We start from the raw sequence: 72,089 nt of genomic DNA on the forward strand, positions 1-72,089 counted from the left end.
CCGTTAACTATCAGAGGTTAATTTCTAATTTCAGAAGTACTAGCTGTTTGCTCTGGTCCCAATCTCAGGGCGTTTCAGGAGTCAGGGTGACCTCATACAACTCTTGCTTTCTGTCTCAGCTCTTCTGTCCTAATTCCTCTATCCCATCCCATGGTGGCTCCCAGAAGCCTAGTCCAGTCTCTTTGTAATGAGTGTGAGGAGGCACAAGGATTACGGAAGAAAACATTTATTCTCTCTGGTTAAGGTACAAATGTAGCCCCGTCTGTCTCAACCCGTTAACTTCTTCCTGAGCCTTGGATCATCCCCCTTCTCAGGTGTGCTCTCTGAATGTAAGTCCCTGCTTCGAAACTCTCTTGCGATGTAGTTGCTGAACACGAGCTGCTGAAGGCTGCTGTGGTCCAGGGGCTGCTCGACTGCATCAAAGACAGGACTTGTGTGAGGAGTTTGGAAATGAGTCCCAGCGTGGGGTGGGTGTAGATAGCTTCCCTCCCAGGGACGGTGCTTCTCTGCCCCATTCATGGACGCCCAAGGCAAGGATGTCCAGGCCTGGTTTGGGGACCGTCCACACTGCTGGGAGTGGAGTGTGCCCATTCTTGAGGTTCAGGGAGAAAAAGCATCAGTAAAGATGTACTGCACAGGGATGCGCAAGACAGTAATTGTTTTTTTCCCAGAAGAGGATGTGACGGTGAGTTTAGTTTAATGTCAAAGAGACAGGGCCACCATGTGCAGTTGTTCAGGATGTAGACTGCACAGACATCTGGTGGAGACAAGTGAATGGATGGGCTGAAATCTAACCCCCACTCAATTGCCAAACCATGTCCACACAGAAGGGGCCCCTTTTCACAATCTGTTCAGAGGGGGTCCCTTTGAATTCACACATATGGGCCATAGAGACTAGTGTTAAGAGAACCCAATGATTATCAACATTCCCTTGAGCAGAAGTGAAGGCATCATCTGCAAGTTCCTGACCTTGTGAGGGCAGCATTACGAGCAGCTGGGTCCTGCCACCCTCCTCTTAAGAACTCAAAGGCCCAAGGGAAGCGGTGTTAGGGTGGCTAATGCCAGACCCAGCTTTTACCCCTGCTAAGTTTCGGTTGCCTCGACTAAATCAAACAGGAGGATGTGTGTGTGTGTGTGTGTGTGAGCACGTGTGCACACACATCTGTGTGTTGGCACTCTTCCCCTACTCCCCCACCCCATCACTGACACACCCGCACACCTGAAGGGCTACTTAGAGAAGTGGGACTTTTTTTTTTTTTAAATCCAGTTTCCTCTGATTACTAAAAATGTTCAAGATCATTGCAAAAAAAATTTTTTTTTGCAAAAAAATTTTTTTAAACAATACAGAATTGTTTAACTTAGAAATGCAAAGTTCTCTGTAAATCACAAGAACGCACCGTAAGTCAGCCTATAAATCCTTTGTTTTTACATGTGTTATCAAGATACATCCCTCCTTCCCTCCCTTCATCCCTCCCTCCCTCCCCCTCCCCCTCCTCCTTCTCTCTGTCTCTCTCTCCCATTATATACATCTCTCGCCCTATTATACATCTGGGCTGTCAAGGGCTGTCTTGTACACTGTAGGATTTTTACCAGCATTCCTGGACACTAGATGCCCACAGCACCCCCCACCTCCCAGCTGCACCAAACAAAAATATCTCCGGACATTGCCAGAAGTCCTCTGAGGGGTAAATCACTCCTGGGTGAGGACTACTGAATATATATATATATATATATATATATATATATATATATTCCTATAATCCATATATATTAAGTATATCTATAACTTATATACCCTGTGTGTATAAGAGAGGGAGTCTATAGGGTCCCACTGCATTCTTTTCTGTGTCTGCATAGCATTCCTATGCATGGATGGGTGAATGGTAATTCCAGAAACATTTACTCAAGTAGGACGATGGACTGCAGTGAACATCGTCCTACTTGAGTAAATGTTTCTTGAAGGACCAGTTTGCACGGGTGAGATTATGGGCCTAATGGGTGTATCCAGGTCTCAGGCTTGTCACACCTGGGGCCACACTGGCCTCCCAAACCCAGATGGGGCTGATTTTCTGTCCACCTCCAGAAAGAAGGGCTGCTTCCGGCAGTGAGGGGAGTGTCATGCCTGGGAAGAAGCCTGGCCTTGGGGGCCACTTAGGCATCTGGGTCCAGTCACCAGCCGAGCCACAGCTGCTTCAGCTAGGAGGTTGGGGGACACGGTGGGGGCGGCCCAAGGGTGGTCACAGGAGGAGTAAGACTCGGGCATGGGTGAAAGGCGGGATCAGGGATTCTCGTGTGCTGCCAGTTTGTAGACTGTGGACATTTTAAGGTTCATTTTAAATGGTCACAAAGTAGGGATTTAAAATATGTATATATCCAGGATCTCTAAAGTCCGGGGTCTTCATTGGGCTGTAGGGAGAAGCATCCCCCCGGCGAAACAGGCCCAGGGCCACAGCCACAGTGGCACCCAATGAGGCTCATAAAGGGAAACTGAGGCTCTACACTGCAGACTCTCCCCAGCACAGGTCTCCTAGCAACCTGCGCAGGTCGCAGGAGGACAAGGACTCACCTTCATCCAACCTTTCGCCCAAGGGGTCAGCCCCGAACACTGGGGGGATGACCTTGATGGGTTCTGCGGGCTTAAGGAGGGCAGAGCCGCCCCAGAAGGGGTTGACGAAGGGCAGCTGGGTCTCGGTTTCTGCCCCTTCCATTTCCAGGATCCGCTTGTAGGACTCCAGCAGCAGCAGGTCATTGGTCTTCTTTTCGATGATGGCTGGAAAAAAAAACTGATCGGAACCAAGATGGCAGCCCAGAGACCTGGGTCGGGGGTGGGGGTGAGGTGGAGTGGGGTGGGGTTGGGGGGATTGGGGGTGACGTCCCCTGCTGGAGAGGAAGGGAAGGGACAGGAAGAGGCGTCTCTCGCGGGTTACACCATGCATTCCCCCGGGGGGAGGGGCAATCTCATCCCAAGAGGAAAACTTGGTTGTTTCGAGACAAACAAAACAAAACAAAAAACCCCACTTGACTTTATAACATAAAACAGATATACATACAGAACATAAACGACTATATAGTGTACCAAGAGTGTTAAAACTGCCTGAGGACCACAACTGGGGAAAGAATGTCTAAAAAGACTCCTAAAAAGGCAATAGTGAGGGAGGTGAGAAGCACTAGGTTACACCGAAAACTAGGAGCCCCGGGCAGCCCCTTAAATGCCTGATTTTTCTCTCTCTTTTTAAAAAGATTTTATTTATTTATTTATTTGACAGAGATCACAAGTAGGCAGAGAAAGAGGGGGAAGCAAGCTCCCCGCCCAGCAGAGAGCCTGACGCGGGGCTCAATCCTAGGACTCTGAGATCATGACCTGAGCCGGAGACAGAGGCTTAACCCACTGAGCCACCCAGGCGCCCCTACAACTGATTTTTCTCCTGTACACACTCTGTCTCAGGCTTCCCCACCTTTGCTCACACATGCTGTTCCTTCTGCCCAGAAGGCCTTTCCCTACACCCCCCCCCCAATAATGCCTGCTGATGTTTTAAGACTTGGATCAGGGCTCTGCCCCCTGCAGGAACGTTTCTCTGAGCAACCTACTCCGGGGACCTGCCCCTACTCTGTTTCACTCACCAGAGTGGTGCGCTCATTCACCTACTCAACAAATGATTATCAGACACTTGCCGTGCCAGGCACAGTGCTGGAAGTTCCCTAGGCATGAGCGGAACCAAAAGGACAAGAACAGTAACTGGGAAGATGCAGGTCCTGACCTGATGAAGCCCATAAGCTTCAGTGTGTGTGAAGAAGATGGAGAGAAAGACAAATTTACCAAGGAACCTTGATATCCAGATGATCATTATCTAGATTGTGTAACCACTGGATTTGGATACAATGTGGTTTTTAAAAAAGACTTTATTTATTTATTTATTTATTTGACAGAGAGAGAGACACAGCGAGAGAGGGGACACAAGCAGAGGGAGTGGGAGAGGGAGAAACAAGCTCCCCACTGAGCAAGGAGCCCAATGTGGGACCTGATCCCAGGAATCTGGGATCATGACCTGAGCTGAAGGCAGTGGCTTAACCAACTGAGCTACCCAGGCATCTCTGGAGAAAGGACATTTAAACTGAGATCTGAAAATTCTAAGACAAGGACACCAGGAACAGCTTGTGCAAAGGCCCTGAGGTGGGAAAGCATTGAGGGGAGGGTTGCAAGAATACACAGGAGAGTGTGACGTGAGGTGGTAAGCAAGGACGGAAGTAGGATGAGGGAGGTGAGAAATGGAAGCAAGGGCCAGGCTGTGCAGACCCTGACAGGCAGTGGGCAGGAAAGAGTTAACACAGCAGTCCTGACTGCTGTCCTTTGAAGGGCCTGCTTCCCAGGTTGGCCCCAGGCTAGCATCAGGGAACTTGGGTTTCAGGAAGGTTCCTATCATCATTAACTGATAATAGCAGCTCAATGTGCCTAAACTGTGTATACAAAACATGTTTCTGCTAAACACCTGTTGTTTTTGGTTTTTTTTCCACACCGTGAGCTTCTCTAGTGAGCTTCCCGGGTGGACAACATTTCACCCACATTGTCACAACACAGTGCTGGGGGGATTAGCACATCTTGTGTGACCCTGCTGGGAGAGGACCCTTGGAAGCTTGCCCCTGCCTTCCTCCAGACTTCACCCCAGGCCCCTCTTTCCTTTAGCTGATGTTGCTTTTTATCCTTTTGCTCTAACAAATCATAGCCATGAGTACTACTATATGCTAAGTTTATAAGGCTCCTAGCAAATCACTGAACCTGGCAGGAGGTTCATGGGGGGAGGGGGCATGATGGGAAACTCCCAAACACAGACTGTATTAAGAACCATAGGTTTTATTCGAAGAGCAAGGTAAGCCATTCATTTCAAATTGTCACGATCTGTGGAGGTGCATCCCTCCTTCTCCATCCTGTGCTCAGGCCTACGGCTAGAAATGTGTGTTCTAGTTCATAGGTATTTGCTACATCCCAGGCACTGCTCTGAGAACTTTACTTCTTCCTTTCCAACCTGTATGCTTTCCATTTCTTTTTCTTGCCTTATTGCATGGCTTAGGACCACCACTATGATACTGAGTAGGAGCAGTGAGAGCAAACATTCTCGCCTTGTTCCTGACCTTAGAGGGAAAACACTCAAATTATCACCTTTAAGGGTGAGGTTAGCTGTAGGATTTTTTGTTGTCGTTGTTGTGTTTTCTTAAGAGAAAGAGAGAGCACAAATGGGTAGGAAGGGCAGAGGGAGAGGAGATAGCTGACACCCTGCTGAGCAGGGAGCCCCATGTGGGGCTTGATCCCAGGACCCTGGGATCATGACCTGAGCTGAAGGCAGACACTTAACTACCTGAGCCTTCCAGGTGCCCCCAACTATTGGTGTTTTGTAGACACCCTTCAAGGTTAAGACAGTTTCCTTCTAGTTTCAGTTTGTCAAGAATCTTGACCATGAACGGATGTTGCATTTGTCAAATGCTTCTTCTGTCTCTACTGACGTGATCATATAGTTTTACTACAATTAAATTTCATTTAATATTCCCAAAAAACATTGAGGTATATATTGGGCTTACTCCTCATTTTTTTTTTTAGATGAAAAAATTAAAACACGGCTTCAAAAAGTTGCCCAGTGGCACAGAGCTAGTAAGAGTAGAACCAGGATTTGAACCCAGGCGGGCTGGCATTATGGCCCACGTGCTTCGCCACCAGGCTCACCGCCACCCAAGAACAAACCCTCATGCCTGCTCATAGAAAGCTCTGGAAATGGATCCTAACGGTCCAATGGGCCCCAGCTTGACTCACCAAAGTACTGTGGAAGGTTGTTGTCGGTGATTTTCCCTGTCTCCCCTAAGTGCCCCAGGATGGTAGTGGCATCACAATTAATCTTTTTAAACAGATTCTCCACCGAGGTCTTGAGATACTCCAAGGTCTTGCTGATTTCGTTGTAGCTGTTTTCATACATGTCTGCCTCCTCCGTGGTCTTCTTCAGTTTCTCCTGGTGACAGACCCCCAATTCCCAGCCCACATTAGCCAGACTGCTGCCCTGGACTCAGTGGCCCCATGAGGACTTTCAGTGCAGATAGGAGTTTGGGGTCCTCTGGAAATGGGGTCTCCGAACTACAGGATTTCAAACCACTCAGGAGGTACAAAATCAATCTAAGCATTTTAATTAATAAATGCTCAATTAGCATTTAAAGAAAGAAAGTAAATAGAACAGAAGAGAAAGGAAGAGAAAATACTAGTATGCATTTTAGGTAAAGAGGAGAAATACTGTTAAATGCACATTTTGTTTCACTTACATGTACATGTGTCAACATGTGTACCGGATTACTATGTCTTTTCATTTTTTTTTAATAGGCTACACACCCAGCATGGAGGCCAAAGTGGGGCTTGAATTCACAACCCTGAGATTAAGACCTGAGCTGAGACCAAGAGTCGGATGCTCAACTGATTAGCCACCCAGGTGCCCCAGGATTACAGTATCTTCTAGAAACTGGTGATTCACTTTTTTAACATTGTGACCCCCAGGACGGAATACGTTTTACATCACAGCCCAATGCATGCAACATACATACATATGTACGTACACGTGCATATGGGTGTGTGTTTATATGTATTATCTAATCAAATGAAGTAAAAGTTTCACTAACAATGCTCTATGGCATGTTTTAATATTTTCTGTTCTGTTTCATTACTTTTGAATGATTTGGTCTAAAAAACTGATTTTACCACTTGCAGTTTAAAACATTATCACTCTATAGCCCAGTGGTTCTCAAAGTGGGGTCCCAGGACCAGGAGCTTTCGCTTTACCAGGGAACTAGTTAGAAATGCAAATTCTTGGGCTCCAGCCCAGACCCTGACTCAGAGGGTCGGGGGATGGGCCTGGCAACGTGTGTTTTAAAGAACGTCCAGCTGACTCTCACGCACAATGAAGTTTGAGAAACCCTGCAAGTCCATTGGCTCAAAATCTTAGCTTCTCACTGGTATCACCTGGGAGCTTCAAAACACCTGCTGCCCTGACCACCGCCACCCCCCACCCCCCTGCCTCAGGGATTCCGACGGTTTGGTCTGGGGCACAGCCTGGGCATTAGGAATTTTAAAGCCTCCGAAGTGAACCTGATTGGCAGCCCCGGGCTGAGAATCCCTGCTCTGGGGTGAGAGCTTCTGGTGCCTTCCTGTCTCTCCCTCTGAGTTCCTGGCTTGCTGAGGTGAATTAGGCCCTGTGAGGAACCATTCCCTTTGGCTCCGTATGCCTCACCCCAAATAACAGTCCTAAGGGGCAGTCCTAGCCACACACCGCATTTTCCAGGTGCAGAAACGGAGTTTCCAACCCACACGGCCAGGAGAGGGAGGCCAAGCTCTGAATTGTCTCTCCACTACCACCATACCAGGCAGCTTCCTGTCCCTAGTTCCCAGGGCTGCGGGTCCTCTGGGGACAGCAAGAGCTGCCCTCTCCTTCTTAAAGGTGGGTTAAGGAATCCCATGGTTAACAGCCTAATGTGATGGTGACGGCACCTCACAGTCACGGTCACGGTCACACACGTCACCTCAACACCTCCTTACAACTGCTTCAGTGTCCAGATGAGGAAAATTGAGGTTGGAGAAGAAAAGCGACCTTGTGTTTAGCTTCCTTCTGCTGAGTGGCCTAAGTATCTGACCTTTAGTCGGGTGACTAAAAATACCTAAAATGACCTTCAGGTTTTATCTCTTGAGCAGTCATTTTGAACCAAGGCGATGGGGTTTTCGCTCACAGGACTACTACAATGAAAGCCACGTTTAGGATTCTCTACCCTACTGCGTGCCTAGCGTGTGCACTCGTGACTTGATGTTATCTTTGTGGCCCACTGCAGTGAGGATGGTCATTATCTCCATTTTACAGGTGAGAAAACAGAGGCTCAGAGAGGTGAAGTCACTTTCTCAAAGTCACGCAGCTAGGAAGTGACTTTTGGAGAGTCATACCCAAGCATTTGTTCCCAGGCCTGACTGCAGAACAGGACCAATCACAACCCCAAGGAAGCATCTGGACGCTGGGTGGCCCTGAGCCAAGGACATGGGACCCCCAAGCACGTGCTCAGCTTGAAGAGGGTCCCCTTGGACTTGGGCCCTGACTGGAAGGTTTTTTGTTTGTTAGTTTTAAAAAAAAATTTTTTTCTGCTTCGAAGTTTAAATCCTCTTATCTAGGTTCCTGGGAGAGGCCGCTCGCAATATAGGTGCCTTATGCTTTGCTGCCCCCCGGTGGCCAACCAGAGAATGGCACTGCCATCCCTGTAATCAGGGGCGTATCAACAAAGAACAAAATAGGTCACAGAGAAGGAAAGGAAAATGACCCTGGACCTCAGTTCCTGGGCCAGGAACTGCTGCATTAGAGCAGGGCTATGCGGCCACACACTCTGGGACGTTTGCTATCCATTCTCCCCTTACACCTTAGTAACAAACTCCTGATTGTATTGGGGGTGGCAATGTGCCCAGCTCAAGCTCTACTTCCAATCCTCCTCTGCAATAGAGACGGTCAGTGAGATGTAAACGCAGAAGGCATTGGCTGAGTCTTCACAGAAAGAAACATTTAAGCTGCCTAACCTTCAGCAAAGTTGTTTGTTTTTGCCTTCCTGACTTTCTTCCTGCCTGGAACATACATGTGATGACTGGATCATTGGCAGCTACATTACAACCATGAGGCATCCTTGGGAATGTAAGCCACATACTAAAGATGGCAAACAGGAGCAGCCTGGGTCACTGATGACATCATGACCCTCCCTGAAGGACCTATCTCCAAACTTATTTCTTAACAAAGTAAATAATGCTACCTTGCTTAGGCCATTGTTACTTTGGTTTCTTGTGATTAGCAACTAAATACAATGCAAAGCTCTTATACAGCATCCCAGCTCCATAATGTTGGTCAAGTGACTTTACCTCTCTGAACCTGTTTCTTCATCTGTACAATGTAGAGATCATAGCAACTACCTCATGGGACTGTTGTGAAGATTAAATGAGATAGTACAAGAAAAGCACTTAGCCCAGTGTCTGGCATGAAGTAATTGCTCAAAAAGTGTTCCTAGTAATTGTTATTGATTGAAAACAGGCCACAGCCAAGACAAAGGGGAGAGAAAAAAATTACTGAGTCAGAGCTCTGTCTGGGATTTGCCAGTCTGGGATGAAATTAGACACACAAGTCTCCCTGTAGTCAGGGAGTCTTTAAAATGGACAAAGAGGCTTTAGGGACAAAATTCTGCAGCAATATCTATAGCAGAGGTGGCTTGAGACAAAGGCTCAGGACATGTCCAGACATGAGCCAGGCCAATAGTCTCATGGGGAGATAAGGTACTCCTCCCGAGAACCACCGGACAGACCGCCTGACAGACAGACAACAGAGACTCCCACATCCCTCCCTCCCCACCCTTGTCTTACCTCCAACTCTCTCAGGGTGGAGCGGTTGTCATCATGGGATGATTTCTGCTGGGATCTCAAGAAGATGATCTCATCCTGCTCACAAGAGAACCAGACCATAAGGAGGAGTGGGTGCTCCCCTCCCCACCACACCTGCAGCTAAGCCTGTGCCTTGAGGAGATGAGGGGGATTTAAATTATGTTTCCAAGAGCCCCCAAACCCCTGAGCCCCTCTTATGCCCATAGAGGTTTTTTCTCATGTTTCTTTTGAAGATTTATTTTTTTTATTTTAGAAAGAGAGAGAGAATCTCAAGCAGACTCCACACTGAGCGCAGAGTCCAATGCGATGCGGGGCTCAATCCCGGGCCTCTGAGATCATGACCTGAGCCAAAATCAAGAGTCTAGCATAAATCAGAATCATCTGGAGGTTTGTGAAAACACAGACTGCTGGGCCCCTCTCCCAGAGGTTCTAGGCCAGTAGGTCTGAGTGGGGTCCAAGAATGTGTGTTTCTCAAAAGTTTTCAGGAGCTGCTGCTACTGTTGATCCAGGGACCAGATTCGAGAACCCTAGGGCTGTTCTAGGGCTAGAACAGTGTGTCCAAATGCAAAAGGCTACCTTTTGAGTTAATTTCATCTCTAGGACTCCGTCCCATGGAAATAGTAGGACATGTGGGCTAAGTGGCTGCTCAGGGCTGTCTGTCATGTTATTACTTATTATGGCCCCCAGTTAGAGACGATCTTAATGTGTACGGATAGTGGATCAGTTAAATCAATGATGGTACATTCATGTCATGAGGGAAATAGGTCTTAAATAAAAATATGGTTCAAAATTCCTAGACAATTCTTAGGGAATCTGGGTTTGTAGGTATGGGATAGAACTTGGGGAATCTGCATTTTTAAGATTCTACTACAGAGCATTCAAGGGTCTCCAGAAGCCACTAAAAAAAAAACATAGAAGGGCGCCTGGGTGGCTCAGTGGGTTAAGCTGCTGCCTTTGGCTCAGGTCATGATCTCAGGGTCCTGGGATCAAGTCCCGCATTGGGCTCTCTGCTTGGTGGGGAGCCTGCTTCCCCTTCTCTCTCTCTGCCTGCTTGTGATCTCTCTCTCTGTCAAATAAATAAATAAAATCTTGAAAAAAAAAGAACATAGATGATGTTGGGACATATCTATGATGAATTTCAGGGGAAAAAATTTCAAAACAGCATGAACGGTCTAGAATGATCCAATACTATAAACAGGCACCTTTTCTGCCTCAGGGCCTTTGCACTTGCTATTTCTTCTCCCTGGAACATTCATTCCCCAGGGATCTGCATAGCTTATTCCCTCACCTACAAGTCTGCTCAAATCTTAGCTTCTCAACTTCCCATGCCCTCACCTGGCTCCAGAACCCCTCTTTACCTGTTACACTTTATCTCTTACACTTATCCACATCATTTTCAATTTCTAATGCACTCTATAATTCATGTATTTATTAGGCTTTCCACTTATTGTTTGTTTCTCTCTGTCAGAACAGAAACTGCTGGAGGGCAGACCTTTCTGTCATTTTGTTCACTGTGCCATAATAAGTGTCTAGAATAGTGCCTGGCACATAGTAGTTGCTCAGTAAATACTTGCTAGATAAACAAAACCAAAAGATTATTTTTTGCAATCAGAATATATAAATCTCAGAGCACCTGGGTGGTTCGGTCAGACCTGCCTTTGGTTCAGGTCATAACCCAAGGGCCTTGAGATTGAGCCCCACATTGGGCTCCTTGCTCAGTGGGGAGCCTGCTTCTCCCTCTCCCTCTCTCCCCCCTGGTTTGTGCTCTCTCTCTCTCACTCAATCTCTCTCAAATAAATCATTAAAATCTTTTTTAAAAGAATATATAATTCTCTTTATACTATATATAATCATTATGTTAAGTTTTAAAAGCATCACGCCCCCCAAAAAAAAGAAGAAAGAAGGAAATAGATCAAAATGTCAACAATGATTATCTCTAGGGAATGGGATAATGGATGATTTAAAAAATACAATCCTTGGGTATTTTCCAAATTTTCTATAATGAACATATCCACCTAAGATTTTTAAAACATAAAGCATTTTCATTAGAAACAAGCATTTTCAGGAATTGTTCAGCAGGTAGTCCATTAAGTCCCAAAAGCCACAGTTCTATAACTTCAAAGAAAAGCACAGAAGCTACTGTTCTGGTCCAAACATCATTCTACAAATGAGGAGCCCGAAGCCCAGGGAGATCACGGACTTGTCTGTCCTTCACCAGACACACTCGTGTTAAGGCCAGACACAGGCTGTGTAGCTTAGAGAGGGGGTACTATCATGGTGAATGGGAAAGATCAAGGTCAATTTTGTTTAGTAACCATTTCTTGATTGAATCAGTTTCTGACTAGCGTTCTCACATCCCTCTCCTATGGTCTGTCCTTGTCATCCCACTGGGACTAGTAAGACGCTGTCTCCCAGAAAATGAGAATCAGTGTCCTGTCCACTTCCCAGGTCCCAAATGGACCCCATCATCCATCCTTTCATCCTTGAAATCTTTGTGCCCGAAGACTTTCCATGCAATACTGAGCGTGGCCACCTGAGGGCAGTGGCGAAGCGCCTACCCCGGAGGCAGAAGGTTCAAAGGACCTCAGGGCAGCGGGCCTGAGACGCGAGAGCAGATGGGATCCAGCTGGTGTGGGTGGATGAGCGCCTGCTGCCTTCAGCTTCCGGGGGGAGGGGGGGGCTGCGGAGCTGGAGCTGTCAGATCCGATTTTCCAAGAGAAACCAAAAATCCAGGTTTTCATGTGGAATACCCGGATTTTTAAATGTTGGCAACTACTAATTTTTAAATTTGGGGGGTAGGGGAGACCAAGCAAAAGAAGAATGAGAGTGGGGTTCAACCAGTTACAACCTCTGACCCTGGTGCTCTCTCCAGAAGGGGTGAAGTCAGTTGGTAGAATCCTAGTTGTTTGGGGTTTATATATTTTTCCTATCCGAGCCCTAGTTTGAGCAGAGGTGCCACAAGAAGACAGGAAGGTAAGGGTCCAGGCAACCCCTCCAGCCACCCCTCCCACACCCCAACCCCTTCATCCCAAACTGCTCCATTTTACCTGTTTTCTATACCATGTTTCCTCACAACCTGTGTTTAAACGAAAATGTTCTGTAGCTTTATTTATTTATTTATTTTTAATAGAAGTTTGGAAAGTACTGCTCTAGTCCAAAGAGATCATTCTATAGATGTGGAGACTGAGGCCGGGACAGGGCAGGAGTGGCCACCTGTCATCAGACACACTGGTCCTGACAGAGTCTGAGTGGCTGAAGGAGAAAAGGGTACTATCCTCATGGTGAGTGGCAAGGTCAAGGTCAGTTACTGTTTTGGAGCTACTTCCTGGTGCCTCCCCCTGTGTGCAGGGCTATCCTGGGCATTGGGAAAGCAGAGGGAATAAACGTTTGTGCCTAGAAGGCACAACTAGGGGATGTTTGTCCCCTAGAAGATCACCTTCCAGAAGGGAGACATAGGGCTGTTCAAGCTCATCTCCCCCAGCCCTGCCCCCTCTACACACTGAGCTGAACATTCTCCTTTTCCCCCCAAATCCATCTGCCTTGCTTCCTCACCCTCTGCTGCAGACCCAAAGGCTATGGCTCTGGACTCCCTTGTCCCCTGCCTTGGGTTGCACCCAGCCCCTGGGAGGCGCCAGCTGGAGATTAGTGGGTGGAAAGAGGTTGGGGGTACTTGCCCCCTCCCCACTGCCCTCCGACCTTTGCAGATCACTAGCTTGGCCACAATCCCTCCAGGACAGACACAGAGACACCCTCCTCCACACACCTCATTCCTGATTCCAGAAACAGCTCTTTCCTCTCACCTATTCTAGAGCCCTTTCTCGCTGGTCCTGCACTTTCCATTTGTGATTACCTTAAACCTTTGAAATAGTCCCTCTTTAAAAAATCCTGCCTCAATGTACCCATTTGGGGCAAGCCCTCTGTTTCCCATGACCACACTGGTACCACCACCTTCATTCTCATCATGTTCGCATGCCACCTGTATGATTATTACCTATCCCGATCTATTATTGTCTATTAATAGTTTTCTTTCAATCAGTCAAATTGTGTTCATTTTATTATGTTCATCACTATTTTTTTACTGTTATTACTACTTATCATCCTAAATAATAATACCCATTAAATCACAAGGTTACAAGCTATGTTTGTCCTAATCCTCATAAAAATTAATTTACCACTAGTAAATTAAAATGTCTTCACCTGTATTCGGGCTACTAGCTATCTGTACATGACCAGTGCACCTGCTCATATTCAGGAGACAGTGACATTGCAAAAGGCTCCCTTCACCATACAAACAGCACGGGGACCCCCAATGGGAGGAGTTATGAATTCCCAGTGGTGGTGACATTTGTGCAGGTCAGGATAATGAGAAGTATTTGGTCAGAAGAAAAGCAGGAGTGGGGGAGGAAATGGCATGAAGAAAGCCTCAGAAGAGGGAAGTGCACAGGACAGCTGAGACTGGCAGCCATGGAGGGTACCTTTGGGGTTGTGAGAGGAGGTGAACCTGCCAAGGCAGTTTGAAGCCGAATTTTGAAGCGCCCCAAGTGTCACACTAAGGAGTTTAGATTCTATGCTATACAGACAGTTCCAAAGGCTGTTTATGTGTGTTCTGGAGAGTAAGCAGCCCAAGGAGCCAGTAAAGTTTGGGAAACTATGGTCTCAACAAAGGTAAATAGGTTTCTTTACTACAGGACTTGTCAGAGCCTTTACTATACTCAAGTACATCAGTTCTCTTCAAGATGGATTGACCATCTCTCCTCAATTCTGTGAAGCTGTTGATTAATAGGGTTAATTAATAGGGTTCAGCAAACTCTGAACTATCTGGCAAAGGGCCAGATAGTAGATATTTTAGGCATTTCAGGCCACATATGATCTCTCCTGTGTATATCATCTTTTTATTTCTCCTTTTAACTCTGTAAAAATGTAAAAGCCATTCTTAGCTCATGGCCCGTACAAAAACCGACCACAGGCTGTATCCAGCCATGGCTATAGTTTAGGGAACCCTGGATTATAGAACATGCCACAGATTATAAGTGTCACTATTGGGGGTGTGGGGGCAGGACCACATTGTGTGTTTGCGTCAACTGGAAGACAAATACCAATTTCAGAAAGGTTAAAATGTAGGGAGGATCCCTGGAGGAATATAGTGTTTCCCAAACCGACTAGACCTCAAGGCCCTCTTTATAGGGCATCTCGAGGAGTGTTTTGAGGAAGCTGCTTTGAGAAAGGCTGTGCTGAGGATGTGCAGGTCCCAGGCCTAGGGAAGAAGAGCCACCTGACCTGGATTCTCTGGGTCTTCTTGTGCATCATCTCCATGTCATTGTTGAGCTCTGTGACGTATGTGAACCTGGCGAAGTTCTTCTCCTCCTTGGCCAGAAAGTCCTCGACGAGCTGATTCAGGTTCCCGTCCTCGGTCAGCTTGAGCAGCCTGAGGTGGGCCACCTCATAGCTCTCGAAACTCTCACCCTTGGTCTTCTTCCTGTGCTTCTTTCTCTTGAGAGCTAGAAAGGAGAAGCCAGCAACCGTGAATCTGAAGGGAAGTCTCTCAGAGCAGTGCTGGGCAGGGAGACGTGCTCCGTAATATTGTCACTGTGCCCTGGGGAGGAGACTAGACTTCTCCAGGAGAGGGGGCAAGCGCTTTACTCCTTAGTCATGTCACAGATGTTTAACTGAGCATCTACTATGTGCAGACATTGTGTTGGGCTCTGCAGATACAAAACCCCTGTCCCATGGAGCATGCAGTGGAGGAATCAGACAAAAAGAGGAAAGAAAAGGAGATACCTATGTAAACATAAGAAACACATCACCATGCTGTGGCTCTGGTCACAGAAGAGCAGTATCAGGGGCTGTGACGGGGTAGCTGTGTGGCTCGGCAAGGCCTCTCAAAGGAGGTGACATCTGAGCAGGGTGAAGATCAAGGAAATCCTGTTGGCAGGCTCAGACCTTGGCAAATTTAAGGAACTAAAGCCAAGAAAGTTTTCCAAGCTCTGTTCTCTCCTGCCTAATGCCTGCCACAGCCTCACCTTTGCTGAACTCAGTCTTGTCTCTGATTTAGCCTCCAAAGGGCCATCACAAAGATCTTTCTAGATCTTCCTAGGCACATCTGGCCCTGCGACTCCTTTACCTGCTGTTATTTAGAGAGTGAGAGGTGGGGTTTCTCAGAAACACACTTTCTGCAACACCACAGTCCCAAATGAAAAGGCAGGAGGAGACAGGAGATGCTAAAAGAACAAAACACAAATACAGCTTCCACGGGGTGTGGTGGTGGGCTCTCTGAAGAGCTCAGACTTTTCAGTCTGTTCGGGAGAAAGTAAAAACAACAGCCATGAGACTGCTGGCCTCAGAAAGGGCTCTTCTTGCAAGGTTGGCCCCTGGCTGTATCTGGGCACTTAAATGGTAAATGGTTCCGTGGATGGTTATCAGACATTCCCTCAATGCTAGGAGTGCCTCACTGTGGTTACACCGTGCAGATGGTGTGTATGGTTTATGCTGAATGCATGCTTTCCTTCCAGGAGGCTGAACTGGGGCACACAAGGGAGAAGACCCCTACATGGCCAGCCCCCAGTGAGATCTTAGGGATGGAGGCTCTAATGAGCTCCCCTAGTAGACACCTCTTCATAAATGTCACAAGGGGATGCTGGAGCAATTAAGCATGTCCTATGTGACTGCCCTGGGAGAAGATTCTGGAAGCTTGTGCCTGATTTCCTCCAGACTTTGCCCCATGTGGCTTTCCTCTTTGCTTGCGTGCGCTTTGGATCCCTACCGCGTAGCCATGCATGTCACTGCACGCTGACTCTTGTGAATCCTCCTAGCCGATCACCAAAGCTGGGGACCCAACACCCAAGTCTGCTCCCCCAGAAAATGGAAGGGGAGCCTCAGAGTAAGGACACAGCCTGTGGGGTAGGGTTGGTGGATAAAATACAGGACACCCAGTTAAATTTGAATTTCAGACAAACCGTACATTTTGATCAAATATAATTATGGCTTAATTGTAGATATGCAACAAATAACTTTTTACTTAATTTTAAAAATGTATTCACTGTTTATCTAAAATTTAAATTTAACTAGACATAATGTTATTCGCTAAATTTGACAACCCTACTCAGCAGGACTTGGGCCCCCTCAGTTGAGAGAGAGTGACAAAGCATGCCTGGAGAGTGTACCTTCTTCCTTTTTGGCCTGCTCCTCAAACTCCAGACGGTCATTCAGCTTGATAAGCAAGAAAGACTTGAGCTTGGTCTCATGGGCATAGATGCGCTCCAGCTCTCGGATCTCCAGATTGTACTGAGAAATGTCCTTCTGCTGGCGGTCCTTCATGGCGGCCATCCGAGCCATGGCTTCCAGCCTGTGAGAGGTGGGGCCCAGTCTGGGTGTCCAGAGGCTCCCTTTCCCCTCCCTTCTCCCTACCAGAGTGGAGGGAATTGCTGCCGATGACCATCACTTCTTTTACTCATGGAGGCTCTGGGGATGGAGGAACAGCCCTCCTTACCGGAGTCACTGGAGCTGCCAGCTCTAGACCATAACCAGGAAATGATCTGTCATCATCATCACCACCACCACTATGACCACTACCGCCACCATCACCGCCACCACAACCATCGCTACCACGACCATAACCTCCACCACGACCACCATGATCATCACAACCACCACCACCACCACCACAACCACAACCATCACCACCTCATCATTATCAGCACTTGTCAATTACTGTGGCCCAGCCAACCCTTATATCCATATACTATTTAATCCTCACTAACCCCCAAAGCGTCCTACAATAATATAGTAGCGACAGAACCAGAATTCAAACCCTGATCTCTCCAACTCCAAAACCTATGCTCTTCACAGCCCAACTAATATTCCTCTCGCCCCTACAAGTATGAAGCCAGGAGATAACCCAGGACTCAAAGCAGGGGCATCTGGAGGAGAGGGCTCAGAAGAAAGGTTTGAATCTCAACCCTCCACTGTTTACCTAGCTCTCGGGTTCAGTATTTTGGCAGCTCAAAGCCTTCATATCCTGGTCTATCATAAAAGATGGCTATAACCCCCACCCCAGGCAGCTGCGAGGGTTGAATGATCCCCAGAGCATCAAGCACTGTGCCTGGCACACAGTCAGGGCTCAGAGTTATGATGAAGAGGTAAGATCCCTCAAGACACAAGCCCACGGGCAGAGGTGCTCAGCAGGGGGCTAAGAGGCATCTCTGCCCCTACGGTCTCCCCCCAGCCCACCTCTGCTCATAGGCCTGGGCAGACTGCTCAATAGCCATATTCATGGTTTTCTTCTGCATCAGCAAGCGTCGCTGGAGGTGCTGGTACACGTTGTCGTAAGCAGCCTTCTCATACCGCAGGTCCTCGATCTCCTTCCGGAGCTTGGCGTTGGTGGTCAGCATCTTGTCAAAGTGCACGGTGACCTGTGGGCAGGGCTGTGCTTCAAAACTGAGCTCCCTCCTGGGGCACGAGACAGGCCTCCAGAAGGCAGCCAAAGGGTGGGAAGGTCTCCCCACCACCTCCCACCGGAGGTCCAGAGCACAGAGGCTGGAGTGCTGAGAGGCTGAAGTTGGCCCCCAAATGACTAAGTGTTTTTTTTTTTTTTTAAGATTTTATTTATTTATTTGACAGAGATCACAAGCAGGCAGAGAGGCAGGTAGAGAGAGAGGGGGAAGCAGGCTCCCCACTGAGCAGAGAGCCCGATGCAATCCTGAGATCCTGAGATCATGACCTGAGCCAAAGGCAGAGGTTTAACCTACACTGAGCCACCCAGGCACCATGGCTAAGTGGTCTTAGGCAAGTTTCTTGCTCCCCCCTCCCCAACTCCCTAGATTTTAAATTTCTTTTTTTTTTTTTTTTAAAGATTTTATTTATTTATTTGAGAGAGAGAGACAGTGAGAGAGAGCATGAGCGAGGAGAAGGTCAGAGAGCGAAGCAGACTCCCCATGGAGCTGGGAGCCTGATGTGGGACTCGATCCCGGGACTCCAGGATCACGCCCTGAGCCGGAGGCTGTCGTCCAACCAACTGAGCCACCCAGGCGTCCCTAGATTTTAAATTTCTTGATGACATTTACACTTAACTCCCAGTTTTTTGCAATGGCAGGGGAGAGGGGAAAAGGTAAATGACACCACGAGGAAACAATCAGCTGAATCCAGAAGGTAGAACTTTCTATATCACAGCTGACCCAGACTCTTCAACTGGTTGATGGTTGGGAAAAGCTGTAGAGCACTGTTGGGGGTCGGTTGGTTCTTTGTGGTGGAGAGTTATCCTGTGCTTGGAGTGTTAAAGAAGCAATCTCTACGTTCTACCCACTGAATGCCAGCAGCACAGCCCCCAACCCAGCTGTGACAAGCAAAAATGTCTCTTTGGATACAATGTCCCTTTAGGGGCATAATCATCTCTGCTTGGGAACCACTGCTGTCAACCAGATAAATTTAAGAGACCTAATGATCACGTGAAACTTGATTGGCTCCAACTTTAAAAGACATTTTGGGGCCAGCCAGAGAAATTTTAAGGTGGGCAATATTAAGGAAATAGCATTAATTTTGTAAGATGTGATAAGGTTTCATGGCTATGAAAGAAAATGCTTGATCTTTAGAGATGCAAACAGAAGTATTTAGGGGTGCAATAGGACGATGTCTGTAATTTACCTTAAAATACTTCAGGGGAAAGAACGGTGAAACAAATATAGTAAAATGTTACCGATTATTAAATCTAAGTGATAGGCATGTGGGCGTTCATTATTTTATTCCCTCCACTTTTCTGTACATCTTATTAAATTTATCTTAAAAAAAGTTTTTTATGCAAAGTGCTCACATAGACACGGAAAAGAAACAATGGCAGAAAATATTCCTAATGGATATAAAGTAGCTTCGATCAGAGTTTTCCAAAGCATGTTCTGAGAAACTTTGGGTTTCTGCAAGAAGGGGGAAGGCGAGGTACACCACCAGAATGCAAAATTTAAGAAGGTACTCACTCTCCCAGTGTCAGCCCCGCATTTCCATGAGCCTAAGAGGGAATGCCTCAAATTTTGCATCCTGGGCTCTTTACTTGCCTAGCCCTAGTCCTGGCCCTGTGTTTCTCTGTAGGATGTTTCTGTGGCCACCACACAATGGAAGGGAATCCAGGAACAGAATCATTCTTATTCTTTCTCTATCTTCTACTTATCATTAAGAAGATATTGGTCATGGGGCGCCTGGGTGGCTCAGTGGGTTAAGCCGCTGCCTTTGGCTCGGGTCATGATCTCAGGGTCCTGGGATCGAGTCCCGCATTGGGCTCTCTGCTCAGCGGGGAGCCTGCTTCCTCCTCTCTCTCTGCTTGCCTCTCTGCCTACTTGTGATCTCTCTCTGTCAAATAAATAAATAAAATCTTTAAAAAAAAAAAAAAGAAGATATTGGTCATTATTCCTTCACACTTTAGTGTGAATTTTACTCTAGGACTCTTGACATGCTACCTATCCTCCGATTGTGGGATAAAAATGGGAGGGCTCTCAGACCCCACTGAGTAAGTGGAGGAGGCTTTAAGTCCTGTGGTATTCTGGGACCCTGAAATAACCTTTAGAGATGGCTACCTAATCTACCAAAAGGCACAGCCAGACCTGGTAAGGTAAGTGGGTAAAGGGGACCTGTCTGAGAAGTAAAATAGCAGCACTCCTCTCAGAAATGAAAGAAGGGACATTACTATAGACCTTACAGAAATAGAAAGAATTATAAGGCAATGTACTAAGAACAACTGTAAAACAACAAATTAGGATAACTGAGATGAAATGGACAAATTTCTAGAAAGAAACAAACTACTTAATTGACTCAGGAAGAAACAGAAACTCTAAACAGATCTATTACAAAAAAGCACAGCTCTGTAGACAAGTCATCATTAAATCATGAATGCAAAAAAGAAAATCATGCATGCATTTGTTCATTCATTCATTCGTTCATTCCATGAATAGATGTTTGCTAAGTACCTACTCTAAGCTTCACACTGTACTGGGCATTAATGATTCTTAACCAAGGGGACCTTCAGTTTCACCGAGGTTGTTTAATAGTACAGAAACCTGGGTCTAAGCCTTACAGGTTCTGATTCAAAACCAGTGAATCGGGGCGCCTGGGTGGCTCAGTGGGTTAAGCCGCTGCCTTCGGCTCAGGTCATAATCTCAGAGATCTGGGATCGAGCCCCACATCAGGCTCTCTGCTCAGCGGGGAGCCTGCTTCCTCCCCTCTCTCTGCCTGCCTCTCTGCCTGCTTGTAATCTCTGTCTGTCACATAAATAAATAAAATCTTAAAAAAAAAAACAGTGAATCTAGAGAATTACTGACTCAAAACCAGGAATCTACTTTTTAACACACATCCTAGGCCCTCTGAGGCATGGGTGCAAATCACTGGGCATGGATATTAAAAAGACACTGCCTTGCGTTCAGTCCACTTCCAGGTAACTGGGAGAAAGAAATCAGATCCAATTAACTTCAGCCATCCCTGGTTAAAGCCTGGTGGTCAGAGTTTGGGGGAAGGTAAGCACTTTGTATAGTGAGGCACTGACCGGCTTCCCTCCAAATCAATTCACTTGTCCTCTCTCCTGGATTATGTTGTGGGAACTGTTATTTCACTAGTCAGACTGGAACGTGTGTGTATGTGCTCAGCATTCTTTCTTCCCTTCTTTTTGCTTTTTTACCACTTCTTCTCAGCTCTCAGTCCACATTGTTGGATAGGGCTGACCTCTCTTACCCTTGAGTGATCCAAGGGTAGTCATGTGACTCAGGTCCATGTATTCTTCTGAGCACAGTGATTGGCTGAGGCATGGACACTTGATCCAAGACGGCTCAATGGGAACCCTCCCTGGAACTTGTGATTGAACTCTTAGGAAAGAGATGGTCCTTTTCTGCTGGTGTTTGTTCACATTGGGGGCTGCCCAAGAATGAAGTCATCTCCATCCAAAGGAGAGATGGACAGAAAAAGTATCCTGAAGACATGTTTGGAGCACCGGGATCCAGCTATGCCTGAAGGCCCCACTTTTGTCCCTAAATTTTTCTGCTCTATGGCCAATTCATTTTTGTGTGTGTGCGTAAGCCAGTTCATAATTCAGAGAACCCTGCTTAATGCACAAAGTCACTATAAATTGAAGTGATCAGGAAACATCACTTTTCTCTTTACCAAGTTATGCATGTCTATGCTGAATATTTCCTAGAGACAATATCAACAACAACCAAAAAGCACTAGGTCTAATAGAGGCATGAGCAGATTGCAATGGGGGAAGAAAGTCTTACTAATTCTCTTGCTGAAGGGTAATATTTGAGCTGCTTTTGAAAAATGAGCAAGTTTTTAAGTCAAGGCACTAAAAATAGTCATCCCGGGAGAGGTGGGGGATTAGAAAAGAGGACGTGGGGGCAACAGCATAGTGCATAAAGTGCGGAGAGCAAGAAGGAGAAAGGCACCTTGGGTAACAATGGGCCGAGTGGGTGGAACAGAGTGGGTGGAACAGAGTGGGTGATGAGTCTAAAAGGCTGCCTGGCTTGTATGAACGCCATTAGTTCACCTTCTCCTGACTCAACCAACAGGATGGGTAGGTTCTGCTAATGGCTCCACAGACATCATTCTCTACTCTGAGCAAGAGAAGGCAGAGCTGTTTGCAAAGCTGCAGAGAACACCTTACGTACAAGATTCAAACGGGTTTCCAGAACGTGGATCTGCTTCTGCAGTTTCCGGGGGTCATTGGCTTCCTGTATCTTTGCGAAGATCTGTTTTTGGTTTGTAATTTTTTTTTCCATCTGAACAATCTGGAAAAAAAAAAAAAGAAGAAGAAGAAGAGAGAGAAAGAAACCCCCAGCTGTGTTAAATAAACATCTGTATGGGTACAAATTATACAGTTCACTAATGTAAGCATGCTAAAATAAAAACTGCAATGTTCCTTCTTTTCCTACAAATAGAATTTTAATTTCTTTCTTGAATGCATGTTCAACTCAACTGCACTTAGCCAGTTTGGGTAAAATGAGGCAATTTAGAGGTTTTGCTTTTACCTGCGCACATGAATTTCACTCACCTTTTGGTCCAAGCTTCTTTTGGTTGGGTTTCATATCACCTGTAGCCAAAAGGATTCCTCACACACCAGGCCCTTAGGATCATTGATTCTGACTTCAAGTAAGTGACATACACTCTTGCCATAGATGACAGGAAAGAATTTGGGTCTATCCCAAACCAACGATAAGAATTTCATTTCCCTTTGCCAGTGATTGATCTAGAAGTAGATATATACTCTAGCCCTGGCCAATGAAGGAAAATCAGCTGGAAAGATTTTGTGAAATATTCTTTTCCTCATTAGAGTGTAAGAACCTGCCCCTCAGCCCTTCTTCACATCACTGAATGTGATGATATGAGAAGTCACACCAGCTATGCTTTGGCAGCCATCTTGAGACCAAGAGGATCAGAGAGAAAAAGACCAACCCATCATTACAGAGCTACTAAAAAAGTTCCTGGAATGACCTTTGTCCAGACAGACTTATTATGTGAGAAAACAAACTTCTATTCTTCCAGCCACTTCTAGTCAAGAACTACATTGCTTGTAGCCCAGTCTGTTCTCACTGGTACATCAAATAAGATGGCCGCTCAGATGATCAGGCTTCAAGGAACCACTGGGACTCATAATCTCATAAGGCATGTAAAGGCTGTTTAGGAGTGATACTAGCAGCCAGGCTTTGGTTCAAGGCAGTCAGAAGTCTGTTCTACTTGGTTCTCCTCTCCTGGGCTCTGCACAGGCAGCACCCAGCACCTTCAACACAACGTTGGCTCAGTAGATGGGGCAGCAGCCTCCCGGGCCTACAGCGTTGCCTGTCCTAAAGGCATACCCGCCCCTGCCTGAGCTGACCCAGAGACCTCAGGCTCCAGCTCCTCTTCAAAGGAAGGTGTAGGTCAGCACATCCCAGTGGCTCCTGTGATTACATTCAGCCTCCTATTCCCTTCGGTGCCTTTATGTCAGATGTTGCTTTTGTGACGCTGAGAGTAATTAGGCCTCTAATTTGTCTTTGGGAAGACAAAGACAAGACCACTAACAAGAATATGTTGCCTATGTGAGAGCACCTCACATAGGCAACATATTTATATTTATGCCTCAGCATAAAGGCACAGGCTTATTTGCTTTTTGAGGCCAGGCAGGGCTACGGGAGGTCCCTGCCTCCAGTGACCTCTAGCAAGGAAGCAGCTCTGGAAATTGTGAGGTGGGCACAGCAGCAGGGGGTTCTGGGACCTGCCCACCCTGAGATGGAACTCAGCAGAGAGGGTTTTTGTACAGGTCAGTGAGCACCATATTCTCTTGAGGATCCCAACATAGTTGGGATGCCTGGGTGGCTCAGTCAGTTAAGTATCAGTCTTCAGCTCAGGTCGTGATCCCAGGGTCCTAGGATCGAGTCCTGCATCGGGCTCCTTGCTCAGTAGGGGGCCTGCTTCCCCTCTGCCCGCTGCTCTCCCTGCTTGTGCTCGCTCTCTCTGACAAATAATAATCTTTTTAAAAAGTAGCTTGCCTACTGTTTCTGAGGACCCACATCCCCTTCTTTTCTTCAATTTTCCACTTTCTTCACTGTTATTGCCTTTCTCTTTCATTCATATATTCATTCATTCATTCATTCACTCATCATTGATTATTAAATACCTGCTCTGTGCCAGACGACAAAGGGTATGATGGCAATCAAGACAGTATGATGGTTTCTGCCCTCACAGAAACTTATAACCTAGGGCTGGAAATGAGCTATAAAGCAGAGTTAGTCCTGGGAAAAGGGAGATAAATAAAGTATTTTGGACACGGACAGCAGGGGCATCTGGAGAGGAAATGAAGGGACAACCCTCTGGCAGAAAGAGCATTTGGGCTGAGATCTAAAGGATGAAGAGGACCTCCCCAAGCAGAGAAGATGGGGAAGGGCAATCCAGGCAGAAGGAACAGCAGGTGCAAAGGCCTGCAAACGAGAGAAAGCACTATGGGCTCATGAAAGTGGCCAGTGTGGACAGAACACCGGGGCGGGGGTGGGGAGGGCAGGAGAGATGGTGGGAGGGGCAGGAGGGACACAAGGCAGCTGGGCCAACAAACCAAACCATTAGAGTTCGGCTCTGAGCTCAAGAACAAAAGGAAATTACTGAAGGGTTTGAAGCAGAGGAAATATGGGATGATAGTTCCAGATTCTCTGTCAGTAAATATTTATTGAGGACCTACTACGTGCCAGGCAATGGGATAGGCACAGGATGGGTAGAGAGAGGAACAAAACAGACATGGTCCTTGCCATTCCTGGAGGTGACAGGTTAGAGACAGATGACTCCTGTGTTAAAAGTCTAATTACCACTGGGAGAAGGGCTATGAGGGACGTGACATGTCATGAGAGGAGGTAAGGGAGTTTGGGGAGATCTTCTGTTTGTCCCCAGAAGGTTCATTCTCCACTCTATCCCACCCAACCGGGTCTGGGCCCCAGGAGGCTGATCCAGAAGGAGCCCATGATGACTCCCTTGCACTGGGCGAGAAGAAAGAGGCTGGGGTATTTATTGCCCCGGCTTGCTCTCTGTCTTCAGGTTCCAGAGTGTTTGCCTTGCCCACTGCGGCTAACCCTACAGGGTTTTCAGTGTCCCTACTCTGGGCTCACACCCTTGTAAATAGAGCCTTATAAAACTCTTCTCAAAGTACTACTGAGCATACTATCTATCTATCTATCTATCTATCTATTTATTTATTTAGGCCAGGAACCTAACTAATGCAAGGGGGATACACTTTAATCAGGAGAAAGGGTACAGAAAAGGTGTTCCTAAGAAAGTCACATTTAGGCTGAGCCATAAAGGACAAGAAGCAGGGATCAGGGTAACATGTGCAAAGGCCCTGAGATAAGAACAGTTTTTGCATATTTGGAGAAAAACAAGTGTTCTGCAGCTGAGGGAGATGAGTTGAGAAAGGAATGACATGGGATGAGGACAGAGGGGCAGGCTGGGGCTAGACCACACAGGACCTTTCAAGCCATAGTAAGGGATAGGACCACTAACACGGCCCAGCAAATGTCTCCAGCTCTTTGCCTTCTGGATACACGCACTTCCATTTGTGGATGGGTGGAGTTGACCATTTAGGGGATGGGCCGTTGGAGTATATATGGATTTGGTAGACAATTTTGAGCCTCTGGGTCATGGGCAGAAGTGACGTGCCACTCCCAGGATGCCGTATTCAAGTGCCAGTATGAGACTCTCCAGAACTCTCTTTGTCACAACATCTAGCGATATTCAAGATGGTGGATACCCCATCTGCCTGGCCCCAGATGAGAAGATACAAGAGCCCATAGCCAATCCATGAGACACACAGCATGAACAGGGAAGACCTCTATTGTTTTAAACCACTGAGTTGAGGGTGGGGGTGTTAATTGCTGCATAACTTAACTTCTCCTGATCGGCACAGTAGGGTTGGGAATTTACTCTGAGTGGAGAGGGAAGGTGCTGGAAAACATAGTGGAGGAATGGACTGGGAGAGTAGAGGTCACAAGGCTGGGGAGGAAGCTCGGTCACTTTTAGAACATGGGGCGTGAAATCTGGCCAAAGGCATCATGGGTACTCCCCCCACCCCATTTCAGCCCCCTCCTCCTCACGCTCCAGTTAACCCTCCAAGGGAAAGACCACACCTTCTCATCCAGTTCTGCCAACAACACTTTCATTGATTTAATCAGGGTCTCATAGTCGTCCTTGGTCTGCAGCAGGAAACACAGCTCCATGTAGTTTTTCTCATTCAGATCCAAGTTCTTTGAGGACTTGATGAGACCCAAAAGCAGAGTGATCTCATCCTGCTCTTCCTGCAGGGCCTTGATTTCCTTGCTGTTGGGAAAGCAGCACGTCATTAACCCTGCGGCCCGGAGTTCACACCCTGCGGCCCAGAGTTCACCTCACTCTGCGGCTCCAGGCTCCTTAGCGCTGCAAGCACAGGCAGACAAGTCACCTTCCTCCCAGAAGGGTGGCAGGGGGCTTACTGCAGGTCTCAGGTCCGGGTCTAGAGCTCTGGCCACCTGCAACCCCAAAGCTCTGCCCCTCGCTAGGGGGCCTTTTCTTCCTAGGGAACAATTTGCAGCTGTGCCTGTCAAAACCCATTACCTACGGGGTGGGGGAGGTGTTCTTTCTTTTGCCAGCAGCTCACAGGCATCTGTCTGATTTTGCTGACTTTCTTTCTAGACTTCACAGCCAATTATCTCTGGTAATGAGAGGCAAGCCCATCAGGCAGGCATTTTCAATTTCGCATCAACACAGAGGTGCGCAGTAACCTCCAACCTCCCCCAGTTTCTCTACGCAGGGTGCTAATGATTTATGAAATCGGCTGACATAAGTCTCCTCCTCTCTCTCCCTCTCCCTCCTCTGGAGAGGACAGCGGTAGGACTGTGGACAAACAGGGATTTTTGAATGAAAAAAGGCTTGGGCGATGGCAAATGAACAATGGGAAATGGCGCTGAGGCCAAGTTTCTGGCAAAGTCTGGGCACCTGACGCTGCAGACAGTGTGGTCCACAGCCTAGCTGCCTCGATGTCCTTTGGAAGCTTGGAAAAATGCAGAAGTTCAGGCCCCAACCCAGGACCTATTGAATCAGAATCTGCTTTGTAACAAGATCCTCAATCAGGCATATGCACATTTTTAAAAAGATTTTATGTATTTGAGAGAGAGCAAGAGCAAGGAAGAGGGAGAGAGAGAGAGAGAGAGAGAGCGCGCGAGTACAGAAGAAGGAGAACCAGGCTCCCCGCTGAACAGGGAGACCCATTCTGGGCTGGATCCCAGGACCCTGAAATCATGACCTGAGCTGAAGGCAGACGCTTAACTGCCACCCAGGTGCCGATGTTCAGTAGAATTTCTATAATGACAGGAATGTTCTCTATCTACTGCCCAACAGCATCCACCAGGCACCGTCAAGTGCTGTTGGGCACTTGAAATGTGGCTAGTGAACTTGCAATGTGGCTAGTGAACTTGCAATGTGGCTAGTGCAAGTGAAGAACTGAATTTTTAATCTTCTTTCACCAACTACAAATGTACATAGCCACATGTGGGAGTGTACCCCTAATTCTAGAGCTTCTTGTCTTCTAAACCAGCTGGGACCTTTCTCCCCCTCTTAAGCCCTTCTTGGGAGGGGGTCTTTGTTAAGGTGAAGAGAAAAAAAGAGCAGGAGAGTCCACCAGAGTTGGGAGTTCGGAGGGCACAGTAAAAGCAAAAGGAAGGTTTGTCTGTCTCATCAGCAGGGCTGGGACTGGGGGTGAGGTGCCCCTAAATTTAAGGAAGCCTTCACTCTTGGGGGGTACAGGTGCAGGACGAGCACTGAGGAAGAAGCACCTCCTTAAATACTGCAATCTAGGGGCACCTGGGTGGCTCAGTGGGTTAAGCCGCTGCCTTCGGCTCAGGTCATGATCTCAGGGTCCTGGGATCGAGTCCCGCATCGGGCTCTCTGCTCAGCAGGGAGCCTGCTTCCCTCTCTCTCTCTCTGCCTGCCTCTCTGCCTACTTGTGATTTCTCTCTGTCAAATAAATAAAAATAAAATCTTTAAAAAAAAAATACTGCAATCTAGGCACCTCACTGAGCTCTTCTAAGTCCTGGCCCCTTTATAGGTGTTGCACTAGAAGAATCTAAGATCTCTACTTTTCCACCCACTTCCTTTCAGGTCCATCACAGTGAAACCAGATCAAATGGACTGGGGTAAAAGTAGAACTAAGGGTAAGATTTAAGAAAAACTGTCAGAGACCCACCAGGGAGGAGGCTTTTCCTGATGCTCACCCGGGTAGGCTGTGAATCAGGCCTACCAGGCACAGAAGTGCAGGTTGTGGACTGCACCATCCAAAGGGAGTTCTATCTGCTTGAAAAACAATCATCGATTCCTTGACTTATTATACTTTCCTGGGGGATGCTTCATCTTGTTAGAAAAAAATCCCTACGTAATGACAGTGTTTCCAACAGATGGCAGTAAAGTGTCTTAAGAAAGTGCATTTTTATAATTCACATGAATCTCCCCTATGGAATAGCTCTGTGTGAATTAAATCTACTGAAAATCTGAACCACCCCTCTTCCCCTACCCTCTGAACTTCACACAACATCCAAGATTTGTTTCTAATAATTTTCTTTCTAATAATGGGAAGTTTCTCTCTGTATAAACGTTACGGCTGTAGCTAAGGAATTACATTCCTTTGAAGGGAATCTGAAGATATTTGTTTACTCAACCCCAGGGAACACTTTTCTATTGTCTAAAAAAGCTATCCACATCCTAATTTCTAGGACAACCCAATTTCAAATATTTGTTCTTGCAGATTCCATAACGACGCACAGCAGGAAACATCTTTTGGGACAGCCGCAGCCTGGCGATTTCCTCCTCTCTAGTAACCCCTCACTCCAGTTGCTAGAACCATGGTAGCAAACCTCAAGAGCCATTTTTGTATGCTAAGGCCCAGTTCCCGCCCCCTGGCCACAGCTGATTGGGCCAGGCGTAGACACCTGACCAAAGCTAAGCCAATCAGATTCCCCCCTTCCTGGGAGTGTAGGATTCGAGTTGAGTCACCGCAGCCGTGGCCTCTGGGTGTCATCCTGGGTAGCTCAGGAGTTGGGGGCAGCCATCCTCTACCAGCCAACGCTGAGATGAAGATGCGGAAGAACAAAATCCACGTGTAGAAAGAAACAGGAACCGGAAGTTTTCATTTGGGTCCCTGAGACATGGGTGTCCTGCTCCCCCTTGGGGCCCTGGTGACAGGTTGGCTTCTGAGAATAAATCCCCCCTGCCACTGAAGCTGTCCCACCTAGGTACCCAGGAGGGCTTCAGAATCAGATCCCCGCCCAGAGGTGACATGAGAAGGCAAACTGCATGAAACCAAATCCAAAGTTTTCTCCAAGTTCACTTAGTATGAAACTCTGAACATCACTTACCGCTGGTTCGAGATCTTCTGCTGGGAACGGAAGTTAAAGGACTTCCGACTTTCCACCATCTTCCTGAACTGCTGCTTCAGCTTCCGAAGCTCAGCCTCAGCCAGCTGCTCTTTGACCTTCTCCGAAGGTTCCAGGATGGTTTCGGAGCTTTTTCTCCTGTGCTTCTTTGACTGGGTGAGATGGGGAGAGGCACTGAGCAACGGGTTAGGTGATCAGAGAAGCCTACATGTCAGCTCAAGGGCAGAGGGCAGGAGGGCATCTGGGGGCAGGACTAGAGGTGGAAGATCACCCTTGGATGATGTCAACTGCTTATCTGTTACATGGAAAACCTGCTCTGGGTTGCCAGGGTAGAGAGGAGGCTGGGCCTCATTATTGCATACTGAAGAGGCGGCCTTGCTGTGTGACCTTGGGTGAATCACTTAACATCTATGAGCCTTCAGTCTCTCATCTATAAAATGGGTGCATATAGATTTGTTTTCAGGAGTAGATGAACTAATATGTATATAGCGGCTATCACAGTGCCTGACCCACAGGAAGCGCTCCATACACAGGAGCTGATACCTACCATTGGCATCTTGAAGGACTTGTGCTTTCGCTATGCTTAGACACTGGGTAGGTCAAAGCCAGTGAGTGCTCCTCTCTCTCTGTCTCTGCAATGTCCTGTCCACACGGGCAAAAGGAAGACAATGTGTGAGCTACCCGGCTGGCAGTGCAGGACTCAGTGGCCCCTTTTCCCGTCCCCACCCCCTGCAGTCCTTTCCTCCTCCCACTACTTTGGCACATGTGGAGGACACGGCAGATGGCTGCCCGGGTGTGAGAAGAGCCTTCTTCTTCTTCTTCTTCTTCTTCTTCTCTCTTTTTTTTAATAAGCAATGCTTGCCTGAAACCCGTTCCTCTCAAAATTTATTATTAGGAGCCAGGCAGATGGTTCTGGCATATTGGTTACCCTCCTGCTCCCTGTGTTCCAGAAGAAGAGGGGGCAAATGGCATCAGGGCAGTGTGACCTCTGATGGGTTAGTCCATGCAATTAGTCCTGTGTCAGCTTCAGCTAAGGATAGAATGCACACAAATATACACCTGCCTTTTAAAGCAGGATCCAGAGGTACCAAGAGGCACTTTTATCAAGTCATAACTTGAACTTCATCTGGGCCATGTATTCAGAGGAGGGGAAGACAATCTTAACCCTACAAGACCCGGAGGGCTGTGAGAGCCACGGCACCCCGACTCCCAGACTTGAAGGGCTAGATTTCTAAAGCAGAAACTTCTAGCTTTGCCACCCACTGAGGGGTCCTGCAGTCCAGTGGGTTAAAGTATTAGTTGTGTCAATCATCAGATCTCGGCAAAAATTCCTCCTCCTCCACTTACTAACCTTGGGCAAGTCATTTCCGTTCTCTGGGCCTCATTTCCTCCTCTGGAAAATAAGAGAAGTTCTAGAAGGCACCTCATAGGTTGGGAAGCCTTAAGGCACCTCACTGAGCCTGGCACATAGTAAGTGCTCAGCAAACGGGCTGGAATGATAATGGTATTGTATGGAGTGTTTCATCTGGTGAAGGTCCACTGTAGTAACTGTTTATGAGGGCTGAGGAGTGTGCAGTATTCCTCTAGTTTCTGGTGACAACACCTGGATTTGTCCTGGGAAACCACCCTCACCTTCACTTGCCCTCATTTTTTGACCCTGGGACTGACCCCACCCCTTCCTATCAGATTGGAATATGTGACTCTGGAAGGGCCAATCAGAATGCCAGATCCCTAGCTTATCTGCATAATCCCCACCCACCCCCCCAACCCCGTCAGGGTGATCATTATAGGGTTGGGAACTTGACACAGACTCATCCCAGCAGAACGAATAGTGGGGTTTAAGCTTGAGCACTCAGAAGAGAAGGATTTTGTTTCCTGCTGCTCTTGAACCTATTGAATGAGGTAGAGAGTGGCTGGCAACGTTCTTGCCTCTGCAGGGAGCCTGAAAATAAAGCTAACATGGAGAAGACAAAAATGGTGAGAGATTGAAACTTGGGGACATCATCCAAACCCCTGGACTTAACCAAGCCTGAAAGATGCCTCTGGGTCATATCCAGTTACACAAATAACATACTCTCTTAAAACAATCTGAGAGGAGTTTTCTATTGCTTGTAACCAAATGAGTTCTCCTGCCCAAAGTGCTTAATTCCATTAGCACACAGACTAAACCCCTACCGTGTGCTAAACATTTTAGGGAATTCAGTGGTAAGTCGGCCTTCAAGGTGGTATGAATTTTGTCTAGGGTAATACAGTGGAAAGGGCTCTACAAAGGAAATAAATTTTAATTTGGGTTTTGAAGGATGAATAGGAGTTCAACAAGAGGAGAGGAAAAGTGGGGAAGGAATTCTGGGTAGAAATAACTGCCTAGCCCAAGGTTGAGGGGCAAGTGGATGAAAGGAATATTCAAAGAGTGGTGTGTGATCTAGTATAGGTGGTGACATCCAGGGAGAAGTGATTGGCAAAGAAGTCTGGAAAAGTCTGGAGGTTCCTTAAAAGCAAGAATATAATAAGATCAGTGTGTAGGAGAGCTCAGGGTGGGAGTAGAGGATGTAGCAGGATTTACTTGACTGATAAGACTTAGGCAAAAGATACTCGCTTTCGGACCTCTTTCTGAGTTTTACGCAGCTCTAATTTCATATTGCCCAGGAGCTTTTCTATGTTCAAGGGCTCTTCTGGACCTAAGTGAATCTGTGATACACCTTTCTAAAAGCAGGACTCAAGTAAACATGACAATCAATGACAGTATGATTCTACCTCTCCGAGCCTCATTCTCCTCATCTTTTGAATGGGGATACTCATACCAAACTCTCAGCATAAACTAATGCGTATAAAGCTCTTAGCACAGTGCCTAGCACATAACAGGTGTTTGATGAATGTACCTTGTCTGTGAATCAGGACTGTCAAGTATCAGTTTATCTTGCCCTTGAGTTATTTGGTTGTGTTGTGTGTTTTTCCCGGGGAACTGGAGGCACCATCCACTTCCCACCTTTTTGCTGATACCCACTCCACACACCCAGAGCCAGGCTCCCCTAGAGAGCTAGGGCTCTCCCTAGCTTCCAGACACCAACATAGGTCTTTCTCTGTCTGGGCCCACTGGGCTGGGCCCACTGTGTTCCCTACAGAGAGCTTCACCCCCATTCTCACAGCTGAGCCTTCAGAACCCCACCAGTATTCCAGCCCCTGGCTCACCTCTCTCTCATTCCAGGGTCTCAAACTTGAGGCCTATGGGTGGGTTCAAACTTCTTTCCATCCTGTTTAGCAAGCAGTGTTTTAAAATACGAATGTAGGTATTGTACTCACTCGCCTGGCTGCAGACTTCACTGCTCCCTAGTGCCTACCTAACTCCTCTCTCCAATTCTCACATTCTCTGCAACTGCCCAGAGCTAGCTGGAATTTGACTTTGCGATTTTGACTTTGCGATTCCAGAGAGGAAGCTCAAAGCCTGCCCTCAAGCACATGCCCTCCACTTCCCTGGGCCTCAGTCCAGCCACTACAGCATCTATAGTCTGGGGTACAGGATAAACTCTTAGCAAATAGTGTTTGAATGAATGAAGAGATCACCTTTCCCAACTAACATTTAATTAGCAGGGGCGGGAGGCAGGCTCCTCCTCTGCTGCTGAATTTTTACAACTGTCATTAAAAGAAAAGCCAGACCCATGACTCCATGGGTTATAAAATGCCAGGTCTGAGAGAGGAGCCTATAAAACCTGAACAAAGGCTGCCCAACCTAGTGGTAAGTTAAAGATGTACTTGGGGCATTAGCCAAGTAGGGGTACAGAGATACAGTTTTTTAAATGGGATCTTTATAGGGTGAAATGGAAGTGTGTTGAACTTTCTTGAAGTTATTTTACGCATTGTAGTTTATGTTTAATTGAGGGAGCTTATGATATTTTCCAGCTTTAGGGCAGCTTAAAGGAAATGGGCTGGGGCCTCCACCAGCAGGGGGAGCTGTGGAGCAGCAAGCGGTGAAACTTACCCGGGGCCGCCAGCCCCAGCTGCGTGTCAGATGGCGGGGGCAGTTCCGAGGGCACCGAGACCAATACTCGCTGCGCGGCCCCACTGCACCCACCCCCAGCCCCGAGTCTGGGAGTTCTCGGAGTCCTGGAACTGGCGCCTTTGTGATCCGCACAGACAGGCGTTCTTCCCTGGAAGGCTCTGGAAGAGAACCCAAGCGAAGGGCGAGAAGGTGGAGGGTGGAGGACTGACACACCTCTCAGCGATCCCTTTCCAGAGAAGCTACCTTCACAGATAGTAACAGCCACTCCCACCGCCACTCAGTCGCCATCTCAGGGGCTCCCTCATCGCTGGCACCTGCATTCACACTCTCCCCACAGCCTTACCGCAGCTGCGATGGGTACACCCTCCACACGCACCAAAACGGACTCATTTCTTCCTGCTCTGCAAAACAAGAGAGAAACAATTTAAGACAACACGAACTTCACCAGCAGCGGGGACATTGCCCGTCATTTTCTTCAGGAGGACCCACACCCACCCTCTGTGAGCATGACACAGGGAACCCTAGTCTGACCCAGGTCACCCATGACTCCTGGCAGGAGCATTTTTCACAGGCCAAATGGAGTAGTTTAAAGATAAACATTTTCCATACAAATGGCCCCAAAACACCAACCGACCACTTCTTTCTGGGCTAACTTCAAGAAGCAGCCACATTGCTCAAGGCAAATGATGGGGGTATTGGTTTTCTAGGGTGATCATGATTCAATGTGATTTTCACCTTACCCACTAGGCCCTGGAATAACTGTATGTAGCTCAGTCACACTAAGATCTCCATTGTCTTATCCCTAAACTCTCGGGACAAGATGTGTTTTAGAACTTACCGTATTTTTGGCTTCAGAAAGTTAATGTGGTACACAAGGAAACATGTTGTCCCTGATGTTGCTGGCAGCCACGTTGTAACCATGAGGAAAGTTAGTGTAATGGTATATCATGTATGGGGTTTGGGCAACATGTCATAACCAGGCACATTAATGTTTCTTCAAGGAAACATGTGAATATTCATGCCAAGTAGAATGAAGATTTTGGGCAGCCTGCTGTCAGGCCTTGATGACTCACATGAAATGTTTTGGGGCAAGTGTTCCCATCCTTATTTTACAGATGAGGAAACAGGCTTGAAGAAATAGCGACTGTTACAGTAAGAGGATAAGCCAGGACTGGAATGCAGGGCTGTCTGTCTCAGGGGCAACCCTGAGTGAAGCCATAGCCCCAGACCCTAGCAGCTCTTCTGGAAGCTGATAGCTACCATCTCTTTGCTATTTAAAGGGCCACCATAGCCCTCAGCTCCATACATAGCCTAGTGACTCACACATTTCAAGTGTCAGCGACTGAAAAACGATTAAGTTCAATTAGGTCCAGGACTTGTTAAAAATAGGTTCTCCTCTGAAGAATTTACTCTCCCTGCCTTTATGGATGCAGATCTCAGCAGCCCGCATGCAGAGAAGTGTGAGGCTTTTTAAATTAGAACCTGCCAGAACTGATTCTGCTAAAGGGATCTTCAGCTCCATCAGCGGGGCTTGGAGCAGAGTGAGATACCAGCTTGCCAAAGCAATGAGCCAGCGGTGAAAAATGTTGGTGATAACAGAGTCCACAGAATGGAGGAGGAAATTAGAATCAGGCTACAGAGGAGCTGGGCAAAGGCAATTGGCCACAGACCAGGAAGCTGATTGTCCAAATGACTCTTTGGCTACAAGGATCAGACATCCACTCAAAATAGTTCAAAATGATTTTTTTTTTCCTTCTCCAGCATCTGTTCCCCCTTCTTCCTTCCTGGCAGATCCCAATTTGTTCAGGTAACCAGCCCTCTCCCATTCAGCCGATGGAAATTGATTTGTACGTGTATCTCCAGGGTAGATCTCAATTAATTACCCTTAGCCAATCCTTTCCATCCTCCTCGCCAATGATTGGACCAGGAACACAAATGCAAGCCAATCACGGCATAGCATTCTCCTGGAGACTGCAAAGCGTCAAGAATAGGTACATAACGGACAGTGACCTAATCAGACAGAAAGGAAGTATTTATAGTCTGGGGTTGGAGGGGAAATGCTTTTTCTAGCTGCATGGATGGGAACAGGAGGCGCGTTGCCCCTGTTGTTTATGGTCCCTCTTGTAACCATTAGATAAGCCAGTGTGAGATCAAAGCCAACACTTGATGGAGGAAAAAAGGGCCTAGAAAGAGTTGCAGAGCAATATAGCAGGAACTTTGATTATACCATGCCTGAAATCCATGTTGACTCTGTACTTCCTGTTACAAGAATCTGTAAATTTTCTTACTGCAGCCAAAATCATGCTAAATTATATGAATACCAAGGTTATCGTGTGTAAACTGGAGACACATTCCTATGAAGAACAAGAACTAAGAACTAGAAAGCTATCAGAAACCAAATCAGGTCTTCTCTCCAACTCTCCAACTCTGTCTTTCAAACTACCTGGTCTCTCAACCTGACCTCTTGTTTTTATTTTATTTTTTTTTAAAGTAAACTTTACCTCCGATGTGGTACTTGAACTTACAACCCTGAGGATCAAGGGTTCCATGCTCTGCTGACTGAGCCAGTCAGGTGTCCCTGACCTCTTATTTTTGAAGACTATTTTCTTTGCTCTCTTCTCCTGCCAGCTTGCTTCTTTTGAGTTCCCACTTTGGAACCCAGTTTAAAAACAAAATAAAACAGAGGCACCTGGGTGGCTAAGAGGGTTAAGCCTCTGCCTTCAGCTCAGGTCATGATCTCAGGGTCCTGGGATCAAGCCCCGCATTGGGCTCTCTGCTCAGCAGGGAGACTGCTTCTCCCTCTCTCTCTGCCTGCTTCTCTGCCTACTTGTGATCTCTGTCAAACAAGTAGAACAAAATCTTTAAAAAACAAACAAAAAATAACAACAAAAACACATTGATGTTTTAATCTCAACTGAGGAAAGAGAATCCAGTTGGCCCAGTCTAGATTTAATGTCCACTGTCAGCCCAATCACATGGGGTCTGGGAACGATGATGAGAGAACACAATTACCTCTTTCTAAGAACCGTAAAAGTAATCTCATAAATGGGAGGACAGGCAGGGAGGGCACAGTGATATAGGGGAGAGAATATTGGACAAATTGTTCAGAAATCCAGGTTCTAGTCCTGGCTCTGCCACTGATTTGCTGTGTGCCCTTAGGAGAGTCAGTTGACTTTTCTGAGCCTTTATTTCTTGAGACTGCCAGGGTCGAACTGCAAACTTGAAAACCTAAATGGATTGCTAAATATTTCACTCCATCTATGGGTTCAAAATAAAAACAGTAGTAATCCATAAGATAAGGGTCAGGCAGTCTGATGGGATTCTGACTTCTGCCAGAATGTTTTTTGTTTTTTAAAGATTTCATTTATTTATTTATTTGACAGAGAGAGATCACAAGTAGGCAGAGAGGCAGGCAGTGAGAAAGGAGGAAACAGGCTCTCCGCTGAGCAGAGAGCCCAATATGGGGCTCAATCCCAGGACCCCGGGACCATGACCTGAGCCAAAGGCAGAGGCTTAACCCACTGAGCCACTCATGTGCCCCAGAATTTTTTTTTTAACAAAATAACAAATAATTTTGGAAAAAGTACATATGGCTTGGGTGTCCCTAATTCATATTTACAGCTTCGGAATCCTCCCCAGCAGGATTCAAAACTGACACCCTCTTGCCCTTCCTTTCACTAAAGCCCAAAACATTGACTGTAATCTCAGTGGTAGGCTTCTAACATAGGGAGTGATGAGAACCGCACATCCTTCAGAAAGTAATGTGGCCTCCCACAGCACGAGCTCTAAAAATGTTTATACCCTTCAACCCAGGAAACCTAAATCTGGGGGTTCTTCCTAAGAAAATAAATCAAAGGGGCTCCTCGGTGACTCAGTTGTTTAAGTATCTGGCTCTTAATTTTGGCTCAGGGCCTGATCTCAAGGTCCCAGGACTGACCCCAGCAATAGGCACCCCGCTCAGCAGGAAGTCTTCATTTCTCCCTCCCCTCTACCCCTCCCCCTGCTTGTGTTCTCTCTCTCTCTTTCCCAAATAAATAAATCTTAAAAAAAAAAATAGAAAAGTCACAGACAAAAACAAACAAACCATAGACACAAAGATGCCCCTTGTAATAATATCTCTGCAGGGACAAGTGGAAATAAGTTAAAAGCAACAACAACAACAAAAATACGTAGAGTGAAAGAAGCCAGACTCCAAGAAGCTCATGCTGAAGGATGTCCTTTATATAAAATACAAAATTGGGGCGTGCACCTGTACAATTAGAAGTCAGAATACAGGTTATCTGCTCGGAAGGAGTTAAAGCAGACATACTGACAGGCAGTCGAGGGACTTCAAATGTTCTATTTCTTTTTTTTTTTTCTTCTAAGATTTTTTTTATTGGTCAGATAGAGAGAGAGCACAAGCTGGCAAAGTGGCAGGCAGAGGCAGAGAGAGAAGCAGGTTCCCTGCTGAGCAAGGAACCCGATGTGGGACTCAATCCCAGGATCCTGGGATCATGACCTGAGCCGAAGGCAGTGGCTTAACCCACTGAGCCACCCAGGTATCCCCGACTGTTCTATTTCTTGACTTGATTACATGGATAAGCTCACTGGTGACAACTCATCAAACTGCATTTCTGATAGGTATCTCCTCTATACATATATTGTGCTTCAATCAAAAAGTTTTCTTTCTACAGAGATGAATGAGAGAGGGATTTTTTTTTATTTTAATTTTTTATATTGTGGCATATCTATTAATGGGACATTCTGAAATATTGAAAAATAATTACAAATATAACCACCTCTCTTGGGCATGTGCATAACACCCCTGTATCGTTTGCCCACCTACCCGTTCCTTCTCTACCCTTCTCCGCCTGCCCTGAGTCCACATCACCCGCGGGCTCCCTTGTCTTCCGGCTTCCGAGTGGGTGTAGCCATGGGAGGGACCCGCAGGAGATCAGCAGGCTTCGGGAGAGGGAGGTGGGGCATTTCTTTCAGACTCCTTTGTTTGAGCACCATGTCTCTGCAGCTGTCTAGATGGCTATCCCCACAGCCCCAGCCCTCTGGGCTTCCGTCACTCTGGTCCCTTTCTATCTTCCTGTCAACTGTTGAGTTGATAAACCAAAGCTGGGGCTTCCACCCCAAGACTTCCGTTAGGTCAGACTGAATTAAGCATCAATCATATTTCATAAGCCTTTATTAAGGGTAGTAATGACTTCCCTGTGTTGCCGCTCTCTGTGCATCCACCTCCCTTCCCTTGCCCCTAACCCTGTCCACACTCTGAAAGAAGTCTCTTCTTTAAAGTCCTTTGACCCACTTGAGTGGAAGTCAGTTCTCTACTGGGGCTCTGACGTCATGGCCCCGCCCCCACCTCCTCCCTGTGACTAGCAAGTGACCTTCCCAGACTTGGTGCTGCAGAGAGTCTGCCCTCTGGAGGGGATGGGAACCAGCCTGGGAGTGAAGCCAGCATTGATTTCAATTTGGCACCAGGAGCAGTGCCAAATCCTTCCATCGTTTTTAAATAACTGAGCCCTCCCCCATCCCCATATGTGTAACCATCCTCTTCCCCCTCATGGTCCTGCTCCCCCACCCAGGGGAGGTTATGGACAGGTAGAGCACGCTGAGCTAGGGGGAGAGAGAGGGAAAGAGAAGACTCTGGGTGCCTTATGTTAGCCTGGTGCTCCAAGAAGTATGAATACCCACCATGCCGCCCAGTTGCTCTAACAAAAGACCAGCTCTGTCTGGCCTCCTCTTCATGGGACACTGAAGCTTGCATGAGGCCAATACCACTAGTTGTCTCACCACCTCCCCTCTCTACTTTCCCTTCTTTCTTTTTCCTGCTTTTACTGGGAGTGGCAGGTGACCAACTCCAAAAACTCCCCTGGAATTGGAGCTGGCCTTGTGACTGGCTTTGACCTAAAGAATGCACTAGAAGTGAGGCCTTAAGAAAGCCCTGGCACACACAAACCCCCCACCCCCACCCTTTTGCCCTGGAAGCCAGCCACTGGGAGGGGCATCTGATCACTCCAAGACCACCATGTGATGCGGAAGCCCAAGCTAGCCATGGGACGCGAGACCACCCAGAGGAACATCCAAGCCCTAGACACGTGAACATAGCCTCCTTGGCCCTTCCAGCCTAGCCCAGCTGCCAGCTGAAGACAGTTCAGTGGATGGCCCCACTGCCATCCTGTCCCTACACCACGTGGGACAGAAACACCGTCCCGCTGTAGTCACCTCCACCCGCTGAGTGCAAGAAATAACTGCATTGTTTTCCACTGCGAAGTTCTGGCATGGTTCCATGGCAACCGTCCCTGAAACCTCTTTCCTTCTTGGGACATCACCAACATGCTGGGCAGGAAAAAAGGCAAAGGAGAGAAACGGTGTGTGTCCTGGATGATACTGTTGACTTGACAAGCTAAAGCTGGAAGCTTCCACCTCAAGCCCTCTTGTCATGTCACATTGAATTAAGCACCTTATTTCTTAAGCCTCTCTCAATCAGTTCTTCCGGTACTAATGGCCGAAGTCACTCCAACCAGCACAGCAGATCGGTTACAGAGTCGGAGTGAACTGATGCTTGTAGGCGCTGCAAGAGGAAATGACTGCCTCTCCCAAGGTTAGCTCCTTCCAGAGAGAGCCAACAACCCACCCGCCAGCGCACCTTTCACATGCAAACCAGCCAGTCACATCGCCTACCTTATCAAGCTCTTAGCTCCCAGCTGTTATCCCCCTGCCCTAATCACCCCAGGTGACAACTGGGGACAGAGCCTGCACCCCTGGGCCTGCTGTAATTATTCAACTGAGCCAATCTTCATCCTCCCCGGCTTGCTGACCCTGGCTTGCCCATTCCTTCCTGCAGAAATCACAATAATGGCTCTTGCCTGTGTTTTCCCCACACACTCTCTACCTCCTGCCTGACCCTGGTGGCTTCCCCATGTGGCCCCCTGTGAAATCATAGAAAATATACACAACACACAGTGGACCCTTGGACCACACGAGTTCGAGCTGCATGGGTCCACATATATGTGATTTTTTTCAATAAATCACAGTACAGTGCTATAAATATACTTTTACTTGTGATTTTTAACATTTTTCACTCTAGCTTAGTTTATTGTAAGACTATAGTATATAATATATATAATATATGAAATTGTATTAATCAACTATATTATCAGCAAGGCTTCTGTCCTACAGTAGACAATTAGGAGTTAAGTTTTGCGGAAGTTAAAAGTTATACGGGCATTTTTGACTGTGGGGGGGGCAGTGCCCCAACCCCTACATTGTGCAGGGGGCAGTCAACTGTATTGGTCTCTGGCCCCAATTTCTGACACAGAACTCCTAAAACCCCTGGAATTTCCTAAGTGACAAGAGCACCAGAAGCATCTTTTGGTCTTTGAAATCCTGGTTCCTCTCACAGTTCCTAAAGCCTTTGGAATTGACATATTTACATTGATATGTAGTGCTTTTCACTACAAGCTTGACACTGTGCTGGGCATTTGCAAACATTCATTTAAACATCTCTATGAGGCGGGTACCATTGTTATTCAATTTTACAGATGAGGAAACTAGGGTCCAGGGAGGGGAAGTGACCTGCCCAAGGTTACACAGCGAAGAAGAAGTGGAGGCAGGACCCAAATCCAGCCTATCTGGCTCTATTTCAGTGACAATCAGCTAGCATTGGTCATAACTGACCGCTTGAGAAATGCATGAACTCCCAGCTCACTCCAGCGGCAGCCCCCCAGCAATTTTCTATTTCTGTTCCTCCCAGACCCCTCTGAGCTTTTTTCCTGCCCCCCCCCACCCTGAGGTGTCTCAACCACAATGGCAGTTTTCCTAAATGACCCCAGTAAGCAAGCCTCAGGCCACTATGTCCAACTTCCGTTTTCTTGGTCCCAGGATTTCTCGAAAATCGTCCTCTGCTCTGAGAGGTTTAGATTAATCCCCTTATTCAGTGGCTCAGGATCAGACCGACAGTCAGGTCACCTGCTTCAGCCTAGCTAGACTGGGTTACCTGCCATGACCCCAAAATTCACTCAGGCACACCTGCTACTGAGCTGTTGGCTGATTAATAACAGCAGGGAGTTTGGGGAGGGTGTGTTTTTTGCCTTCTGGGAACGTCTATGGCTTGAACACAGAGGCCACCCGATGTAGGGCTGTAGTTAAACATGCATCTCTTCACCCCTCATCCCCAGCCCCTCAGCTGCCCACCCTGAATTGGCATCACTTGGAAATGCCACCAAATTCCACATCATTTAAAGACCCAGAAAATAAAAGCTGGTTGAGTCAATAGTTGTCAAACTAAAAAAATTGAGAGTGACCAGAATGTTTTCAAATCATGCATGTGATGAACATATTTGAGCCTTCCCTACCTTCTTCTGGTAAGAGCACCCCAAGTTCCCTTTTCCCACCCTGAGCCTGCCAGCTTTTTGGGGGGGGGTGCCCCATGCTGTCTGGATGTAGGTGGTTTGGTTCAGGAGGCTGCGTTCCTCCACCTTCAGCTCAGCTCCTGTCCCCTGTGATACCCTAAGTCCTTGCTACCTGATACACCAGTGGCCCTTTTGAAATCTGCTCTCATCCTCAAATCTTTTTTTTGGGGGGGGGGCTTCCTTTACTTCTTTGCCTCAAGCCCAAGGACTTATCTGCTTCCCTTTCATTGAAAATGCTGCTCTAACCCTCTTCCTTTCCAGTTGCCCTCGGACACTTAGCTGCAAGGGGGGATTCAATTTCCCAGCAGTTCTCTTGTTCACCACTCTGAGTTACTTTTCCTTTCTTTCTTTCTTTTTTTTAAGTAGGCTCCACGTCCAATGCAGGGCTTGAACTCATGACCCTGAGATCAAGACCTGAGATCAAGAGTTGGACACTTGGGGGTATAGCTCAGTGGTAGAGCATTTGACTGCAAGAGTTGGACACTCCACCGACTGAGCCACCCAGGCACCTCACTATGAGTTACTTTCCACTGCATACCAGGCACTGTGCTTGGGATTTCTGAAGGCATGAGCTCATTTGTTATGTAAGAAAATCACGTGGGGAAGGTACATAGCTCATGCAATCTCCCGAGTTCCAACGGTCATGGACACTGAACTGCTTCCCCGATTTGACAAACCAGTGGTGGGCAGGAGGGGATGGTGCTTATAGGCTTGGGCTATGGAATCAGACTTGAGCTCAAATCCTACCACCGCCAGGTGCTAGCTGTGCGACTTGGGCGAGTGACAGAACCTCTCCGGGCCTCTCCGCCATGTCGCCTAACTCCAGGAGCTATCATTCACGTTGGTGCACCAGGGGGCGCTATTTACACGGACAACAGTGAATGACACCCCTGGAATCCTGCAGAGAGTGGCGCCCACCCCACCACTCTGATCATTGTTGTCCAGGTTCGCCCAGCGAGAATGAGCACTCAGCAATCATCCCAATCACCTACTCCCCCACCCCCAATTTACAGAACAAGAAACTGAGGTTCAGAGAGGTTAAATGATACCTCGCAGGTTAAACAAGGGACTGAGGCAGGATATGAATTCAGTTTCTTTTCCCAGAGCCTGTGAGCTCTCTAGGCTGCTGTCCTGTCTCTGTGAATATCTCCAGTTTGGAAAGCTGCTACACCACGCGTCTTCACAGCCATGTCCATGTCTTTCCCCTCACCTGTCATCATCTCCAGAGGTTTTGGATTTTTTTTTTTTAATAGTTTTCCCTGAAGTGCAAACTCTTCACCTCTGTAGAGCTTCATACAGACCCTCACTTGCTTTTGAGCGATCTCATTCCAAACTCTACCTGGGCTGTCTCTAACTCCAGACAAGGCTGGTACTTGGTCCCTGAATGCCGCTCCATGGCAGACATTACTAATCAATCCCGGCACCTTTCTCTACAGATCCGCCATGCAGTAGTCCAGGTGGGCAGGCATTACTGATTCAGGCAATAGGTCAAGGAAAAAACAAAACACACTTGCCATTATTTCTTCTCAAGACTGTAATCTCATTGAGAGCAGAAGTGGAGTTTTAATCAGCTCTGCCTACTCTCTGCCCCCAAAATAGTAGTAAGTTTCCATAGATCAGCAATTTTTGGTGGATGGAGAAATCTGGCTTTCCTTCTTACTAGTAAGTGACTCTGAATGAATCCCTTTTTCTTGCTAATGTCAAACAGAATTGGAAGCTCAGAAAATGAAGGGACTTGCCCAAGGTCACATAGCTGGTAAGAAAGGGAACAAAATTATGTCAAATAGAAACAGTAAGTTCTCCTTCACTATATGCTATTGGAGGCGGGGATCCATGTGAAATTCTTAGCACACGGCTTGACACATGGTCCAAACTCAGTAACATCAGACTTCTTTTGTATAAACAGGGATTGGCTCTGTTCCCTGGCCCCAGCCTTATATAAAACTGTTCTCTGTGTCTCTGGCAAGAATCCTTCCTTAATATAAGATCACAGAAGGCCCCAGAAAGCCCAGGTTATTGGCTTATAGATGTTGAGAATTCACCCTCTAGAAAACTGGGTCAGAGTAACTGAATACTTTCCAGAATCCTGGGCTAGATTCAGGAGCTGTGAGATTGTACTCCTGACACGCTAGTTTGCCCAGCTAAGAAGCACAGGTTGGAATGCAGATCCCAAAAGGTTCCTCTGACATTCAAAACTGTCTTCTCCGGCTCCCTCCTGTGGCCCAAAGCATGCTGGTGGGTGGCATGTTATGTAAGGAGCTTCCCAGCCTGTTGTGCAACCCTGGGCTGCCACACAGCTGCTGGGAAAGCTGGGACCCAGGAGGCTGGGCCTGGCTCTGAAACAGATCACTTCCTGCAGGGTCTGGCTGGCCACCGAATGCACAACCACAGATGAGGGCTTTCTTCCTTCCCATCTGCCCACCTCTTTCCTCCCTCTGCATCGCCCATCCCTCCCTCCCTCCCTTTTCTCTCCCTCCTTTTCTTTCCCTTCCTTCCTTCTTCTTTCTCTCTTTCTCTCTCTCTCTCTCTTTCTTTCTCATAGCCTACTGATAGAAAACTTGGATCATGGAGCTGTGGGTTCAAATCCACCAGTTATCAGCTGTGGGACTTTGGGCACGATGCTTAAGCTCTCTGTGCCTTACTTTCCTCAACTATTAAATTGGGGATAATAATAATACTGACCCTTACAATACAGCCTCACAGTCCCTGGCCTCACAGAACCTAGAGCCTAGGAAGGGAGAACCAGCATTGAATAAATAATTCTGCAATTAACTGATAATTAATGATTATTGTCATAGGTCTGGGGAGTCAGGGAATGTCTCCCATGCAATTGTGACTTGTCCATTAATTGTCTCTTCTACGAGTTTATAAGCTTTGAGAGGACTGGGATCGTGTATGTTTTATTCGCTAATGTTTGCCTGGCATCAGGAGGCACTCAGTAATTATGTTTGGATCAATGGATGAATGAATGCTGTTCCACTGGAGACCAGACAGGTGGGTAGGAGTAAACCAAGGGACAAGAGTAGATGGAAGAACATCCCAGGCACAAGGAACAGCAGATGCAAAGGCCCTGTGGCTGGACGGGGGTTGGAGTGTTGGAGGAAATGAAGCAAGGACGACATGTCCAGAACAAGCAGAGGAACAGGGAGAGTAGAGCAGGCCACATGGGTTTTTGGAAGCCACACAGTGGCTTTTCTCCAGCAAGTTCCCAGCTAGGGCTGTAATTGGGGCCGAGCTGGATGTCAGTGAGGCCTGGGTGCAGATCCCAGCTTCCCCACTATCTGGCTGCATGACAAGTTGATTAGCCTCTGTGGGCCCCTGATCCTCATTTGCAAAAAGGTCATAAGAATAGTAATCTACTGCTTGGTACTGGGGGAGGACTGTGGATAGTGCCTGCCACAAAGGTAGTGCTCAAGAAATGGAGTCGTGTTTATAATAACATTGCTACAATTGACTCAAGTATCCTGCTTCTCTCTCACTGCCCCCTGCAGCTGGGTCTTCCCCTTAAGGAGTGTCTCCTCCTCTAGGTCCTCCCAGGGACATAGCTGTCCTTGTCCTCCCCACGCCTTCCTGGCTCCCTCAGCCCCCGCCCCCCCAGGGCTGTTCTCCCTGAAGTTCCCACAGCCAAGAATGAGGAGATGGTTCCCTTGGCTCAGGGCAGAATCTGTATCCATGTTGCTAAGCAACCAACCCTCATCCAGATGCCAGCTGCAGCATGGGCAGAGGAAGGAGGAGAAAAGAGAATCGTCAGCACTCCGGGGGGAGCCTCCTGGGGTGCCCCCAAGACCTCAGCCTCCAACCAAGGCTGTGACATGAGAGAGACAATGCAGATGACCCACGTGCCACCCCCTAGATCACTGCCCTCCCTGAGAGTCAGCACACAACAGTGGAAAGCCCCTGGGGTCAAGAGCAAATCCAAATGCATCCAGACCCCAGCTCTACCATTTACCAGCTGTGCAGTCTCAGTCAAGCCAGTGAGCCTCTCCTAGCCTCAGCCTGCTCATCTCTACAATGGGAGCAGACCTAACTACACACTCATCATAAAGACTACAGGGGGTGATGTACATGAAAATGCCCCACAGAGTAGATACTCAAAGAATCCTAAAATACGGATGTATAGTCAGGGATGAGTCCACTAATCTTGTCACCCATCAGGACAATAAAGTTCGAACTCCTTAGCCTGCCTTTCACGGTCCCCTCATTGATCCCCAACTTTCTTCTGTCAGCCTGATTACCTATAAGTGTAGGGCCTGTCAATCTCGTCCACTGATCTAAAAAAAAAATCTCTATTGGTATATAATTCTCATATCTTCCATTCACCCATTTAAATGCAGAAGTCAGTGCTAATTGGTATATGCGGAGTTGTGTAACTATGATCACAATTTTAGAACATTTTCATCACCCAAAAAGAAACCCCACATCCCTTAGCAGTCACTTCCCATCCCCCTTTCCGTCAGCTGCTGGCAACCACTATCTACTTTCTGTCCCTGTGGGCCTGCCTATTCTGGGTACATCATATCAATGGAATCATATAGCATGTGGTTTTTGTATCTGGTTTCTTTCACTTAACATAATGTTTTCAAGGTTCATTCATTTGGTAGCATGGGTCAATACCTCATTCTTTCTGATGGCTGAACCACAGTCTACGGTAGAGATAGAGCACATTTTCTTTGTCCATTCATCGCTTGAGGGACATTTGGGTTGTTTCTATGTTTTGAATCATGAATAATGCTGCCATGAACATTCACAAGTTTTTGTGGGGGCGAATGACATTTTGAACCCAATAAGTCTTTGTCTGGCAGGGAAAGGGTGGGGGGTTGTCCTGTGGGTGGAAGGATGTTTAACAGCATCCCTGCTCACCCCTACTCCTCCTGCAGTAATGATGATCCAGAATGTCTCCAGACATTGCCCATTGTCCCACAGGGGGCACCATCACGTGGCGGGGAACCACTACACTCATCCGCTCTTAGCAGTTCCCAAAGCGTGTTCTCTGAGCAGAAGTACCAGAAGATGCTCTGAGGAAAATAGCCTTCTGTGGACAAGTCAGGTTAGGGAAGACATACAGCCTGCCTACTTCACTCCTGTCCCTGAAAATTAGTGGTAGCCTATTTGCATTTTTGAGGTTCCCAGAAGGCCCGCGACAGTGACAGTAACACAAACTATGGGTTGTGCAGCTCAACCCCTTTCTTAAACTCTCCTGACCAAAGAACCCTGTTTTTAATCATCCTGGGACACCCATGACAGTGACCCCGGGAAACGTTTTCCAGGCCCTGCTTCTCCTCTCCTCTGACCACACTGGTCTGCTTGCCACTTTCTTGGATACGTGTTGTACATTTCAGCCAAAGAAACCCTGTCCATATCATGTCCCCAATGTGGCAGGAACTGTCCACAATAGCCACTCCCCACAACTCGCTTGCTAGAGGAAACTTGGTTTTATTTAGGCAGCAATACACCCAACCTCAGGGGACAAATCATGATTAGTCAAAGCCGAATGTGCCAATCTTACTTCTCTTTGCCGATGATTGGTCTAGGGGCAGACACATGTCTTAGCCAATGAACTAAAGATGGAAACTTCTAGAAAATATTTTTATACCTGATAAAGAGCTGTACAAAATGAAGGCTCTCACCTGCTGAGTCACAACTTCATGCTTGGGATGCTGCCTTGTGAGGACATCATGTGTGGAGCATAGGGTAGCCACCTCGACAACAGGAGGGGACAAGGGTAGGGAATAAAGCAATACACTGAAGATGGCAGGCCAGACAGAGAAAACCTGGGCCTTTTATGGCATCACTGAACGGCAGTATCAGCGCTGCCCAGCCCACTTCCAACTCCTTGATCTGTGAGATGAGGAATGCTCGTCGTAACTTGTAGCCAGAGCGTGTGCCCATGGATACCCCGAGCCAGTCAATTTTTGCTCAATAACAAAACACCAAAAGACTTAGTGGCTTAAACAACAAACATTTACTATTTCTCATGACTCTGGGTCATTGTGTCCTGGAGCGGCTTGTATGGGACTGAAAGATCTAGAAGTTCTTCACTCACGTGCTCAGTGGGCTCAATGAGCACCGCATCCCTCATCTAGCAGCCTAGCCGTTGCTCGGCTGCCTCGGACGGTGATTATAGGGTTCGCAGCAGGAACAGACACTCACCAGTGCACAACGGCTTCCAGGCCTTTGCTTACATCATGTTTGTTATGCCCTAATGGACCAAAGCAACCCACATGGCCAAGTCCAGAGTGCAGGGCTGGAGAAATGGACTCCACTTCTTGATGGGAGGGACAGCAATGCCACAACGCCAAGGATAAAGGAATGGGAAGGCCTAGGGTCCCCACTGCAATTCCCCAAGGCCCTTACCCGGAAGGTCCAGCAGTGAACACAGGGCTGGCCCACACCGTGCTCATAAACATCTGTGGAATAAAGGAATGGATTCCCTCGGCCTCCACTGCCTGTGGCCTCAGATCGTCCCCGAGATTCCACATCGGATGGGTCAGACTGAGGGCCTCTAAGGCATGACATGGAATTTGGCTCCAGAGTTCCCCATATCAAGGTGGTACCTGTTTCACAGGGTTATGGGATATACCCCCACAACTGCAGTTAGGTTAGCCAGACCAATACAGATAGAGGTTCAAATCCCAGCTCTGTCACACTGAGGTTGGCTCGATTTAAAAAAAAAAAAAAAAAAAGTTTAAAGAAGAAAGGAGCTTATTTTTCTCTGATGAAAAAGTCCAGGCCAGGCCTGATGATAGTGTTGGGCAGGGTGAGCAGCGCTGGTTTGTCCCAACCAGACGCACTTTCACTTGCGGCCCTACCTCACGGTCCAAGATGGCGGCACTTGGGTTCCAGACAGCAGGTAAAAGAAGGGACAAAAAAGCAACAGCGAAGGGAGCACACCCACTTCTCTCAGAGTTCTCTAGAACCCTTACTTCCTTTAGCCATAATTCAGTTGCACGGCCCCACCTACCCATAAAGGAGGCTGGAAAATTCCAGGCGGCCATGTTTCCTGCTAACAGTTGGATTTCTTTTGCTTTGAAAAAGGACGTGGGGAGACACATAGCACTCGGGCCTCAACTTGTTCTTCTGTGAATTGGGGGTGACCACAGTTCTGCCCCAAAGGTCCTTGTAAGAATTAATTACGTTAATTGGGATAAAGAGCTCAGTAAATTGGCAGTTGTGATAATGAGTAAAATATCATGGTAGCAAATAAGCGGCAAGAAAAAGAAGTCAGTGTCTTCTGTGCCAAGTAGGGGTGTGCCCAGATCCAGCAAGGTTCACCAACTGGGTAAATGACAGGCAGCTGCCCCAAGAAAACACTGGGACTTTTTTTTAACACCCAAAGAGCAGTCAGAGGTAAATTAGTGTCTCCTTTTGTCTCCAGGAAGTGAGCCAAACTCCTCAAGAACACTTCGTACTCCTAAGAGGTCAACAGTCAAGGTGGCCCTTGAATTAATTTGCACAATCCATGACTACTCCAGCCTGTTGTTGGGAGCATGGATGAGGCAGGACTTGGCCTCTCTGAAAAAGGGAAGAGCCTGAAGATGGTAAATCAAGGTGGGGGCGAATGGGCACTGCCAACTGAGGAGACCCCCAGGGCAGGATTGGATTCCCCAGCCTTTTCAAGGGTGCAGGGAGTGGCGTGTCAGTGTCTGGGCCCTGAACTTGGACAGGAAATCCTCTTCTCAGGAAGAGGCACGTTTTTCTCGGAGGGGGCAATGGTTATTTTTTTCTGATTTCAAAATGACCCAATTGTCTTAGATGCCCACAAACTAGCAAGTATCCAACAGGACCCAGGAGCAACCTGGAATTCTGCTGGGGGGCTCTCATATTTAGAATCCCCCAGGGACTTGTTAAAATTGCAGGTGGCAGAGCCCTGACCCAGGAAATTCTGAATCCGTAGGTCCAAGTACAAATTTTTTTTAGTGTCCACTTGTTTCTATACCTTCAGAGGGAAAACGCTTATATGGGATTTATTACATGCTAGACTTAATGCAAGCGCTTAATAAACGGTAGCTGACGTCATCTCTTCCTTGAGATTATTACCCCCCACTTTACAGATGAGGGAACCAAGGCCCAGAGAGGTGAGTAATTTGCACCCAGCCTTGTAGCTAGCAAGCAACACCACTAGGATTTGAACCCAAGCAGCCAGGCTCAGAAACCAGGCCTCACCTCCTACCTCCTCTGCTTCTTATGGTTCTAGAAGCAACTTCTGTTGGCATTTCTGTTCTGCTCCTTTCAGATCGCTAGAAACTATCCAGCTTTCAGATTCACCGTATCAGCATACGGATGATGAGGAGGACAGATAGACATTCAGAACAGGGTTACCTGGGTTGGGAAGTGGGGCAAAAGGATGGAAATTGGGCAGCTGGGAGACAGAGAATGGAGGGAAATTTTCCACAACACCTTTTCAAAGAGTTTGGTTTTTTTTTAATCATGTGAATGTATTTCCTACTCAAAAAAATAAATATACTGATTTTTGCTTGAATGGGATAATAGCACATAAAGAGTATATTTTTAACCCTACATGGGGTCAAACATATGCTTCTGTTTCACACATATCTAGGCAGTCTGCATAGTGTATCTGGAATCAGATACATCTGGGCTCAAACCCATTTTGCCACTAACCAGCAACAGGCTGTGGGCTAGGGACGTTGTCTGTCCAAGCCTCATTTTCTCACCTGAAGATGAGGATTATAACAGTTCCTACTTCCTAGGTGGGCTATTGCCTAGAAAGCCTAGCAAAGGACTGGCCTATGTGAAGTTCAATCAAAATGTGCCACACACATGTATATAAACAGACGGACACTTGATTCTCCACTTGATGGTAGGTCTTGAGCCACTTCTCATGTCAATGTCAACAGCTCAGGCTTGGGCTGCTATCTCTCCACATCACATCCTCTAGCATGCTTATTTACTTATTTATTTTTAAAGATTTTATTTATTTGACAGAGAGAGATCACAAGTAGGCAGAGAGAGAGGGGGAAGCAGGCTCCCCGCTGAGCAAAGAGCCTGATGCGGGACTTGATCCCAGGACCCTGAGATCATGACCTGAGCCGAAGGCAAAGGCTTTAATCCACTGAGCCATCCAGGCGCCCCATAGCATGCTCATTTAAAATGCAGGTTTTTAGGTTCCACCCAAAACTACTGCATCAGACCTGGGTGGGAGGAGGGAGAAGCAATCTGCATTTTACAAGTATCTGCAGGTAAAGCTTGTATACGCTAAAATTTGAGAATTGTGGGAATACGTCTACTTTGGTGTTTTGGGGGGGCAGATACACCCTTATTAACCAGGTCTTATTGATGGAGAGCTGTTTCCACTTGTTCATAAAGAGTGCTGCAGTGATCATCTCCCCCCCGCCACAGTGACCACCTTTATGCACATGTCTCTATCTCCTCGTGTGAGTGTTTCTAGAGGGGTGGGTACAGAGTATAGTTGCCTCCTCATCCTTATGCATGTTGCCATTTCATTTCCAGCTGAGGTCCTAATGTCTTTGATCAGGGCCCTGGCACCTTTCAATAAAAAGATAAAAGAAAGATGAGCGGGCACGAGAATGGGCAGACATCTCCCAGCAGCCAAGGCAAAAAGGGAAACAGGATGAATCACATGATACCTGTGGTATGCTCAGTGCTTTCCTCTGCCCAACAGACACTGATACGTCTCCTGGATACATACTCAGAACCTGGCATCTGTAGCTTTATTATCATACTTATCAGATGGTACACAAACTATTCTCTTATCTCCCCCCACTCCCCCGTTTGCTGGTGATTGCTTGATGGCTCCTTGATTCCCCTTTATAGCTCCGGTCATTCATTCAGAAACATTTATAAGGCTCCTACTAAAAGTCAGGCACTGTTCTAGGTGCTGGGGAAATACCTGCAAATAAGACAGACCAGCTCCCTGTCCTCAGAGGGTTTATACTTTAATGGGAAGTCAGACATTCATAAAATAAGCATACAGATAAATAATTACCAACTGTGGTGAGCTCTATGTAGGAAAATCCTAGGAGGTGGTGGCAGTTCATAACTGGCAGGGAGGAGGGGGTCTGATGTAGTTATGGAAGGCTTCCTGGAGGAAGAGACCTTTGAGATAGAGAAGTGAGTGTTACAAAGGCAAACGGAGGAAAGGGTATTCAGGCAGGTAACGATCAGACAGCCAAAATCACTGGGCCCCACCATGGGAGAGGGCATGATCAAAGTTGAAGCTGGAGGTAGAAAAGACTAGACAAGCAAGTCTGATGGGCTGGGCTGAAGTGGAGATTTGAGTCCTCCTAGCCACACTAAGAAGCAAGTGGGTGATGTGGTCAAATTTGGAAAGAGCACATTGGCTGTATTATGGAGGATGGATGGGAGGGGGCAAGAATCACTGACAGGAGACCCCTTAGGAATGATGGCAGTGTGCACAACAGATTCCCAGAGGAACTTGGACTTTGCAAGTGTCCCAGAATATACTCCAGGGCATCCTGGGAAGGACCCTTCCCTGAGCCTAAAATCCTCATAAGCCACTTCTCCTGCCCCCTCTCAACCACTTTCTAGCATCTTGCTCTACTTTGCTTTTGTTTTAATTTTCATTGCCATTATTTATTTCTCTCTGCTATTATATATTTCTCATTTACTTCCCTGCTGTCATCCCCTCCAGCATGTCAGCTTGCCAAGAATGGGAACCTTGTCTATTTTCCTTACTACAGTCCTGCCCCTGAACCTTTCAAAGTAATGCACACACAGTAGGTACTCAGTAAAGGCACTGCATGAATGTGCAAGGGAAGGAGAAGTTGGGATGTTAGGACTGCTTATGGCAGTGAGCTGGACCCTCTGCCCTCCTGGCGATGATGGTGATTAATAAGAACTCTCACTTCATGGGGCTCCTGGGTGGCTCAGTGGCTTAAGCTGCTGCCTTTGTCTCAGGTCATGATCCCAGGGTCCTGGGATCGAGCCCCGCATCTGCTCAGCGGGGAGCCTGCTTCTCTCTCTCTGCCTACTTGTGATCTCTCTCTGTCAAATAAATAAATAAAATCTTAAAAAAAAAAAAAAAAGATCTCTCGCTTCAATCCTGAAATACAAGAACTCAGAATTCTCAAGGCTAGTTAGGGTTAACCTCCTTCTGAGAGGGTCTGGAAGCCAGAGAGTTGGGGAATGGTATCCATTTGGCAGAGGAAGCCGGGCAAGTAAAATGACTTGGCAGAGAACAGCTCAGACCCAAGGAGCAGGGGGAGGAGTGAATTTGCCAAAAGTGCTCAATTCTTTCAGCTCTCCACACCCACGGGTTTGCCATAGATAATGAGATGGTGATGGTAACGATGTTGACGGTGATAGCAAACATGGCATAATTCACACGGTTTACCAGATGCTGTTCTGGGTGCTTTTGCTACATTAACGCATTTAATCTTTACAATGATCCTACGAGATAGGTAATGTGTTTATCCCCATTTTACAGGAAGGAAAATCAAGGCCCAGAGAGGTTAGGCAATGTGCCAAGGTCACAAGGCTCGGATGTGGTTGAGCAGAGATTGGAACAGGTGATCCTGGACACTGTGTCAGAGCAAAACATCTTGCTATCATCCTGTCACCCAGCCAGCTAAAGTGCCCCAAAGGCTTCTCGTCAGATCAGGATTGGGTGGACCCACTCCTGCCCTCCTATTTCATAAATTCCCACTCAGACTACAAATTTGTCTTCATGTCCCAGAGACAGGATAGTGGCTATGGCCTGGGTGCCAGTGTCACTCTCTCTCCAGCTATGTAACATGCTGCTTGAGCTCTCTGTACCTCAGTTTCCTCATTTGTAAAATGGGGGTGAATGTATCAGCCTCATAAGATTGTTAGGAGGAGATGATACATGCAAAGGGCTTAGCTCATAGTAAGCACTCAATGAAAGTAGATTGTAGAATGAGAGCAGCTTTGCACATGCTGTTCCCTCTCGCTAAAATGCCTTTCCCCCTTCTCTGCCGGTCTTAAGCCTGCTCATCTTTCCAGGATCTGGTCAGAAGCACCTCCTCAGGAAGTCCTTCCCTGCCTCCCTCCTCTTCCTCCTAGAGGAATTAGTGAAATGGAAGAGTTTAATAAGTGGTCTGTTGGCACAGGTGTGGACAGCTTTGGGACGCCTATAAGAGCAGCGCAGGGGCACCTGGGTGGCTCAGTGGGTTAAAGCCTCTGCCTTTGGCTCGGGTCATGATCTCAGGGTCCTAGGATCAAGCCCTGCATCGGGCTCTCTGCTCAGCAGGGAGCCTGCTTCCCCCTCACTCTCTGCCTGCCTCTCTGCCTACTTGTGATCTCTGTCTGTCAAATAAATATATAAAATCTTAACAACAACAACAACAAAAAAAAGAGCTGTGCAATAACCCGGGGATAGCAAGAGCAAGGAGCCATCCCACACTAGCCCTGAGCCAAGAGAGGAGGGGAGGCTACCAGAACCTGGACGTGGCAGCTACCCTGGTGGTGAAAGAGGCCTGGCCGAAACGGGGGCCTTTATTGAAGAATGCAAGAAGTCCCCTGGAAGGAGTTGAGAGAATAAATACCATCTCCTCCCAGGCTCCCATTGGCCAAACAACCAAAAGCAGAGAGCAAGGGAGCCTACTGCCTCCTGGGTGCAGAAAGCCGGTGAGGGGAGGGAGAAATGGGTCCAGATGGGGCAACCAAGAGAAAATCATCACTGCCCGAGGGCGCACTACAGGGTAACCGCATTCAGAACGGGGACTCAGGCTCTCTGGCTCCCGGCATGCATCCAGACATTTGCTGATGGTGAGGTTGAAAGACGACCCAACAAACACGGGACAGACCCAGCATGGACCCGGCCTAGCCTCAGTTATGCCAGCGGCTGGGTCAAATCGCATGCTCCTCAGTGTCAGACTCTCCGGAGCTCTCCTGATCTTATTTGCAGTTCCCTGGGAGCCTTATTGGCTAAGCACCCAGTACATACCGGTCAGATTTGGATTCAAATCCCAGCTCAGCCACTCCCTAAGAATCAAGGGGTAAGTGAAGTCGTGCATCTGCAAAACGGAGCAAATGGAGTTTCACCCAAGGTGGATTGGGACGACGGGTTGAGGAAATCCCGCCAAGGGAGCGCCTGCAGATTGCGGCACGTTCAGGCGCAGCGCCAAGGGGTGTGGTTTTTCTTCCCTCCAATCTTGACCGTCTGTCTTCTTGCTACTTCCTACCAGCCTACCTCCACCCCAAACCTGCAGCCTGCTTGCTGACCTTGCCAGAACCCTCCTGCCTTCTAGCGGATCAAAGTCGAAGAAATTAAAGGCCCAGCGGGATCCCTCCAGACTCCCCCAGCTTAGCAGTGAAGGCAATTAAAGAAATCTCTCGGATTTGAGTTCTGAGCAAATCGGATCTTTAAAAAAAAAAAAAAAAAAAAAAAAAAAGTCCCAAACTCAAAACCCCACGGAGGAGATAAATCTGGTGCCCTATAAAGCTATTGTTTCAAAATCCTCTGGACATCAGCATTATTGGGAGGTAAGAGTTTTGAGCATCTGAGTCCCAGACGGGGCTGCCCAATCTTTTTCAAAGGGCTCAAGGTCAATGGAGGTGTTAGCAATACAGCTAACCAGACAAATGCAAACCAAGAGACCTTCTACCAAACAACTGGTGTAGATGCTTGGAAAATGTCAAGGTCATGAATGACCCCAAAAAAGAAGGGGGGCTGAGAAACTCTCAGATTAAAAGGGGCGCCTGGGTGGCTCAGTAGTTTAAAGCCTCTGCCTTCGGCTCAGGTCATGATCTCAGGGTCCTGGAATCAAGGCGTGGGGGTGGGAGGGTCCGCTGCTCAGCGGGGAGCCTGCTTCCTCCTCTCTCTCTGCCTGCCTCTCTGCCTGCTTGTGATCTCTGTCCGTCAAATAAAAAATTTTTTTAAAAATTAAATAAAAGGGACAAAAATGACAACTAAAAGCACTCTGTGATTCTCAATATTAAAAAGGGGGGGGCAAGTCGAGAAATTTGCTGTTTACTGTAGATTAGATAAGAGTATTGTATCAATACTAAATAATCCGAATTTGATAATTATGCTATAGTTACTAAGACAATTTCATTGTCCTTAGGAGATAAGCAAAGGTAAAAGGCATCACATTAGCAACTTCTTAAATGGTCCAGAAGGAAATAATGTGGATACTTATCTATGGAAAAAGAGGGATGATAGAGGAAAGGAATGTGAATCCTTTGTAATAGTTTTGTAACTTTTCTGTAAGAGTGGAAGGGTTTCACTCTTGTAAAATCTTGTAAAAGTCTTGTAAAATGCAGATTTTGGAGAGGCACCTGGGTGACTCGGTCTGTCAAGCACCTTCTCTTGGTTTCTGTTGGGGGGGGAGGTCCAGGGATGGATCCTGACTCAACATGGAGGCTGCTTGAGGTTATCTCCCTCTCCCCCTGCCTTCTCCCTCTGTTCTTCCACCTGCTCTCACACATGCTCTCTCTCTAAAATAAATAAAGTCTTTAAAAATAAATAAACAAACAAACAAACAAATATATTTAAAGTGTAGATTTCTGAGTCATCTCCTCCTGGAAAGCCCAACTCTTGGATCTTCGGAAGGGCCCAGAATCTGCATTTTTCGCAGCCTTCACCCCCACCCCCACCCCAAACCCTAGAATTCTGGCACACAGAAAGCCAGACTGTAATTCCAGCTCTGCAGAAAGCTGGAGGCTTCTTTCCCAATCAGAGGGCAGAAGCACAGCCCCGTACGGTGTTTGCCCTCCTTTCCCCCTGTTCCCAGCAACAACCAGAGCCGATAATGGAGGGGTTTGCAAACCAACAGCACGAGAGGTTCCTCCAGACTTTTGCCAAGAGCAGCGCTCACTCGGAGCTCTAACCCACTTATAATTACACGACTTAAAATACAATTTGCTAAAGACAATCTGCTGGAGAAGGGAAATAGAAATGAACTAAGGGGAAAGGAGCCTGCCGAGACTGGTTAAAGGGCGTGGGGGGAGGCTGGAGGAGCAGAGGTCTCCTGTGTGTGCGGCGCTTCATCGGGGATAAAGACATTGCTTGGCTTTAATCCTCCTTAGTCGTTTTCATTTGGGGACATTGGCAGCAGCTGCCATTCCTTAATGCATGGGGGGCCCCAGCAGCTTGGCTCGGCTTTGGTGTTCAAATGGGCCAGGCGGCTGTCTCACCAAGACAGGGCTGCCTCTCACAGACAGAGCCTTGGGAAAAGTGAATACACCCAAAAAGGTAATTAGGAGGAAAACAACTCAGGTGGATGTGCAACCCAGCCCAGCCAGAGGCCTCCAAACCACTCTAACTAGGACCCACGGTAAGGAATGCATTTGTAAGACAGCCTGATTTAGCTTACACACACACACACACACACAAACACACACAAACACAATGATGGACAGGAAATGGTCCAGTCTCCTCCAAGGAGGGCTTTGTTAACTTCTGGGAATGCTGTTTGCAGAAAGCCCCCAGCTGTCAGGTCCTTGGGCTGAGTCTCTGTTCACCTGACAGGACCCACCTTGCCCAAGGTCACACCCTTTTCTAGGCAGTGCTCAGGTCCAGTGATTTTCTGGGGGATGGTGGGGGGATAAAGGCCTGGCTGTCTTGGCCCAACGCAGCACAATTCTGAAGAGCCATTTTAACTCCCACGTTCCCTGTGGGGTTAGTCAAGGTCATTGCGGGGCCTCTGTCCCAGCTTGACCTCTCCCCACTGCCCACTCCTGCTTCCTTCCTCTCCCTTCCACAGGCGTTGATCTCAATAATACTCCCTAATAAACCTCCTAAACACTAAATCCTGTCTCAGGACCTGCTTCCTTGAAGAACCTGACCTGGCACGCACATAATTAAAAGCAAGAGTTCTACGAAAACAATATTTAGCCTGTGTGCCTTGCATTCTCATATTATCTATTCTGTTTCATTTTTTAAAATGTTGGTCATGACCCACTAAATGGATTTCATGAGTCAGCCATGAAAATTCTAGCCTGGACTACACCCAGTTTGCAAACACTAGCCTGAACGACGCCCATGAAGCATGGAGATGGTCAGTGTCCTCTGAGCTGTCTTTGGCTGAAAGTAAAAGAATGCCTGAGCAAACATGAATAAAATAATAAATGTTTTCTTTTTTACATAAAAGACACGGCAGCGAGTTTGTTCATAACTCAACAACCTTATAAAAACGCAGATTCCTTCTATTTTTTTTTTGTCCCACCATCCTTAACATGTTGGCCATATCTCCTCATAGTCACAAGGTGGTTGCCACTGCTCCAGGCATCATGTCCTCATACAACCACCTCCAAGGGAAGTTGGGGTGGGAAGCATCTCTTCATACATTTCTTTTTAATTCAGGAAGAAAAAAAAAATCTACCGAAGTCCAAGGATCAGATGTCCCCTTGTTTCTCACCAGCCAGATCTAGGTCATTGTTTATGTTTTAATTGGTCTCTGCCATCCAATACCTAATTTTCTATTAAAAAGACAAAAAGGTGGATGAAGGTTGGTAAGCAACCAATAAAGTCTACTACAAGTCACATCAGGTATCCCATTTAGCCCTTACTTTTTTCTAGGGTCCAATGTCAAAGACCCTGGAATGAGGGCAGAGTCATTGATCTTAGGCAGATCCACACCAATCATACCACCACTTAGCATCCCATACCAGTGATAGACAACAGTAGCCAACCACAGCAATTTTTTCCATGAAGCAGGAATGTGATATCACAATGTGTTGCCACAAAGTACTCCGTGCACCTGTTACCAATTTATTAGAATTTAGCTGAGATAAAATCTGGTTCCTACTTAGGCCTCTAGAATAGCGGATAACAGTGGAAGCTGGTATGAGGAAGATTAACCAGTTTTTGCTCTGCATTTTCAGAACACCCTCTGGCTCATGCTATCCACCCTTCCGTCCTCACTCAGAATATTTCCAACTTCTGCTGACCTGTCTAAATCTCACTCGTCCTTCAAAGGTGTCCAACTCAAGCCTGACTCCTCCAGGAATTCTCCCAGGGTATCTCAACCTTGTCTAAAATTATTCATTGAACCCACTGATCGATCTTAACATTACTCAAAGCAGGATGACCTGATAGTGTGTGTCCACTGGTAAAATGCAGTGGCCATATCCCTAGGAAGTATTCTTATCCAAAACCAACCTGAATTACATCCATCCTCAAGATTAACTGCCCGTTTCCAAGAAATATAGAGACTAACATTAAATGACATATGGGATGCAATTAGAAGAAGGCTTAGAATGACAAAAACCAAAGAACCAAAGACCTCGCGTCTTAAGCAAGTAAATGACATTTTTTAAAGGAGGAGAAATCTGGTAGATTTGGATCAGTTGTTTGCCACAATCATGCTAAATAATACACCACGCTAGAATATAGCGATTTAAAATAACAACTGATTTTTCTCATGAGCCTGTGGTCAGCTGGGTAGCACTTGGGGTCGGGGCCAGGCTGCACAGCTCTGGGCAGGTAGCTCTTGGGGTCAGGGCCAGGCTGCGCAGCTCTAGGATGGGCTTGTGTGTGTATCGAAGGTCGGCCGGCAGGTCAGATGAGGACCAGCTGGTCTGGAACGGCCTCATCCGGGAAAGTCCTTCTGCACAAGTTCTCTTACCTCACAGCAAGCTGCCTGAGCTGGTTCTTCCGCGGAGGCTGGGGTCCAAAAGAAGAAGCGGGCTTTTGCGGGATAACTCACCGCCTGGGCTCGGAAGTCACGCAGCATCACTTCTGCATCCCATTGGCCAAAGCGAGTCCCGTGATCAAGCCCAGGCTCCAAGGGCGGGAAATAGACTCCACCTCTCAATAGGAGAAGCCCGGAAATCGCATCGCTAAGGCAGTGGCTGTGGAGAGAGGACATTTAGCGCTATCAGTCCAACAGTGGGGTTCATAAGACTACGTGCCTGTCGGCCAAATGCAGTGTGTGCTGGGTTCGGATCCAGTTTTCAGCCCATCATGTGTAAGTAACTCTCACTTTGGTGGTCATTAGGGAAAATGGAACACAGACTGAGTTTTAAGTACAACGTGGTATTTGCTTTTTAAATACATTTTTTTAAATGCCCTTATTGTTAGAACTATGTACTAAAGTATTTGTAAGTGAAATTATATGGTGTTTGGTTTTTATTTTTAAATGTATCAGGGAGAAAAAATAAACACGTGTATGGGAAGGCGGTTAGTGGATGTATAAGGATGGCGAAAGGTTGTAGCTGTTGAAGCTGAGAAATCCACACGCAGGAGTTATATTATTATTCTCATTGCATTTATGTGTGTGTGTTTGCAGTTTTACATAATAAGAAATGCTTTTAAAATTTTCAGCTCTTTTTTGTTCGGGTAGTTTCATAGAGTGTGATGTGATTATCCCTGGTGTTTCCGGAACATCAAAGAGCAAGTCTGAGTTTGGTACTAGCCTGTCTTTAGCATCTATCAAACCCACGTTAATCTCTCCTTATGACAGAGTGAGAGCTGGTCTCAGGTTCCAGAGCCCTCGGTGGGAACAGGATCCAGCAAAAAATTCATATCATTGGTTGATTTTCAGTGCATTTATTTTTTTTCCAATTTATTTATTTTCAGAAAAACATTATTCATTATTTTTTCACCACACCCAGTGCTCCATGCAAGCCGTGCCCTCTATAATACCCACCACCTGGTACCCCAACCTCCCACCCCCCCGCCACTTCAAACCCCTCAGACTGTTTTTCAGAGTCCATAGTCTCTCATGGTTCACCTCCTCTTCCAATTTACCCAAATTCCCTACTCCTCTCTAACGCCCCTTGTCCTCCATGCTATTTGTTATGCTCCACAAATAAGTGAAACCATATGATAATTGACTCTCTCTGCTTGACTTATTTCACTCAGCATAATCTCTTCCAGTCCCGTCCATGTTGCTACAAAAGTTGGGTATTCATCCTTTCTGATGGAGGCATAATACTCCATAGTGTATATGGACCACATCTTCCTTATCCATTCATCCGTTGAAGGGCATCTTGGTTCTTTCCATAGTTTGGCGACTGTGGCCATTGCTGCTATAAACATTGGGGTACAGATGGCCCTTCTTTTCACGACATCTGTGTCTTTGGGGTAAATACCCAGGAGTGCAATTGCAGGGTCATAGGGAAGCAGTGCCTTTATTTTTTACGATTACCTTCTCTCTACCACGAGTGATGCTGCTTTTCTGTTCACAGATACTAACGTAAAATTCTCTTTTTAAATACATTTAAGGCTATAAAGAGCAAATTGGATTTCTTTTAGGTAGTTAAAGCCACAGTGGTACAGATGGTAAAGGTTATGGCTAGGATGATGAAGGTGATTGCTTTTGTTAAGATCAGATACCGGCTCCAGCGAACGATTCCAAATCTTACCAGCTTTACCCAGCAGAGTTCTATTTCTCAAGTCACAGCCCAATGCAGGGCATTTTGGGGGCAGAGGGAATCTCTGCTTCATGGAATCATTCAAGGACCCGTGCTTCCTACGGCTCTGAAACCTCCCAGGCCTTGGAGTCCACTTGGACATCTGTATTCAGCTTGCAGGCTGGAGAAGTGAGAACAAATCCACAGTGTCACGTGGAAGGATTTGGGGACCAGGCCTGAACATGCACACTTCACTTCAGCCCACATTCTATCAGCTAGAACATCATCACATGGCCATATGGGCTGCAAAGGAGGCTAGAGATGTAACCACATGCTCGGGAAGAAGTTTGGGTAGCAGCACTACCTGTGTCACAGTGGCCCTCAAATGTAATTTGAGAAGAAAAAAAAAAAAGGCTAAAAGATGGAGCCCAAACTCCTCAGCGTGGCTCACAATGGTCTATATGATCCTGGCTGTATTAGTTACCAGAGAATCACTATGAATGACACAGAAAAAAGGATTACAAGGATGAGACTGCACACAATTATGGAAGCTGGTAGAGGCACCTAGGCAATGACCTTGTCTCTGCATCACTTAGATCAGCTGTCAAGGAGGAAGGCTGGGCATGAATGGGACCAAGGCCAAAATGGAACCTGGGCGGATGAACTTGGAGCCATGAGAACAACTGAGAGAACCAACTGGAATCTTGTCCACAGTCCCTGGGGTCCTGCACCGACCTTCTGAGCATAAAAAATCATGGCTTCATTTCCACCTTCCACATCTCACACAGATCTCTCTTGTGGCCAGCCCAGAACCATATAGGGAAGGTAATCCTGGAAAATGACTTCTGGCCTAGCTGAACACAGTAGAAGCTGTACTGTTCACGGACCTGTGGAACACTCTGGCTTCATCCTACACAACTCCTTGCACTCCAGACCATACCTTCCATGTTAGCCATGCCAGCTACTTCCATTTTTTCAACTCTACCAGGTATTTCCTCACTTTATCTAATCTGTTCCCTCTCCCTGGAATGTTCTTTCCTGTCCTTGTCTTGTGCCTAAATCCTTCTCACCCTTTAAGATCAGGTCCAACATCACCTCCTCCAGGAAGTCTTCCTTGTACTCCCAAGTAGAGATGGGAGAGTTGTACAGCCATGAATACAGAGAATTTTGTGCACTGTGCCATGTGATCCTTCTCCATAAGCCTTAAAATCTGCAACAAAGTTTTGAAAAGCACTAAATGTGACCATGATTGGGTTTCTTCTCAAAATTAGCAACAAGGCTTGACTTCTCACCTCTGTTTGGCTCAGGATGGAGGCAAGAGAGCTCAGACAGGCTCAAGAGCTCTGAGACAGGGAGACACATGGGGAAGAGAGAAGCAGGAATAAATAAAATATAGGAACAGACAGAAATTGTAGGGAGACCTTCCCAGACCTGGAAGTTGGGTCTATAACATATTTAACGAAATCTCTATAAAGGGGCAAGAGCAGCCCATTACACACGTGGTAGATTGGATTATCCCTCTCAATTCTTCACTCTCTTCTCCCATATAAAATTGAAGTACACAAGAGTGAGGCAAATATACCTCCCTGTCCTGTTGATGTTGGACTTGGACACATGATTTTTTTTCCAGGCAATGGAATGTGGGTACAAGGGACTAGTTCGAGTGCTAGTTCTGAGCCAAAGTGTTAAGAAACTTGACATGCATCTACTCGCCCCCTTGCACTTCTCCTGTTCCCCACGAAAGGAACATGCCTAAGCAGTTGCTGATCCAGACAAGATGAAAACATGTAGCTAAAACATGTGAACTCGGCTGTAGCCAGGAGCCAAGCCCAGGTGATTCTGCAGGGCTGCGGTTCACCTGTAAACCAAATGAGCAAGAAAATCAATGTGCATGGTGTTGTTGTTGAACAGCTGAATTGAGACATAATTAACATTCAAGATAATTCACCCATTTAAACAGAATAGTGTTTTTTCTTTTTTTTTTTAGTATATGCACAGTTGTGCAACCATCTTTATGATCAGTCTTAGAACATTTTCATCCTCCCAAAAAGGAAACTCCCATCCATTGCATTAGTGGTGTTTTCCCATTTCCCTGTTTACTGTTACACAGTGTTATTGGGGCAATAGCAGACACATACACGGGTATCCGAAATGCGTCCAGTGCAAACAAGTCCACATTTTTTTAATTAAAAAGAAATTTTTTAAGTAACTTCTGTGTTCAATGTGGGACTCGAACTCATCACCCAGAGATCGAGTCGCATGCTCGACTGACTGAGCCAGCTGGGCACCCTAAGAAGTCCACAATTTTGTATTCTTGGAGGAGTTCAGGGTAGGAAAGCTTTACATGCACACATCCATGCAGACCTCCAGACACATGTCCACACAACATAGGCTCAGACACACTTCTGCTTTCACACATTTAAATGTATCACACTCCTATACTCAAAGACTCACACTCCTCTTCACTGATGCAAAGATTCATATACAAGACTCATTTGCACACACTCACAATTACACACTTGTAGACACACACACCTGGACAGCACTTGCCTGAGGTCCAGTTATTTAGACAATTTTTTCCATATCCACATGTAACACATGTTTTCTCCTTAATTGTTTTCTTTAAATGACTAACATTTTTATTTAAGTAAATTTGTTTTTAAAGGAAAGTGCTGTAAATAGACGGTCTTCATCTTTCCCATTTGCTCTTGCCTCTGCTTTTGGCCACACCCAATCCTACCCATTAAATGTGGGGGTGGGGGGATCCTGGGCCACCACCTCCAGGAAGCTTCCTGACCAGTGACTTGCAACAGGCAGCTGCACAGGACCCAGCACTTAGATGGACCTCTTGCTTACATTAATGCTCTACTGTAAGCATTTGAAAACTCTTAATAATTTATTAATTAGAATGACAATGTATTTTCATTTTGGAGGGGGCCCCATAAATTCTGTAGTCTCTCCTGCCCACAACCACTGAATATCCCAGCTTCTGGGGGGCTTCCTGAGGTAGCAGCTCCTCCCGTGCACTGAGTCAGGGAAGGTCACATCTTACACAGCCCAGACCTCAGAGTCTAGGCAGATAGGAGTTTGAATCTTGGCTCCATTTACTGGCTGAGGAAGCTTGGGACAGCCTGACCTGACACCCACAGGACCCAGGACAAGAGTACCCGTGAAGGCCTGCAGGCCATGTGTCTAAAATTCTTCAGGGTATAAATCAAGCTTCCAAACTGTCAAATAAAATATGTTCTAACCTCCTATTTGAACAAATATACCTTCCTTATAAGAAAGGGAAAGATTATGTGTAAACCTATGGCTTATGTCCTCAAATTGGCAAAATATCCATGATGAGTGGATTAAATATCAATGATGAGTGGACTGTGCATGCCTGGATATTGTATTGATGTGCCAGTGTTGTCTAAATTAATGATTTTAAAAGATGTACATAACTGGGGCACCTGGGTGGCTCAGTTGGGTAAGCGCCTGTCTTCAGCTCAGGTCATGATCCTGGGGTCCAGGGATGGAGCCCCACATCGGGCTCCTTGCTCAGCAGGTAGCCTACTTCTCCTGCTTGCTGCTCCCCCACTTGTGCCCTCTCTCTCTCTCTCTCTTACACACATACACACACACACACACGTGCACACACACTGACAAATAAATAAAAATCTTTTAAAAAAAAAAAAAAGGCAAACAGGTGTGGGTCAAGGGTGGGATCTCACCAGACATTCAGCTAGGGAACGACCTGTTTCCCGGTGGTAAGCTAGGATTCAATTCTTCATGGGCTGGCTGACTCCAGAGCCTCAATTCCTTGCTGGGTGCTGTCTCAAGGTTGCCCTCAGCTTTTTTTTTTTTTAAACCATGTGGGCCTCTCCATATTGTGGCTTACTTCATCAAAGCTAGCAAAGGAGTGCATGAATATAGGAGAATCTGCAAGTAAGACAGTGGTTACAGCTGATGCAAGGTAATCACAGATGTGAAATCCCATCACAGGTGCTATATTCTCCTGGTTAAAAAAGCAAGTCACAGGTTCCATCCCCACTCCACGGAGAAGACGACACAGGAGTATGAATTCCAGAAGCTGAGATTATGTGAGACATTATAGAATCGGCTCCCTACAGAGGCCATATGCAGTTTTTACAGAAATGGCTCTTGTGTGTATACCTCCAGAGCCACAAAATGGAACGCAAAAAGCAGCCCAACTTCCTTCTGCATTCCTCCTGTCGGAGAGGAGAGATCTTGCAAGTTAATTCATTTGTCTTTGCTCTTATCTAAGTGCTTGCACCTCTCCATTATCCCTGTGCTAGAGGCAAAACTGGAAAGCCCATCTCCAATTTGGCAACCACATAACCCATGACACCGAATTCGGACACGACTGTTATTTTGAGGTCATGACCTAAGAGATGTGGAAAAGCTTTTCCCCGGGACCCAAAGGGTGTTCATCGGGAGAGTGGATGTTTAGGATCACAAAGTGGTTCTGGAAGAGCTCTGCATGCCAGAGTTTGAGTGACAGAAGCCCCATGGATTTTTAGTAAATTCTTCCTTTGCACGTGTATGTTTGTAAGACTCACGGCTGCTTAAGCATCCTCACAACATGGTGGCTATTTCCCCCAGGAGGGGTGATCTGAAAGAGAGAGAGAGAGAGCGCGCGAGCACCTAAGAACAGGAAGCCACAATGCCTTTTATGATGAGTCTTGGAGTTCACACACCATCGTGTCTGTAATATCATTCTGGTTCAGACCCAGGTCAATCCTACTCAAGTGGGAGCATCCCACACAAAGGTATTGTAGTAACAGAGTTCTAAAATCATCCCCATGCTTACTATTCCCTCGTGTACACGCGCTGTGGAATCTCCTCCCCTTGAGTGTGAGTGGGACCTCATCGATGTCACTCGTGATTATGTCGGGTTACAGGGTAGAAGAGTTTTCTGCAGATGTAATTAAGGTCCCTAATCAGTGGATTTTGAGTTCCTCAAAGGGGAAATACTCTGCAGGTGGTGCTGACCTGATCAGGTGAGGCCTTTGAAGAGATCAGACTGATGCTGGAGGAAGCAAATAGCTATGTTTGAACTGCCTGTGAGGGAGGCCATGTGGCCAGGCTTTGAGAAGAGCCACCAGGAGCTGAAGGTGTTGCCCTGTGGATAACTAGCAGGAGAACAGAGCCCTCCATTCCATAGCCAGAAGGAAAAGAGTTCTGTCAACCACCCATGTGCTTTGAAGAGATCTCTGAGACTCAGGGGAGATGGCAATCCCCACCAACACCTTGATTTCGGCCTTGGGAGACCCTGAGAATAAGCAATTATTGTTTTAAGTTGCTCAATTTATGTCAATCTGTTACACAGCAGTAGAAAACTAGTATCAGTGTGACTATTAGAAGGCAACAATTATTGGGGGCTGTCCTAAGGACAAACTGCCAAAGCTCAATATTGTCAGACCTTTGAATTTTTGTCTGTCTTGCTGGTGTCCATGCGCTTTTCTTCCCTCTCTTTCCTATGCACAACCTTCTTTATACTTCACTCAGTCACTCCTGTCTTGATTCATTCATTCCACAAACAATTCTGGGTCCCCTACTCTGTTCACACCCAGAACAGATTGATGGGGACATAGAAGTGAGTCGTATGTGTTCCCTGACCTCTAGGACCTCCAGTCTGGAGCAGGAAGCATTCCGTGGTCTTCCTCGGCCCCCTTAGGATTCCTCCCAGCATAACTCACATATGGTTCAGACCCCAGAACCTTCCAGAGACCCGTTTCGGCACATTGTTCCACACCCAAACCATAAATTCAGCCCCAATGCATTATGTACAACAGATTTTTCTCGAATTCCAAGTTGAGACCAAGGACAGTATTATATTACATATTAGAAGCCAAATGTTACCAAACTTCTATATTAAACTTCTCTCTCCCCAAGCTCTATTATTCAGGAAATCATCTCCCACTCCACCGCAGCTAAACATCTTTCTTATTTGGGCAAATTCTGTTTTATTTTCATATCCCCCTTGGCAAAACGGAAGCCTTGTGAGAAACCAAACCAATGCGGAGGTGGGTGGATAAGGGGGTTTGCCTCCATGGTTCTGCAGACAACTCCACCCCTGTGACCTTGAATGAAGTACTTGCTGTCCCAGTTTCCTGGCCTGCATTCTGCCAAAGGCCCTAAGGGAGGAAGAGCGACTCCCTGGGGACCCTAGCTAAGCTTTTGAAGTTCTTGGAAGAAGGCGTTAGGTAAACAGCAAATCCGGGTAATGCTGTCTGAGGGCCTTCAGAGTGAGGGCATTGGAGCATAAGGCCTAAGGCCCTGTGGATGGTGTCGAACATCTACTTCCAGAAACCACTGCAGCCACCCGAGCCAGAGCCCCTCAGGGCCCTTCTGGGTTTGAGACGGAGCGGCTTGCTGGGTGTCCCACCACCATTCTAGAAGCCAGTCCCCACCTCGCCTGGTGACAGGCATCATCACCCTCTTGTCTCTTGAAGAGGGATCTGTCTTCACTCACTCCCACACAATCTTATCCAGTCTTGTGGCTTTTAATACCGTCAACGTGATGATTCATCAGTCTCCTGCCCTGCCTTCTCCCCTGAGTCCCAAGCTCATTATCCAGCCACTAACCAATATGTCCACTGGGATGTCTAATGGGCAGAGCACACTTCCTGGGTCCAAAGTGGAATTGCATTTCCTCCTCCTCTCTCCCCTACCACCCCCACTTGAACCTATCCCCATCCTCCCATCTCAGTAAATGACTCCATCACCATGCACCCAGCTGCTGGATTCAAAAACCAAGGAGTTATCCTTGATTCTTCCTTTTCTCCCATCACCCAACCATAATTCATCAGCAAGTTTTATCAGCTCTCCTTTCAAAATGCTTCCCCATTCTGTTTGTTTCCAGGTCACCACCCTCTCAAGCCTCCTCAGTGTGCCACCTTCTTCCTCTCTTGCAACCCCAAGATCTATTCTCCACATAGCAACCTGAGAAAATATTATTCCCCTACTTAAACCCTCCAAGACGTTACTCAGCTGGCAGGACCAAGTGTGATCTGGCACCTGTCTGCATCTTGAACTTCATCTCTGACCAATCTCCTTTGTATTCTGCTCTAGCCACACCACGCTAGCCATTCTCTCTGTTCCCTAAACAAACTCGACCCAACCTCAGGGCCTTTGCATATACTGTTCCCTCTGCCTGGAATCCTCTCCTCTCTACCATGTGTTTGTGTGTTTGTGTACCTCACTCCTTGCCATTCAGATTTAGTCCAAAGGTCACTTCCATATAGACCCTGTCTCTGTTTGAAGTTGACCCACCCACCTTCACTCTTCTCCAGCCACTGCCTAGTATCTCATATTTCTTCCACAATTCCTAATACTATCTAATTATATTATCTTTGTTTGCCTACTTATTTGTTTAGACTGTCTTCCTCACTAGAGTTTCAGCTCTGAGAAGGCTGTCTGGTTCACTGTTCAATCCTCAGCCCCTCAACCAATGCCTGACATACAGGACCTGCTCAGGAAACAGCTCTCAAGTTCACTCATTCATTCAGTCAGCATATATACATTGAGTGCTTACTGCTTAATGCATAACCACAGATAACCAAGGATAACCAAGGTGTCTGGCATCAGTGGTTTCAAAATCAGGCTGTACCATTACCCAGCTCTGGCCTTCCCAATCAGAGACTGTTTCCTCATCCATAAGATGGGAATGACAGTGCCTATTTGGCATGATTGCAATGAGAATTAACTTGTAAAAGGCTACCGGGCAGCCTGACATATAGTAGGGACTCATTAAATAATGAGTACTTTTCATCAATGACCAAGGGTGAACTTGTCTGCTAGAGTACATGGGCACAGGCCTGGAGGCTCTGAGGCCCCCATGGAACAAATGATTGCTCACGTGGGAGGGAGATCAATGTTGGTGAGGGGACACTAAGATCTACCAGTCACCCCCTTGGACACAGGAACAAGGCGGAAAGGACTGTAAGTGATCCAGAGCACCTTCTTGAAATAACAGAGTGGAAACATCTTCCAGAACACTGAATGTCCCCCAGATATCCTGGCACCAACCTCCTTGACTCCCCAGTCAAGCCAAGGAATATTTCCCGTTCTTAGAGCCCTGCTTCCCACCCAGCCCACCTAAGGGTGGGCCAGCTGGGGCAGAGAGATGTCTGGAGGGAGTAAAAGATACCAGACTTCTGGGCAAGGTTTGAAAATAGAAGTTGTTCTTCCACTCAGTAGAAAGCTGAGCAACCACCAAAAGCATAAGGATGCTTTTTTTTTTTTTTTTTAAAGCTTTTTTTTAAAGTAATCTCTACACTCAACATAGGGCTTGAACTCAGAATCCGAGATCGAGAGTCAGATACTCTACTGACTGAGCCAGCCTGGCACCCTGGGAGGGCACTCTTTATGCACTGATGTGAGTGATCACTCAAAATTTTAAAAGGACTATGAAATATAACATATGCACATGTGTTATATTCTCTGGAAGAACACATAAGAAAGTTAGTGGTGTGGGGCGCCTGGGTGGCCAGTTGGTTGGGAGGCCACCTTTGGCTTGGGTCATGATCCTGGGGTCATGGGATTGAGCCCCGCATCGGGCTCTCTGCTCAGTGGGAAGCCTGTTTCTCCCTCTCCCACTCCCCATGCTTGTGTTCCCTCTCTCACTGTGTCTCTCTCTGTCAAATGAATGAATAAAATCTTTAAAAAATAAAAAAAAATTTTAAAAGTTAGTGGTGGCAGCTCTCTCTTGGAGCAGAAATGAGTGGTTGGGGCATAGGAAGGAAGGTAGACTTCACACTAAATGCCCCTTCATGGGCATTTTGAAGGTCGAATCCCTTGAATGTAATACTTATTCAAAAATACTTAAAATTTGACAAGAAAAATGCAATTGCTACCCATGTTGGGGAATTGCTTTAGCCCCCATCCAAGGGATTAAAGGAGAGCATACTTCCAGAATGATCTATCTAAAAAGTAAAACTGTTTCTATTCCTCTTTCTGTCACTTCTCTGGTTAAAGTCCTTTAATGACACATCACTGAACATGTTGTATAACCTCAAAAAAAAGTATTTGTTGGATGAGTGAGTAAATAAGTGAATGAATCACCTTTCATCTCTTAATTTTATGTACTGATATGGAAAAAATCCATGTTAAGTGAAAAAAGAAAATTGCAAAATATTAAGTCAAGGCTAATACCATTCCTGAAAAATAAGGTAATTACATATATATAAAATTATATTGCATATTAGTATACTCATGCATATATTCACATATTAACATAAACTTGTATATGCTTATTGGTGTAGAAAAAGAAAAAAATCTAGAAAGACCCCAAACTTGCTGGTTCTATATCTTGATCTTAGTAATAATTTTGTGAGTATAAATGTAGGTAAAATTCATCCATCTGCACCTAACAATTGGAGATATATATATATATATATATATATATATATATATATATATAATTATAGCTCAGTTTTTAAAAGGAAAAAAGATATACCCCAAATATTATTAGATGCCATCTTCTGGGCCATTGGGATGATGGGAGGCTTCTGATCTTCAATGTATAGCTGAGTATTTTACAACAAGCACACAAGTATGAATCCTTTTAAAATACATACCTTTTAATTCATATTTTATTTCAGATTCTTTAACTTAGCATGCAAAGCCTTCTATTTCTTCCACTGCCTTCATGCTTCATTAAAACCACATCAGACTATTCATCTTCCCAAATATGTCATGCTGTTTCTTACCTGCAGGCCTTTACTTTGCTGCTCTCTTTTCCTGAGATACTTTCTCCCACCACAACGTCCCCCCCGACCTACTACTTTTCTAGCCATTTAAGTCTCAACTGAAATGTCCCCTCCACCAGGAAGCCTCCCTTGACCTCCCTACACTGAGTCAAATGCTCTAGAAACACCTTAGACTTGATTCTCTCGCAACAACTGACTCACTTGTCCATCTCACCATTCACCTGTGAACCTCTGCTGACAGAGATTAGAGTGATGGGACCACAAGTCACAGACTGTCTGGAGCCACCAGAAGCTGGAAGAGGTAGGGAAGGATCCTGCAGTCCCCCCCCACCTTGATTTCAGTCACATGACACTGATTTCAGACTTCTGGCTTCCAGAAGAATAAGAGAGTAAATTTCTGTTGTTTTAAGCCACCAAGGCTGTAGAAATTTGTTACAACAGCCTGAGGAAACAAACATGATTGATATCTCCTTTCTAGAAAAGAGTTTGGCAAAACCAAATTATAAAGTTGGTTATGTGCATAATGATGAGCCAGCAACTTTACTTGGGATAAACCCTGAAGAAACACTTGTTCACATCCACCAGAAGACATGTGTAAGCACGTTCCTTGCAGCATTGTTTATACTGACAAAACCTGGGGACAGGTTACATGCTCACACCCAGAAGAATGGATCACCGTGGCATACCCATATCATGGAAGAAAGAGTACACAGCTGGGAAATGAACACACTGCAGATGTTTGTGACAACAAGCAAAAATTTCACATACCTAAAGCTAAGTGAAAGAAGCAAGTCACACACAAAAAATATGAACGGTATGACTTTGTTTACATAAAGCTCAAAAACAGGTTAGAACTAAACAATACATTGTTTTGGTGTTTGAACTATAAAGAAAGGAGAGGACTAATTAAAACAAATTTCCAGGGGTACCTGGGTGGCTCAGTGGGTTAAAGCCTCTGCCTTCAGCTCAGGTCATGTCCCAGGGTCCTGGAATCAAGCCCCGCTCTCTGCTGAGCAGAGAGCCTGCTTCCTCCTCTCTCTCTCTCTGCCTGCCTTTCTGCCTACTTATAATCTCTGTCTGTCAAATAAATAAATAAAATCTTAAAAAAAACAACAACAACAAATTTCCAGACAGTGGTTATTAGAGGGAAGGAACGGTCTGCGGTGGGGGTGGGGGAACACACTGGAGGCTTCTGGGTAAGTTGACGTATTTTGTTGCCTACCTAGCATACTTTGGGGGATGAAAAGGAGGGTGCTAGTTACAATTATGGCAGAAAACAGGTACAAATCTAAACTGTCCCAAACAAACCAGAGCATACGATCACCCTACTTCTGAGACACATAAGATTTTCTTTCATGGCCTGGTTGGTGTGGATATGGGTATTTGTTTTATTAGTGCTTTTCAGCCTACACAAAT

General features: G+C 46.7%; 1 protein-coding gene across 1 annotated transcript; it reads right to left on the reverse strand.

Annotated features, from left to right (window-relative positions):
- Nucleotides 1–267: 267 nt before the first annotated feature.
- CCDC63 (coiled-coil domain containing 63) lies at nucleotides 268–29,357 on the reverse strand. Its single transcript, XM_044241111.1, has 10 exons — nucleotides 29,284–29,357; nucleotides 26,029–26,218; nucleotides 22,054–22,173; nucleotides 17,648–17,829; nucleotides 16,582–16,763; nucleotides 14,699–14,919; nucleotides 9,404–9,478; nucleotides 5,801–5,993; nucleotides 2,567–2,770; nucleotides 268–413 (listed from the first exon to the last, which is right to left on the reverse strand). The coding sequence occupies exons 1-10, from the start codon at nucleotides 29,340–29,342 to the stop codon at nucleotides 268–270; spliced, it is 1,572 nt and encodes a 523-aa protein (XP_044097046.1). The 5' UTR covers nucleotides 29,343–29,357.
- Nucleotides 29,358–72,089: the final 42,732 nt, after the last annotated feature.

Source organism: Neovison vison, chromosome 3, assembly GCF_020171115.1.
Source record: "Neovison vison isolate M4711 chromosome 3, ASM_NN_V1, whole genome shotgun sequence".
Lineage (NCBI taxonomy): Eukaryota > Metazoa > Chordata > Mammalia > Carnivora > Mustelidae > Neogale > Neogale vison.

What these genes read in the sequence shown, in the direction of transcription:
- CCDC63 (XM_044241111.1), bottom strand. Translation starts at nt 29,342, where the DNA reads ATGGTGGAAAGTCGGAAGTCCTTTAACTTCCGTTCCCAGCAGAAGATC. An exon ending in TGGCAGAACTGGATGAGAAG is followed by an intron (nt 22,174 to 26,028) that starts GTGTGGTCTTTC and finishes TTTTTTTTCCAG; the next exon opens with ATTGTTCAGATGGAAAAAAA. An exon ending in GGGCGAAAGGTTGGATGAAG is followed by an intron (nt 414 to 2,566) that starts GTGAGTCCTTGT and finishes TCTTTGATGCAG; the next exon opens with TCGAGCAGCCCCTGGACCAC.